At 38.6% G+C, this 66,815-nt stretch overlaps 13 protein-coding genes, 1 long non-coding RNA gene, 1 other non-coding gene and 2 pseudogenes across 19 annotated transcripts; 12 read left to right on the forward strand and 5 right to left on the reverse strand.

Annotated features, from left to right (window-relative positions):
- Window positions 1-293: 293 nt before the first annotated feature.
- LOC137716730 (uncharacterized) lies at window positions 294-6,879 on the forward strand. The gene is made up of 14 exons (XM_068456109.2): window positions 294-421; window positions 627-893; window positions 3,600-3,711; window positions 4,207-4,319; window positions 4,533-4,655; window positions 4,763-4,968; window positions 5,055-5,130; window positions 5,265-5,351; window positions 5,450-5,530; window positions 5,702-5,788; window positions 5,871-5,912; window positions 6,015-6,093; window positions 6,170-6,240; window positions 6,328-6,879. The coding sequence occupies exons 2-14, from the start codon at window positions 726-728 to the stop codon at window positions 6,418-6,420; spliced, it is 1,338 nt and encodes a 445-aa protein (XP_068312210.2). The 5' UTR covers window positions 294-421; window positions 627-725; the 3' UTR covers window positions 6,421-6,879.
- Window positions 6,880-7,008: 129 nt separating this feature from the next.
- On the forward strand, window positions 7,009-7,619 carry LOC148695390 (phospholipase D delta pseudogene; annotated as a pseudogene).
- A 663-nt stretch (window positions 7,620-8,282) lies between these two features.
- On the reverse strand, window positions 8,283-9,033 carry LOC137717570 (plastocyanin B'/B''). The gene has a single exon (XM_068456977.2). The coding sequence runs from the start codon at window positions 8,931-8,933 to the stop codon at window positions 8,433-8,435; it is 501 nt and encodes a 166-aa protein (XP_068313078.1). The 5' UTR covers window positions 8,934-9,033; the 3' UTR covers window positions 8,283-8,432.
- Window positions 9,034-16,540: 7,507 nt separating this feature from the next.
- Window positions 16,541-20,045, forward strand: LOC137718626 (mechanosensitive ion channel protein 8). Its single transcript, XM_068458175.2, has 5 exons — window positions 16,541-18,278; window positions 18,451-18,574; window positions 18,658-18,951; window positions 19,056-19,258; window positions 19,372-20,045. Exons 1-5 carry the CDS (start codon window positions 16,894-16,896, stop codon window positions 19,670-19,672), a joined length of 2,307 nt encoding a protein of 768 aa, XP_068314276.2. The 5' UTR covers window positions 16,541-16,893; the 3' UTR covers window positions 19,673-20,045.
- A 1,003-nt stretch (window positions 20,046-21,048) lies between these two features.
- LOC137718022 (uncharacterized) lies at window positions 21,049-21,477 on the forward strand. Its single transcript, XM_068457544.2, has one exon. The coding sequence runs from the start codon at window positions 21,049-21,051 to the stop codon at window positions 21,475-21,477; it is 429 nt and encodes a 142-aa protein (XP_068313645.2).
- Window positions 21,478-21,599: 122 nt separating this feature from the next.
- Window positions 21,600-24,158, forward strand: LOC148695391 (mechanosensitive ion channel protein 8-like). Its single transcript, XM_088698228.1, has 4 exons — window positions 21,600-22,909; window positions 23,082-23,205; window positions 23,287-23,580; window positions 23,680-24,158. The coding sequence occupies exons 1-3, from the start codon at window positions 22,224-22,226 to the stop codon at window positions 23,578-23,580; spliced, it is 1,104 nt and encodes a 367-aa protein (XP_088554354.1). The 5' UTR covers window positions 21,600-22,223; the 3' UTR covers window positions 23,680-24,158.
- Window positions 24,159-25,301: 1,143 nt separating this feature from the next.
- LOC137716785 (mechanosensitive ion channel protein 8) lies at window positions 25,302-28,739 on the forward strand. The gene is made up of 5 exons (XM_068456164.2): window positions 25,302-26,795; window positions 27,038-27,161; window positions 27,334-27,627; window positions 27,732-27,934; window positions 28,180-28,739. Exons 1-5 carry the CDS (start codon window positions 25,408-25,410, stop codon window positions 28,478-28,480), a joined length of 2,310 nt encoding a protein of 769 aa, XP_068312265.2. The 5' UTR covers window positions 25,302-25,407; the 3' UTR covers window positions 28,481-28,739.
- Window positions 28,740-29,501: 762 nt separating this feature from the next.
- Window positions 29,502-31,183, forward strand: LOC137716787 (mediator of RNA polymerase II transcription subunit 30). 2 transcript variants are annotated; one of them, XM_068456166.2, is made up of 3 exons: window positions 29,502-29,978; window positions 30,526-30,624; window positions 30,782-31,183. In XM_068456166.2, the coding sequence occupies exons 1-3, from the start codon at window positions 29,592-29,594 to the stop codon at window positions 30,878-30,880; spliced, it is 585 nt and encodes a 194-aa protein (XP_068312267.2). In that variant the 5' UTR covers window positions 29,502-29,591; the 3' UTR covers window positions 30,881-31,183. The 2 variants fall into 2 exon arrangements, with proteins under 2 accessions (XP_068312267.2, XP_088555109.1); XM_088698983.1 differs by lacking the exon at window positions 30,526-30,624 and having other exon boundaries at window positions 29,504-29,978; window positions 30,782-31,125.
- LOC137716786 (glutathione S-transferase) lies at window positions 31,159-32,852 on the forward strand. The gene is made up of 3 exons (XM_068456165.2): window positions 31,159-31,956; window positions 32,042-32,090; window positions 32,211-32,852. Exons 1-3 carry the CDS (start codon window positions 31,804-31,806, stop codon window positions 32,663-32,665), a joined length of 657 nt encoding a protein of 218 aa, XP_068312266.2. The 5' UTR covers window positions 31,159-31,803; the 3' UTR covers window positions 32,666-32,852.
- A 328-nt stretch (window positions 32,853-33,180) lies between these two features.
- Window positions 33,181-34,511, forward strand: LOC137718619 (U11/U12 small nuclear ribonucleoprotein 25 kDa protein). Its single transcript, XM_068458167.2, has 4 exons — window positions 33,181-33,547; window positions 33,673-33,778; window positions 33,990-34,089; window positions 34,280-34,511. The coding sequence occupies exons 1-4, from the start codon at window positions 33,322-33,324 to the stop codon at window positions 34,373-34,375; spliced, it is 528 nt and encodes a 175-aa protein (XP_068314268.2). The 5' UTR covers window positions 33,181-33,321; the 3' UTR covers window positions 34,376-34,511.
- Window positions 34,512-34,584: 73 nt separating this feature from the next.
- Window positions 34,585-38,494, reverse strand: LOC137718621 (HMG (high mobility group) box protein with ARID/BRIGHT DNA-binding domain-containing protein). Of its 2 annotated transcripts, none has more exons than XM_088698982.1 (7): window positions 38,336-38,494; window positions 37,501-38,240; window positions 37,273-37,351; window positions 36,955-37,147; window positions 36,469-36,567; window positions 35,151-35,527; window positions 34,585-34,852 (listed from the first exon to the last, which is right to left on the reverse strand). In XM_088698982.1, exons 2-7 carry the CDS (start codon window positions 37,647-37,649, stop codon window positions 34,748-34,750), a joined length of 1,002 nt encoding a protein of 333 aa, XP_088555108.1. In that variant the 5' UTR covers window positions 37,650-38,240; window positions 38,336-38,494; the 3' UTR covers window positions 34,585-34,747. The 2 variants fall into 2 exon arrangements, with proteins under 2 accessions (XP_088555108.1, XP_068314270.2); XM_068458169.2 differs by lacking the exon at window positions 38,336-38,494 and having other exon boundaries at window positions 37,501-37,725; window positions 37,829-37,968.
- A 4,169-nt stretch (window positions 38,495-42,663) lies between these two features.
- On the forward strand, window positions 42,664-42,735 carry TRNAP-UGG (transfer RNA proline (anticodon UGG)). Its single transcript has one exon. It is a non-coding gene; the product is annotated as a tRNA-Pro (tRNA).
- A 1,945-nt stretch (window positions 42,736-44,680) lies between these two features.
- Window positions 44,681-45,780, forward strand: LOC137718021 (uncharacterized; annotated as a pseudogene). The gene is made up of 3 exons (XR_015965119.1): window positions 44,681-44,834; window positions 44,995-45,257; window positions 45,424-45,780. The product of XR_015965119.1 is annotated as an uncharacterized LOC137718021 (transcript).
- A 1,212-nt stretch (window positions 45,781-46,992) lies between these two features.
- Window positions 46,993-48,409, reverse strand: LOC137717839 (F-box protein SKIP23). Its single transcript, XM_068457326.2, has one exon. It carries the CDS (start codon window positions 48,407-48,409, stop codon window positions 47,207-47,209), a length of 1,203 nt encoding a protein of 400 aa, XP_068313427.2. The 3' UTR covers window positions 46,993-47,206.
- LOC137717838 (uncharacterized) lies at window positions 46,993-51,252 on the reverse strand. Its single transcript, XM_068457324.2, has 2 exons — window positions 49,775-51,252; window positions 46,993-49,667 (listed from the first exon to the last, which is right to left on the reverse strand). Exons 1-2 carry the CDS (start codon window positions 51,136-51,138, stop codon window positions 49,352-49,354), a joined length of 1,680 nt encoding a protein of 559 aa, XP_068313425.2. The 5' UTR covers window positions 51,139-51,252; the 3' UTR covers window positions 46,993-49,351.
- A 1,263-nt stretch (window positions 51,253-52,515) lies between these two features.
- AMY2 (alpha-amylase-like 2) lies at window positions 52,516-57,082 on the forward strand. Of its 2 annotated transcripts, none has more exons than XM_068457507.2 (13): window positions 52,516-52,988; window positions 53,298-53,377; window positions 53,479-53,512; window positions 53,818-53,855; window positions 54,141-54,267; window positions 54,361-54,587; window positions 54,681-54,826; window positions 54,944-55,056; window positions 55,306-55,394; window positions 55,803-55,925; window positions 56,176-56,211; window positions 56,392-56,490; window positions 56,577-57,082. In XM_068457507.2, the coding sequence occupies exons 2-13, from the start codon at window positions 53,360-53,362 to the stop codon at window positions 56,766-56,768; spliced, it is 1,242 nt and encodes a 413-aa protein (XP_068313608.1). In that variant the 5' UTR covers window positions 52,516-52,988; window positions 53,298-53,359; the 3' UTR covers window positions 56,769-57,082. The 2 variants fall into 2 exon arrangements, with proteins under 2 accessions (XP_068313608.1, XP_088555106.1); XM_088698980.1 differs by having other exon boundaries at window positions 52,846-52,988; window positions 53,202-53,377.
- Window positions 57,083-59,570: 2,488 nt separating this feature from the next.
- On the reverse strand, window positions 59,571-61,439 carry LOC148695393 (uncharacterized). The gene is made up of 2 exons (XR_015965134.1): window positions 60,665-61,439; window positions 59,571-60,067 (listed from the first exon to the last, which is right to left on the reverse strand). It is a non-coding gene; the product is annotated as an uncharacterized LOC148695393 (long non-coding RNA).
- Between the last annotated feature and the right edge of the window lie 5,376 nt (window positions 61,440-66,815).

Raw genomic sequence — 66,815 nt, forward strand, 5'->3', positions numbered from 1 at the left:
CCAAGTGTGGATGTTCACTTGTTTGGAGTAATACAAGTCTTGAATCAAAACGATACTTCGTTATTTAACTACGAGATAAACTATCATTTTTGGTTATCTCGTAAATAATTCTTCAAGCAATTGATTCCTTATGTCGGATTGATCCACTAGCATAAACGCATCATGGATCAAAACAATACACTAACATACCATCAAAAGCCACAAAATAAGTAGTAGAAAGGTATTCATGTTTAAGAACGTCTTTCTCTTTCCTCAATAGATTTTAAAGTTCAAAGCCACCCCAATTTAACCTACAAAACTCATTCTCTTTCAAAAATGGAAACAAAATAGGCGGCAGCAGGTAGAAAGGCGACCGAGAGGAGAGAAATAGTAGATGAGATTTGGACGTATGAAATACATTCTGTACGTACATATATTTGAGGTAATGAACTTACGAGTTTCGCATTCTTTTGCTTCACCTTCCCACTTTGTTGCTTTTCGGCAATTTAATTCCTTTAAACACTCGACATACACAGTTACACTCCCCTCCCGCTCTCTCTATATGCCAAATATTTCAAGACAAAAAGTGTAAGGCGCACACTGCGCACGCATTTCTTTTAAATCCAACTCCTTTTTCCCTGGTTAAGTATCAGCGGTAGCTAAGCGAGTTCAGTCGGGAAGTAGTAGGCGGTGTCTCTCTTATTAATTTAGTTACTCAGCAATTGAAGAGCGGTGTGATCGCAAAGATGGAAAAGCTTTCGGCAGGGTTGAGCCACCTCTTCATGACAATCTTTCTGCACAACTTCGCCACGTTCATGGTGATCCCGGCCATCACCGACGTTACCATGTCTGCCCTTTGTCCCGGAAGAGATGAGTGCTCCATCGCCATCTACCTCACCGGATTTCAACAAGCGGTACGTACAATTTTCTACACATAGATACTATAACCCAACTCAACGAATCAACTTTAATTGTCCACGTTAATTACAAACACATGTATCATTGTTAACATCAATAGTTGTTAAGTTATTTCCACCACAAGCAAATTGATATCAGTATATCTCTAGCTTTAGCCTTTCCAAATATCTTCTCCTTTGAAAATCATGTCTTAGGGTTATCGCCCGAGGTTAATTTTCTTTTGACTTAGTTATGAGCGGACTTAGTTACGTAGCTCATTAAACATCCCTTGATGTTATCAAGGTTCTAAAAGACGATAGGCGCTAGTTAAGTGGAGGGCTGGACCTAGCGTTCAGACGGCTAGGTGGGCCCTACGCGTACTAGGCAAATTTAAGTGAATTTATTATATATTGTATAAATAAGTGTCTATTTATACTATAAAAAAATTAGATAATTGTATACATAAATCGAAAAATAAAATACCATAAATATTATAAAGTATTAGAATATATTGAAAACATGGGGAACAAGCATATAATAAGTGTTTATCCAAGTATTCAACAAATCTCTTATTTTTTTTATCGAACAAATAAAATGCATAATGAAAGTTATTGATTTTTTGTCCAAATGAGAGTCGCAACCTAGGCGGGCGCCTAGGTAGGCTAGGTGAACGCCTGAGTAGGTCTAGGCGCACTTTCTTAATTTTCAAATAAGTAAAGACTAATCGGAACGGTAGTCAGTCGCCTAGCGCCTAAGCAGGACCTTGGCAGTGCTAAACGAGAACTTTTAGAAATGTGGATCCTATCATAAAAGATAATTACAACGCTCAAGCAATACAACTTAAAAAAAAAAAAAAAAAAAATAGCACTTTAGTACTGCAAAGTGCAAACCCAAATGTCTATGGAATGATTGGATCAGCTAAACTAACTCAAGTGATGTCTACTGCAGCCCCAAAACTTTGTCTTTGTTTAAAGGAAACTTCCCCCTACCTTTTTGCGTAGGGTTTAATCAACATTTAGATTCAATACTATAGGTCTTTGAATTTAAGGAGGAGGGACGAATTTTCAAAATTAAGGTCCCACCACAAACACACTTTTCCAGTTTAATTAGGGAAAGAGGTCATCTCCAGATCCTTTTCTCATAATCCATCAAATCAGGAAATTCGTGCTGTTGAAATTTGATCAAACGGCTACAAACAGGGACCCACTTTAAAAAGTTATAATAACTTCAACCGTTTGATCAAATTTCAATGCACGGATCTTCCTGATTTGGTAGATTAGGAGGAAGGGATCCGAAAAGGATCCATTTCCTTTAATTAGGTCCCTTCTGTTATGCCTTAATCTCTTTCGTCATCTCACCAAATGCAGATTGTGTCCAAGATTCCAACATAGCCAGTGCATCAACGATTGGTCTACACATAACCCCTTTCATAGAATTCGAAGACACATGCTTTTATCACATATTTTGACACCTATTTATATCACCCATTTCGTAATATATTTTAACAATTCAAGCCGTCTATATTTAACACCTCATTTATAGATAACTTTTACAAAAAATTAGACAAATCCAAAATCATTAAGACATTCATCTATAATGAAGAAAAATGGACGAATAAGGTTCTATAAATAAATACTAAATTTAATCCAAGTTTCGAATTTGGATGAGTTTTTTGTATATATGATCTTTGAGGTAAGACATAAAAAAATATACCATTGAATTGTTAAAATACATTACAGAGTAAACATCATAAAATATGTCTCAAAATGAATATAAAAAATATGTGTGATATATATTGTGGGAGAAACCAAGATAAACTTTTACTTAGCAAAGATTAGTTACCGTGATTAGCGTTGGCATGAATGCTTACGGATTTCTACTTGTGGCTACACAGCCGACACTGTCGTGTGCGAAGCCGCCTACATGCCCTCACCCTGTTATTTTTGCAATCACATGAAATTGACGTACTATCGCGGTAGGTATGTACTGAAAGATTGATGCATAGGAAAAAGCTTCACGCGCATGCAGTACTTCCATCGGAAATTTCCCTTTGGTTTTCATGGGAGATGCATTTTGGCATTTTTCAATCGTATTAACTCGTGGACAAAATTTTACGTTCCTAATCATCATTTCATTTGTTATGTTTTGAATGTCAACTTATGATGTCTATCTCTTGTAATAAAAAAATAAGAAAACTTTAACGAACAATTATCGGTACTGTTCATTTTAACGAAAAATCACATTTTACACTAAAAAATCAATTCTAGTATATTCAATTTACCTTTTGTTTTGTCTTTATCGTTAAAACTCAAAGTTTTCAAACCATTTTCATTAGTTTTCTTAAAAAATAATCATCAAATCTTTCTTTGCCCCAATCAAAATAAAAGGCAAAAATACAAAGAGAAACTTAAACAAGGGGGTTTACGATTTACCTTAGAGCATCTCCACACGTGAAGAATGGGATGTGTTTATTTTTCTCTTTAGGTTACTGCACCATGTGTTTATTTTTGTTCATTTATCGATTCTGATCTGTTCAATTTAACGCTAGAAATAATCAAGTGTATGCATGTGGAAAAAAAAAAAGTTTGGAAATTACTTTCTTTGAAATTTTTGATTAGGAATGGATGGTGGGTCTCAACTAATGATTTGGTGTAAGAATTAACCTATCCCTTGTGCATGATTTTAGGGTTGAAAATAGTTTGATTTGTGCATGGTTGATGCAGATCGTAGGGCTGGGAACACTGGTGATGATGCCATTGGTAGGGAATCTCTCAGACAAATTTGGGAGAAAAGCTTTGCTTACACTGCCAATGATCTTCACAATTATCCCTTTAGGTAATCTTTCAACTCGTTAAATCCGTACCAATTAACAACATAGATAAAGTCACATAGGATATTAAGACATAAATTTATGTACTTTTATGATGATTAACTTGTTTACCTAGCACTATTAATACATTGCTCCAAAAAGTCCTTAATTCCAAGAAAAAAAAAGAAGAAGAAAAAAAAGTATTCAATCACTTTAGCTTTATTTATTTTTCTTTTATTTTTGCTGAACATCAAGCTCTAATTCTAATTTTGACTATATTATATGAAGTTAATGTGAACTAAAGTTTATTGATTTCTGGACAAATTAACGGAATTGCTATTAGCATGTTAAAATAGTTATTCTGTACTCTTGCTTAATTCGAAAAACTAAAAGACAAAAGAGTTCGAGAAATTATTTTACACTGCTCATAACAAGTCCTGAAAAATAAGCAATACACGATTGATCAGGAAATGTTTTTTTTGGGTCAAAAATCAAGAAATGGGTTAATTGCACAATTACAGGGATACTGGGATATAGCAGGAGCAAGAGTTTCTTCTACGTCTACTTCGTGGCCAAAACTCTAACCGCCATGGTTTGTGAAGGCAGCGTTCATTGCCTCGCCCTTGCCTATGTGGTAACATTCTAGTCTTCCTCGCTCGTATTTGGGCCTCACCAAGGATTATAAGGCCCATTATTGAACAATTATTTGGGCTTATTATGGGCCTGAGTGTGTTAAATGACTAGACTAGGTCCATTTTGTTGCAAACAACACACTCCATGTTTGTTCATGTTGTTGGTTGTTTGATTTGAAATTTTGATGGAGGTGTCAAAAATCAATGATTTTCAGGCAGATAATGTGGCAGAAGGAAGGCGAGCCTCGACGTTCGGAGTCCTATCGGGGATTAGTTCCTGTGCATTTGTCTGCGGAACCCTCTTCACTCGTTTCCTCAACACTTCCACTACTTTTCAGGTCCAATCTCTCTCTCGCTCTCTAGGACTCTATCCTCTCTGTTAATATGCTTAATTGTGATCTGATTGCATTTTAATGTTTATAATTATTACTATTACTATCAATAGGTTGCGACGGTGGTGGCAGTTGTGGCAGTTATTTACCTGAGGGTTTTCCTACCGGATTCCAACATAGACAAGAATCTTTCCGCTCCGTTACTCTCAGACGAAAAGATCACAATTAAGGATTCAGCTGAGACTTCAAGTGCTGAGATATTGCAGCCAGCCAAAACATTGCCTTCCTTAAGTGATTTAATCTCCTTGTTGAAAACTAGGTCAGTTACTTTCCTGCTAAGGGTTGCTCTTAATTAATTTGCAGACTTGTAGTTCAAGTAATTGCTTACTCTTAATTGATTTGCAGCACAACGTTTTCGCAAGCTGCAATTGTTGCGTTTTTCAGTAATCTAGCGGATGTTGGCCTCCATGCTTCAATGTTGGTACGTCTCTCATCCTATGAATTAGTAATCACATATTTAATCATTGTTTGTGGATGATTTGCATCTAATCATAGATCAGTAAGCTCTGTCGAACATAAGAAATGCTGAATAAAAAATCATTGTTTGTTGAGCAGTACTTTCTAAAGGCGCGGTTTCACTTCAACAAGAATCAGTTTGCTGACCTGATGGTTATTTCCGGGGTTGCAGGCACTGTTTCGCAGGTGCTGCATTTGTTTTACCGTTTTGATCCTCTGCATACCTCTTTTTTTCGCAGTTTCGATTTCATTTTCCCTGACACTAAAAATAAACCTTGATGCAGCTGGTTCTCATGCCCTTGCTGGCTCCTGCTTTTGGAGAGGAGAGGCTACTTTCGATAGGCCTCCTTTTTAGCTGCGCACAAGTAAGCATCTAACCGTCTTGTATTTAGTCCCAACAAGTTACAAATTTGATCTTATTTGTTAGACAACTGTGGATTTGTAAACATTGCATTGCATCTACTCACGAAAAGTAAAACTAAAAGTTTTGACATGTCATTAAGCTTTTTATCTAATCATTCACATATCGAATGCAGATGTTTCTTTACGGCATTGCGTGGTCCTTCTGGGTGCCATATGCTGCTGCCATGTTCTCCATCTTTTATGTGTTTGCACATCCATGTGTAAGTCTCATCGTTTCTGCTTCGCTTTGAGTTAAACATTCTCAAATGTTGTCTTTAAAGTGATTTGGTTCAAACTTTACAGATGAGAAGCATTGTATCGAAACAAGTTGGACCGTCTGAGCAGGTAATTTTCAGTATGCATTTTGGATTTTACTTCCCTTGCCCTGCCCCTTTGGATCCAATTCTTTTGGCAAATACATGATCTTTTTTTATACAATATTTTCAGGGGAAGGCTCAAGGGTGCATTTCAGGCATATGTTCACTTGCAAATGTTATATCTCCGATTGCTTTCTCCCCTCTCACAGGTGATTTGAAATTACATTCGTATTTTTTGTCCGGCCAAAGTTAATTCGAACTGATAAATTCGAATTGTTATTCCAGCTTTGTTCCTGTCCGAAAAGGCGCCATTTAATTTCCCTGGCTTTAGTCTCATTTGCGTTGGATTTGCAGCGGTAAGAACATATCAAGTTATGTGTACCTGTATATGTTCTGCTTAATTGGCTTGTTATTTCATATATGTATTTGACATTTATTTGCAGATGATAGCCTTCATTCAAAGCGTGATGATAAGGGCTGCTCCTCCCCTCTCGAGCCGACGTGTCAGTGAAAGTTGCAATCACACGGAGCCCTAGTTTTTGAAAGTTCGAAGACAGATTGTTCCTCGTCTAGTTCCAGGCTGACCCTAGTACATCACTACTGTAAAGCTCAACGGTCCTGTTGTGCTGCTGGCTTAAGTTTTTGCTGCCAATTTATTGACAATGTAATTTTGGTGCATGCTTTGGAAGGGTGACATGGTGGAGTCTGGTCCTTACACGAGAAGAGAAAAACTTTAGTAGGGTTGCCTAATTAGTGCAACACTCACATATGTGAGACTAGTAGAGAGAATCTCATATTTTTTCTAAAATGTGCCTTATAAATGATGTGGTCAGGCACTTCTACTCAAGTTTTTTTTTTTTTTTTTTGACGGTGACGCTCATAAACTTAAGCAAAAGAAAGCAAATAGTGGAATGTCGTTTCCTTTTCTTGTACAATAGGCTTAAAACATATGCATGAGGTTTTTATAATAAAAAAATGCTACTCTTACCACGTTATTCATATCACATAATAGAGATATTACTCACATGTGTAGGTGAGCTCTACTTCTAAGAAAGTTGTTTTGTTAGGTAAATGTATCATTTCTCTAATAAAACTGTTCTGTCACGTGTATCAAACTAACAGAAATGGAGAACTTCACACGGTAATTATACATTAGCAACATAATTTCATAGTTGAATTAAGTTAGGCCTTTTGATCCCAATCTGCGCAAATGCTTTCAGGTTTCGGCGTCCCAAAAGTTTCAACGGTTTATGATTTACGTACATGCCAAGGGAATGGTGGTAGATGATGAGTACGTGATCACAGGTTCCGCCAATATCAACCAACGATCTATGGCCGGTTCTAGAGACACCGAGATAGCCATGGGAGCGTACTAGCCCCACCACTCTTGGGGTAAGAAGAAACGACATCCTCGTGGCCAGGTCTATGGTTATGGATGTCACTTTGGCCAGAACATTTGGGGATGGTGGACAAATGCTTCAAGGAGGCTGAAACGTTGGATTGTGTGAAGAGTGTGAACGCGATCGCCGGAGATAACTGGACGAGGTTTGTGGCAGATGACTTTGCACCATTACAAGGGCATCTGATGAAATACCCTGTTGCGGTAGATGTCAATGGGAAGGTAAGTGCACTTCCTGGACGAGCGAGTTTCCCTGACGTCGGCTGTAAGATCCTCGGAGCCCGAACTACCCTTCCTGAAGCACTCACTACTTAACTTTAAACATTAGGCAGGCTGCAGGCTCCTCCAATTTTTTCTTAATTACATGTTTGTGTTTTCATCACCATTCAATCGGAAAAGACTGGCCTGATTGAAAGAAGAGTCTATACAAGGGGTGGGAGCGTGCAAGTCTTAGTGACAGATCGATCGCAAGCACCCCATTACTTGAATGAATTTACAATTTAGGGTACATAGCTCTCGTAATTTATCACCTCAATAGTCAATAGTATATAGCCTAATGAAATGTAATTCAATTGATCTCTTCATTTCTTTTTTGTTTTTGGTTTACCATGAGAATGTAGACAATACTTTTGTCTTTATTTAAATTATATTCTAATAAGACCGCGTGCATCCTATCTTAATTAATTGGCCTAGTTAACGTTTCTACACACACAATTGGTTAATTAACCACTACACTTTAACATATGTTTTAGGATTGATTTAAAACAGCTTCTTAAAGAGTAAAAAGTTTTTTCTACTACGTTTGACAGTAAAATACAAGAGTGCTGTGATTTATAGAAGCATTTTTTTTAGAAAGCATTTTTGGTAGTGTTTATAATAAAAGCACTTACAGTAAAAGTGAAAAAAGTAGTTTTTAGGGAAGTAGTCTCGAACAAGCCTTAAATAACGAAATGAAATAAAAGCCATCACACAAACTATCCAACTTTAAATAAAGAAGAATGATGAAAAGCATGAAGGCGCTCAATATATAAATGGTTTCACCTCTCACGTTGTCTCTCATGGCAATATATAATCTGATCGGTACAGAAGTCCTACTTTGCCTCCAAAAAAGGAAGCATAAATATTATTAATCAGACAACTGATCATGAATTAGTTAACGGTAACTTTGCCGACCATGCCAGCTCCCTGGTGAGGAGAGCAGTAGAAAGAGTATGAACCTTTTTCGGTCAAGGTGATGGCGTAGGTCTCCCCGGGGCCATTCAGGAGGTCCTCCTCGCTCATCGAGATCTTTCCAGCATCCACACCGCCGGGAACCTCGTCCTCGTCAAACACAATGTTGTGTGGGAATCCAGCATTGTTCTTGAACACAATTTTCTCACCGGGGGCGACGGAGAAGCTGTTGGGGACGAAGGCCAAGCCACCGTCATCGCTGCCTAGCAAGACCTCAATCGCCATGGCATTACTGGCGAGGATAGCACTGGCGGCAGTGGCGGCAACGGCCACACCGATATCCTTGAGGGATGACTTGACGATGCACATCTGCCTTCGGGAGGCTGAGACCTTAACGGCAGCGTTAACCTTGGCTGCGCCGGCGGATTTGAGTCCGGTGAATGATGGGATAGCGACCGCGGCGGGGTTGACGGAGGCCATTGTATGTAGTTGATTGAACGTGTTCTCGCAAGCAGGTCGCCTCAAGTTCTAAAAGCGATCAAAAGGAGAAGATAGGAAGGGTGTGTTTTAATAGGGTGGGAGGGGGAAGGTTATGTGTGGTGGAGGAATTGGTGATTGGATATAGTGAATGAGTGGCATTGGGTGGAGATGCTATCCGATGACGTGGCACTGGAGCTTAGTGATGGGAGGTGGAGAGTGTGAGAGCTTGCAAGTATGTCAAACTAGTGGAAGTGGATAGACAAGAGGACAAACAATCTATGATCTACATATGATATGAATGAGTGGCTGATCTTACAGTTTGGGTTCATTTGGTTCATGTGTGAGATTATGGACTAAATTCGTCTAGTTTCTTGGTGCAAAAGGAACCAAATATTTGATCAAAATTAGCTACTAGACCTTGTGGCTAGCTGCGTCAAAATTTCGTTATGATCATAAAAAATTGCACAAGTATATGTGTTATTTTTCTCAATAAAAATCTTTTAAAATTAAAAAAAAATCATCATACACTTCAAATATATTGAATATTGATAGGAGTATTGAATGACTTTTTTTTCGAAGTATCTTCTAACAGCTCGCTTAACGAAATAACAAACAAATACGATCCGAATAATTTCTTGTCCCCGTCAATACTAAAACTTGGTTGATAGGCCATAGCTTATATTCATTGAGGACTGATGGCGTGTTTATGTAACCGTAATGAAAATAAGAGGAATCAAATTGAGGAGGAATTGAATTGAGGAGGAGTTGGAATGAGAAGAAGTCAGAATTGAATTCATGTTGAAGCTGTTTATTTAAATGCTCTGGAATCGGAATAAAAATGATACTAATTTCATAAAGTTGTTTACTAATTTAGCAGAATCAGATATAAACTAGTGTGATTTACTAAAATGCCCTTGTCCCAAATCAAATATTTTATATACTTTTTTTTAATAAAATTTGATATAATATATAATAGTAAGAAAAAAAATTAAATTGCTTTTTTATTTCATAGACACACTAAAATGCTTTTGTTTTATTTATTTATTTATAAATTTAAGTATTTACTTTAATATTTAAATTTTCTTGCTCAAGTTGTAGTTTATTCTCTTCAACATATGCATGGAGTTGTGCATAATGTGAATAAGCATGAAAATAAAAAAAGTAAGGAGTTGTGCATAATGGAGTTGTGCACAATTAAACTAGGGTTAATGAGTTTATAAAGGATAGTCTTGGAAGTAAAAAAAGTAAGTGAGAGCATAAAGCAAACAAAAGTGTCATTTTAATTGCCCAAGCAATCAGGAATCCAAATCCTTCAAATTTTGGAATTGAATTCCAAAATTTTGTGTGGGTCCCATCTTTTCTTTTACTTCCCAAGTTTAATAGACAAAATTATACCCCGTAATTGAAATTTAATTCCGTATTTTAATTTCGATTACGTAAATGCGCCTTGAAAGTAGTATCAAATGAAGTCCAAGGGGACAGACAGACAGAGAGTGGATTCCCTCACTCAATTGCTTGTGATTTGTGAGAGGAAAATTAACAGTAGCTAGCGGACACCGACGGTACGTACTTACGCAGCAATTAAATTGGCCCACGCTCCACCTTGCTGCATTTACTCTTCTAACTATTTCTTCTCCTACTTTCTTTGATCCACACTCCCACTCCCAGCATTAAGAATTTTTTTCTATATTCCATGGTAACTACACGGCTATGAAGCCACACGTGTGCGGTGAAAATTCGTTAGTTACAATTGGAAGGACAACCAAGTAGCACAGTTACATACTCAAATGATAATATTGGCTATCCAATAAATACATATTTCTGGTTACTAACTTACTATTTACGTTAACGGTATACAGTGAAGGTATTTAATTAGTTTTTGCTAGACGGTAGTACCCCCTGGCCTGCTGCTAATTACATTAACAAAGACGGTCGCCGGTCGAAACTGAAGAAAGTTAAGGTTCCATCATAAAATCAATTGGCAATATGAGGAGTAGCGTAACCTCTTATAAGCCCATGCGTGGTCCTTCTCCCATCAATGTGGGACTCATTCTCACCACGCTCCCTCACGTGTGACGAATTTTCAAGCCTAACACATGGATAACGCAATGGGATGACGTGGACATGTGGGACAACCTGCTTTGATACCATGAAGAAAGTTGGGGTTCCACCATAAAACCAATTGGCAATATGAGAAGTAGTCAAACCTATTATAAGCCTATGCAAGGTCCCTCACCTCATCTCATCAATGTGGGACTCATTCTCAACACGCCTTCTCACGTGTGGTGAATTACGTGTGACGAATTTTCAAGCCTAACACGTGGACAACACAATGAGATGACGTGGATACGTGGGACAACTTGCTCTGATACCATGAAGAAAGTTGAGATTCCACCATAAAACTAATTGGCAATATGGGAAGTAGCCCAACCTCTTATAAGCCCATGCAAGGTCCCTCACCTCATCCCATCAATGTGGGACTCATTCTCAACACGCTCTCTCACGTGTGACGAATTTTCAAGCCTAACAAGTGGACAACACAACGGGATGACGTGGACACGTGGGACAACCTACTCTGATACCATGAAAAAAGTTGAGGTTCTACCATAAAACCAATTGGCAATATGAGGAGTAGCGAACCAAAACCGGATAGTGGAGTACAAGGTTCTCAATTTTGTTCTGTCACGTAAGTTAAGTGTAAAATAAGCAAAAAAAGAAGATATATATTCCATTTTGTAAAAGAGAACGAAAAAGGAAAAACATCAAAAAAATGAAATGAAACAGAAATAAAGAGAAAAAAAATGAAATATTGACCAGATCGATATTGAAAGAGCGAGGAAGAGGGCGGAGGCAGCCGGCGTGAGAGGATGAAAGAGCACTGAGATATTGGCGCGGCTCAATCAGATTCAGGTGACCATAGAACAACGTACATATCTACGTACATGCAGATGCAGTAAGTAATCTTCTTCTCTAAGTGAACCAGGCCAACATCACAGTAACTATTTCAATAAGGTAATTGTATATCCGCAAAACATTCTATATTTTTCCTGCATGCTGCATCAACTTCACACACACACACACATATATATAGAATTATTTACCAAATGAAGCAGAGAAATAAGTTGAAGGATAGGAGAGGACTGACTGCTGAGGAGGATATATATATATATATATATTGATAATAATGGTGGTGAAATTGGGAATGTCATGAATCAATATTTAAGGAAGGACTAGAGAGAGAGAGAGAGAGAGAGAGAGAGAGAGAGAGAGAGAGAGAGAGAGAGAGAGAGAGAGAGAGAGAGAGAGAGAGAGAGAGAGAGAGAAGCATATTGCAGTTGCAGGGTGCTGGTGGTGCATTAAAAACCGGCAGCTACCGAATTAAAACCCTAATGCCAAAGGACCATAGCAGCATTCAATACCATGCTAAATGTCCCATCAGCCCGGCCCATAATATTCTCTCTCTCTCTCTCTCTACTCTCTCTCTCTCTAGATTCTCTCTCTCATCTCTCTCATCTCTGTGATACACACTTCCACAGAAGCTTGCTAGGCACAGAAACAACAAGGTTGCAGTTGCAGCGCCTCCACATCAATAACGGAATCTCACTCTCTGCTGGGTTGCAGGATAAATTTATTTTCTCTACTCTTCCTATTATTAACAGAAGATGCAGACCCAGAGGCACACGTCTATCTAATATATATATATATATATATATATATATATATATATATATATATATCTCTCTCTCGCTTTCTCTCTCTCTCTCTCTCTGCATGCCCCAGCACCAGCAGAAACACGAACACGTTAATCAAAACTAAAAATTTGAATTACGTACGTTAAATTAAACTAAAGTAAAAGGAATATCAAATGAGTTGTCAAAGTAACGCCCCCACCACCCCCCACAACGGCCATGCAAAACGCTTGCTTTTTATTATTATCTCCCAGTCTCCCCTTAGTCTTTACTAAACCAACTACTTCATCCACCTTAATTACTAGTTGTGGAATCTTGTCAGTACTCAATGCCATTTTTTGTCCCTTGCTTTCTGTTTACTAATTAATAACCGCGGGATATAGAGACTAGAAGAGTGAGAGAGACTTCAGTTGAGTTAGCCTTGCTAATTAGTTAATTCTTGAGTTGAGGAAATTCACATTGCACATCTGATTCATTTTCTGCTAAAAAAATTGGGAGACTGGGTAGTTGACCATGTTTAAGAACATTGTTTAACTCTTTACGTATGTAAAAATATTATTCAACTCGTTGAGGGACCGTTTGATTACCATACTATTTTTAATTCTTAGTTTGATAACCAATTTTACATTACAAAACATGTATTAATCTACTCTCGAAACTCAATATCTAGGCTTCTAACTTTGATCTGCCGACTGACTCTTGTCATACCTAATTCGAACCCAGGACCTCAAGACTAGCTACCAACTTAATATTTAACAAAAAATTCACCATAACTAAAAAAATATGCGATGAATATTTTGCTACACGTTTTTTCATTTGTTTCATTTTCCGCAATAAATAAAAACAGAAACAATTAACAAAAACTTTCAAACCCATCGTCATTTATCTTTATACCTGAAAACTAAAAAGTAGAAATTAAAAAACTGAAATAACAACAACACTTAAAAATTAGAAAAGAAATTGTATATGTACACAATTTAAGCCATCGTTCTCTATAAATAAATATACTTTACATATAAAAAGTCACAGTATAGCTATCCACACTCTATAAACATCTTGAATCTTGAGGCATCCCATTATGTATATGTTCTTTGTCATATTTTCACAAGTAAAACGCATAATAATCTTTTGAGAAGAGATGACTTGTCAAGATCTTTCTGGATCGAAGTTTCTGGGCCTGGTTAGTTTTAAAAATTAAAGAAGAAGCTAGCCCAATCCTCTTTTCTTTTTCTTTTTTTAAAAGGTAAGAACATTTCCCACAAGCTAGAGAAGCTATTCTAACACTTTGAACAGTCACTCGCTAAATGTAAGAGAGAGAAATTAGCTGAAAGCTAAACATTAAGAAATATTAAATGCACAGTACACTCCTTCGCCGGAGAGGGCACAAGATGTTCTGATACATAAGAGATTACTGCATGGGGCACATGACCCTGCCACTAGACCCGCCGCAGTCCAAGCTCGTCTGGGACAAGGAATTATTGGCATAGGAAGTTATTTGCTTAGCCAATCTTTTATGCAGGTTCGTTCTGCTTCCGGCTCAAATTCATCGAGGAAAGCGAATGTCAATGTTCTGCTGCTGCCAACAAAGAGATGCACGGCTATATGAATATTTATTTGGAGTTGGCTCTCTCTATTGAAAACATTGATCTTTACATCTCTCATATGGCACGTTATTTCTTATGTATTCGGTCATCCACCGCCAGCTTTTGGTTTGTCACCAGACTTTGAACTTGCTCTTGAAGCTGAGAGGTTACAGATAACTCCGTGTATGCCAGTCAACTGTTTACAAGGTAAGTAGGTTGAAATACGTTTCTTTATGATTGTCATCATTTTCACATAATGAAGTACACGAAAAAAGATGCTTCTCCTTTTTGCAGTGTGATCTGTACTGCCTTTTATACCTATCATTTCTATATGTATATAGGAATGTCTCGTATGACTTTGTTGTGTCTGAGAAGATATTTGACAGGAAGGAATTACAGCAAATAATTGATTGCTATAGTTTTGCATTGTTCTTATATAATTAACTTTGCTATACTTCAAATTTTACAGGTCGATGCATGAAATTACTATTTCCACGAATGACAAGCCCAAAGTCCTCCTCAGTGAGGTAGATTTGTTTTCCCCCTTTGAATATATGTTTAAAATTGCTGCTCTGCAATGTCAATCAATCTAATGTGGTTTTCAATTTACATCATCTTTGTTGATATTCTCAATGATGTAAACAGTTGGTAACATGTTAAGCGTTTCTCAGTTTTGCAAGTATGTGATGTGATTCACTTACAGTTCCGGATCTTCTTACATAGGTAAGGTGATTATTGTTTATCTTCATATTTGAAATTCCGAATCTTCAATTAACTTTGATATTTCTCAATGAAGACATGTAAGGTGTAAGCTATTGTAATTTATGTATTTATATTTGTTTATGCCCTCACATGGTTTTCGGTTCAATTCAAGTTTTTTATATTTTCTTTTTCGTTCTCAGAATTTCTGTCTGGGGGAAGTATGTATGACTTTCTGCATAACCAAAGGGGCGTGTTATCACTTCTGTCCTTGCTCAGAGTCGCAAATTGATGTTTCCAGGGGAATGAACTACTTGCACCAAAGCAATATAATTCATAGGGAGTCGAAAGCTGCTAATCTTTTGGTAGACGGAACTGGAGTAATAGATTCTTTGTATCTCTTAACTATGTTGCGTATATAAGTACTTTATTTAGTGTACTTTTCTCAAAATGAAAGAGGCATGGGCAGGACGTGTGCGTTCTTTTCCTTGTTACATATTTCTCTTTCAACATGAGCTTATCATCAGGTTATATTTTGGGTGTGTGTAGATTTAACATGGTGATCAAACTTAATTATTCGATTTTCTTTTAGTTTGAAATTATTGTTGACAGGTAGTGAAAGTAGCTAATTTTGGCACCGCGAGAGTACATGCACAGTATGGTGTTATGACTGCAGAAAATGGCACTTGTCGCTGGCGAGGTCTGTGTAACTGTGTTCCCTAGATATTAACCATCTAATTTGCTTCACTGGAATTAAGCATCTGGATATCACACTAGTGTCTGACACATGATTGCTTTCTGTTGATCAAGGAAGGTTATAAAGCATAGGACATACGATCATAAAGCTCACGTTTTTATCTTGAGGGTTGTTCTGTCCATGTTTCGTGACTGAAAAGTCAGCTTCCCGATGAGAACTTAACTCCGTTACAAGCGGCAGTTGGCGTAGTCCAGAAGGTATTCGTGTACTTTTTTTCCAGCAATATAAGCCATTCTTTGATCTTTATACTTGATGGAATTGAGCTTCCTTTAACTGATGAGAAGTTTTATTCAGTAGCTGGTAGCACGGTATAAGTTGTGCCGTGAATTCGAGCTGTCGGTAAATAGGGCCAGAAAGGTACAGGGAAAAAGATCCAACACTCGTCTTTATTCTTCCTTCCCAAGTCTGCAATTCTGAAAGTCTACAATTCCGGTACACTTAAAGGTTGCAAAGGCAAGCGAGATAGACGAAAGGGAAAGTCAGCTAAAGTAGTACCCAATGAGGAGAAATTCTTGAGCAGATCGGTGACGTGACACGACTCTATATGTGTTATGTTGGGTTTTGTTTTATGAATCTAAAGGAAATGTTCAAACTTTTCGTTCATAATCAGAGTCAAGCTGATTAAAAAAACGTGTCTCATCTACTAAATAAAGTTTGAATTCTTTAAGCATAATTTAGATTATAATAAATCAAATTAGACTACCCTTCGAATAAAAACAAAAAAATCTTCAACTTGATGAACAAAGATTCTCTCCTGAAAATTCGACAGCCCACTAAAACATATATTCCCAAGTCGCAGTTACTATGACGGCGTGTCGGGAATCCGATGTCCTCCACCCTTCCTTTTCATCTCTCGCATATTTATTCGTTTACTTTTCTATAAAACATGGAGGACGACCAGCCAAAAATATAATAATTGTCAAGATGATGAGAGAGACGTATCCATAACGGGAACGGAGACTTCCTTTAGACCCTCGCCTTTTGGTTTTGGGGGAATAATTTTTAAACATTTCAGAAAGCCGTTTTATATTCGACAATGACGGTCTCACGTCGCTTCTCTTTCGCTTTTACCCAAACGAACAAAAGAATCGCAAGCAATTTCTATAAATTCATTGCTTAACGTGGAAGGTTTGAGAAAAAGTATCCGTCTTCAACTACGTAAGTCACCACTTTCCTGCCCTGCAGTCTGCAGAAGCAGCAACCGAACTCACCACCAAGAAGAAGAAGATCAAATGGCAACGAGGGAAGGAGAAGTGGTAGTCAAGATCGACGATGGTGATGGTTCCTGTAGCATAGAAACAGAGACTGCACCGTATAACGGAGAACCAGCTCCAAGGACACCAGTAATTCAGGGCTCCCCAGAAAAACTGACTGAATCTTTCCGGCGGAGAAGCAAAGAGCTTCCGGAAGCTTCCTCTAGCTCCGACGGGGCTGAGGCTGTCATCCAATGCAGCTCCAACGCCTCCTTCTCCCGAAGCCCCTGGAAACCCCCCATGAGCAAGACAAAGTCCAGGCTTCTCGACCTACCAGAGGAAGTGTCTCTGAAATCCGACAGAACGGCCGCTTCCGGACGATCGCATGGAAAAGATGACGACGCTTCGGCTTTCGACGACCCCGACCTTGAAGACATTCCAGAGGAGTACAGGAAGTGGAAGTTCAGCGCGCTCACGTTGCTTCAGTGGGTGAGTCTTGTTATTGTTATAGCTGCTTTGGTTTGCAATCTTTGGATTCCGATTTTAAAGAAGCAAACTTTGTGGGATCTTCCGCTGTGGAAGTGGGAAATTCTGGTTCTGGCATTGATTTGTGGTCGTTTGGTTTCTGGTTGGGGAATTCGGGTGGTTGTGTTCTTAGTAGAACGAAATTTCTTGTTGCGAAAACGGGTTTTGTATTTCGTTTATGGATTAAGGAAATCGGTGCAGAATTGTCTCTGGTTGGGTTTGGTCTTGTTGGCGTGGCACTTGATATTTGATAAGAAAGTGCAGGAGAAGACCAAGAGTAGGATTTTGCCTTATGTGACCAAGATTCTTGTGTGTTTTCTGGTTGGGACATTGATTTGGCTGCTGAAGACAATACTTGTTAAGGTTCTTGCCTTGTCTTTCCATGTCAACGCATTTTTCGATCGAATTCAGGAGGCTTTGTTCAATCAGTATGTGTTGGAGACACTTTCAGGCCCCCCTCTGTTTGAAAGGCGACTGTCACTAGAAGAGGAAAAAGCCGCGGCAGCTGAGATTCAGGAGTTTCAGAAAGCGGGGGCTGCTATGCCTCGCGAGCTCAGTGCAACTCTTCTTCGCAGGGCAAGGAGTGGGAGAGTTGTGGGGAGTGGACACCAAAATAGCCCCAGAGTAGGGAAGAGTCCCGCGGTTTCTAGGCCAGCGTCTGGGAAGCAAGATGAAGGCATCCCGGTTGATCACTTGCATAAGCTAAACCAGAAGAATGTGTCGGCTTGGAATATGAGAAAAATGGTAAACATCATCCGGCACGGGGCCTTAACCACTCTAGATGAACACATACTGAATTCTGATATGGGAGACAACTCTTCTTTGATGATTACAACTGAATCTCAAGCAAAAGATGCAGCCAGGAAGATGTTTTTCAGAGTAGCCAAGCCAGGGTCTCCGTAAGTTTACATAATTAATTTTACCATTAGATATTAATTTGGTTTGATCTTCATCTGCATGTGAGCTACACTATGTTAAATTACCTAATGGTTACCTGCTCAGAAGTACTTTGTATGGGAGTAGTCTACAGGAGTTACCTTCAACATGTGCTAATGCATTTTGTTGTGACAGATACATTTACCTCGAGGATTTGATGCAGTTTATGGATAAAGATGAAGCTTTAAAGACATTTCGTCTCTTTGGTGCAGCAAGTGAAGATGACAAAATCAGCAAGACCGCTCTTAGGAATTGGGTGGTAATAATGCCTTTTAAGTTGTGGTTTCTGTCATCGACGAACCATTTATTGAAGAATGAATGTGTTTTTCTCGTTTCTTTTAGGTCAATGCATTTAAAGACAGAAGAGCACTAGCATTTTCTTTGAACGATACAAAAACAGCTGTGGATGAACTCCATAACATTTTAAACGTCCTTGTAGCTATCGTCATTTTGATAATCTGGCTTATTATACTTGAGGTTCATTTCGCCCACTTCCTTCTCTTAATGAGCTCCCAGCTCCTTTTGGTTGTATTTATCTTTGGGAACACATGCAAGACAGTTTTTGAAGCAATCATCTTTCTATTTGTAATGCACCCGTTTGATGTGGGTGATCGTTGTGAAGTGGATGGAGTCCAGGTAAAGATTTGAATCAGAAGTTATGTTTATATGTAGTGTGTATTACCTTAGGGATCTGTGTTATACTGATATATTTAAGTGCTTGATGTTTTTTTCGGTTTCAGATGGTAGTTGAAGAGATGAATATATTAACTACGGTCTTTCTGAAGTTTGATAACCACAAGGTCATATACCCTAACAGTGTTCTTGCTACCAAGGCAATTGCTAACTATCGTCGTAGTCCTGACATGGGCGATGCTATTGATTTTTGTGTGCATATTTCAACTCCTTTGGAGAAGGTGGCTACTATGAAAGGAAGAATACAAAGGTATACCTTCAAAAGAAATATTTACATTTTGGAAACAACACATCCACACATGTTAGAAAGTATTGAGTATCACACCCCTTGTATGATTATCAACTGCTTAACATGTTACACAGGTATATTGAAGACAAGAAGGACCACTGGTACGACGCTCCAATGTTGATCATGAGGGATGTGGAGGAGTTGAACAAACTGAAGATATCGGTATGGCTGACACACAAGATGAACCATCAGGACATGCTGGAGAGATGGCACAGGAGGAGCCTTTTGATCGAAGAGATGATCAAAGTGTTCAGAGAGCTAGATATTGAGTACCGGTTACTGCCTCTCGATGTCAACATCCGAGCCATGCCAAGTTCAACCTCCAACAAGCTTCCTTCAAATTGGACAACTTGTGTCCCGCCACCAGCAAACTAACACTCTTCAACTTGTACTCTGGGAGGACTGGCATGACGGTTGAGGGTTCTTTGGAACATGACGTTTGATGCTGAGATATAACAGCAGAGCAGATGATTGTTGTTCCAGACTAACATATGAAATTATGCGTATATTATAGATAAAGTGCCAATCCTCCTCACTTCAGATGGACCACCTTGGTACTAATCCATCATTCTAATGGAGAGATTTTTCAGTATGATCGGTATACGGGATGGTACATCACGTATCACTATACGAATGATGAGATATATTTTAAAAAGTTAATAACTTTAAAAATAAAATTTCTGATCACTTATATAAAACTAATTGGTGTACCATCCGTGTTCTGATCATAATGAAAAATTTCTCACTCTAATTGTAAAGTGTATTGAGTTTGAACTTGGGAAGGGTGCCGGGTACACCAAGTAGTTGGATAGTTAGAAATAAAAAAACTTTCACCACTTATATTATCACTCTTGATGTGCGGGCCGTGTTCCCGAACACTAAAAAATATCTCTGATATACTAATACTATTTTGTTTCCTAATTCTATTTGTTTATTAATATATGGTTGTAAAATTGAAAAGTGTGATTTTCTTATTAAAATCGTAACAAGTTGTCAAGTACTTTATAATGAATTATTAATTTGCTTAATTCATATGAATGATTAAATAATATTTAAATAGAATGAATTCTTTCCAAAATAATGATGTTTACATGACAAGAGAATGAATAGTTTCAGTCATGATTTTGGTGCGGTAAAATGATGAAGTTGTTTTAAATAGGCAAAAGTTAGAAAGATAACATTTGTTAGGAACAAAGACGAAGCAGATGCAAAATATCACATTATCTTATTTCTTAAGTCTGACACAAAATGATTACAGATAAAAGAAAATAGGAAGATTACTTATATTATTCCAACTTTTCCTTTCTTGCTGTGTGTTTTGATCACTTGTAGTGCTCTATATATAGAGCGGCTTCGTTGAAAGCTTACAAAACTACCGTATTAGGCATATGATAGAGATACTGTTTGCACGTGGGCATACAATTACAATCCCACTATTTACAACAGAAGTGCATGTCCTTTTTATCAAAAGAAAGAAAAGAAAACCTTTATTGCACTGCAGTTCCTTAATTGGAAGTTGACGAAGAAAATCTTCAACTACAACTACCAGAGCAGCTAATGCTGGAGGACCGGTAGCTATGATGGAGATGGATGTAAACTATTTTTGTGAGTGTTTGTATTGGGACAATTCGTTCAAAGAGTTCCCTACGAGTACCACGATAATGACTAGAGAACTTCTAGTTGTCCACCAATATTGGATTTAATCCCCATGTCTAAGAGCAGCAATCGTATCAAGAAGACGAGGATTATCAATGGCAACGAGGGAAGGACAACTTATAGTCAAGATCGACGGCGGTGATGCTTCTTCCAGCAAAGAAACAGAGACTGCACCAAATATCGACGGAGAAGCAGCTCCAAGGTCGCCAATAATTCACGGCTCCCCAGAAAACCCTACTGAATCAGTCCGACGGAGAAGCAAAGATCTGCCGGGAGCTCCCGAGATTGTCCGATGCAGCCCCAATGCCTCCCCCCGAAGCTCCTGGAAACCGCCGGTGAGCAAGACCAAGTCCAGGCTGCTCGACCCACCACCTGAGGAAGCGTGTCTGCAGTCGGACAGAGCTGTGGGCTCCGGACGAACTCGGCGGAGAGATGACGACGCTTCGGCTTTCGATGACGACGACCTCGAAGACATTCCAGATGAGTATAAGAAGATCAAGTTCGATGCCCTTGTAAGAATATGAGTATGAGATAGAGAAGTTTTGGGAGCAGTTAAAGGTATTCAATTGGGATGGAAAGTCCTATTGATGAAAGGAATGCTGATCCTTTATAGAAAAGGATTTTGCTTAGCATTAAGGTTAGTTTTCAGGGTGCGGAAACAAGAGGTTGTTTCCGATAAGGATTTTGATAGGAAATCCTGATCTATTTTGGAAAAGTCTATATATATATATATATGTAGTGGCCTCTCTTCTCACAGAGATATGCTCATATTGGACCATAACCTATCTGTGAGTCGAGCCCTCAACATTCTGCAAGAGAAGAGAAGGTTCACTGAGAGATTGCGGCGATGGCTTCGAGTTCCGGTGTTGCTGCAGGTATGATTTACCTTTTGGTTTATTGTGTGCATATATTTGGGTTAGTCCTTTTATGTTTGTAGTTCATGTTTTGGTCTTGGTGATTGGTTGCTGTTCAGTGGGTGAGTCTTGTTATTGTTATAGCTGCTTTAGTTGGCAATCTATGGATTCCTGTAATAAAGAAGCGAACTTTGTGGAATCTTCTGCTGTGGAAGTGGGAAATTCTGGTTCTGGCATTGGTTTGTGGTCGTTTGGTTTCAGGTTGGGGAATTCGGGTGATTGTGTTCCTAGTAGAGCGAAATTTCTTGTTTCGAAAACGGGTTTTGTATTTCGTATACGGTATAAGGAGATCTGTTCAGAATTGTCTGTGGTTAGGATTGGTTTTGCTGGTATGGAACTTGATTTTTGATAAGAAGATGGAGGAGAAGACCAAGCATAGGATTTTACCTTATGTGACCAAGATTTTGGTATGTTTTCTGGTTGGGACGTTGATTTGGCTGCTGAAGACAATACTTGTTAAGGTTCTTGCCTTGTATTTCCATGTCAACGCCTTCTTCGACCAGATCCAGGAGGCTTTGTTCAATCAGTATGTGTTTGAGACGCTATCTGGTCCCCCTATGTTTGAAAGGCAACACACACGGGAAGAGGAAAAGGCCGCGGCAGCTGAGATTAGGGAGTTTCAGAAGGCCGGGGCTACTATGCCTCGTGGCCCCCCTCTGTTTGAAAGGCAACTGTCACTAGAAGAGGAAAAAGCTGCGGCAGCTGAGATTCAGGAGTTTCAGAAAGCGGGGGCTGCTATGCCTCGCGAGCTCAGGGCAAGGAGTGGGAGAGCTGTAGGGAGTGGACACCAAAATAGCCCCAGAGTAGGGAAGAGTCCCGCGGTTTCTAGGCCAGCATCTGAGAAGCAAGATGAAGGTATCCCGGTTGATCACTTGCATAAGCTAAACCAAAAGAATGTGTCGGCTTGGAATATGAGAAAAATGGTAAACATCATCCGGCACGGGGCCTTAACCACTCTAGATGAACAGATACTGAACTCTGAATCTCAAGCAAAAGATGCAGCCAGGAAGATATTTTTCAGAGTAGCCAAGCTGGGGTCTCTGTAAGTTTACATAATTAATTTTACCATTAGATATTAATTTGGTTTGATCTTCATCTGCATGTGAGCTACACTATGTTAAATTACCTAATGGTTACCTGCTCAGAAGTACTTTGTATGGGAGTAGTCTACAGGAGTTACCTTCCACATGTGCTAATGCTTTTTGTTGTGACAGATACATTGACCTCGAGGATTTGATGCAGTTTATGGATAAGGATGAAGCTTTAAAGGCATTTCATCTCTTTGGTGCAGCAAGTGAAGATGACAAAATCAGCAAGACCGCTCTTAGGAATTGGGTGGTAATAATGCCTTTAAGTTGTGCTTTCTGTCATCGACGAACCATTTATTGAAGAATGAATGTGTTTTTCTTGTTTCTTTAGGTCAATGCTTTTAAAGACAGAAGAGCACTAGCATTGTCTTTGAACGATACAAAAACAGCTGTGGATGAACTCCATAACATTTTAAACGTCCTTGTAGCTATTGTCATTTTGATAATCTGGCTTATTCTACTTGAGGTTCATGTCACCCACTTCCTTCTCTTAATGGGCACCCAGCTTCTTTTGGTTGCATTTATCTTCGGGAACACATGCAAGACAGTTTTTGAAGCAATCATCTTTCTATTTGTAATGCACCCGTTTGATGTGGGTGATCGTTGTGAAGTGGATGGAGTCTAGGTGAAGATTTGAATCAGAAGTTTATGTGTGGTGTGTATTACCTTAGGATCTGTGTTTATACCAATATACCTAATTGCTTGATGGTTTTTTCGGTTTCAGATGGTAGTTGAAGAGAAGAATATATTAACTACAGTCTTTCTGAAGTTTGATAACCACAAGATCATATACCCTAACAGTGTTCTTACTACCAAGGCAATTGCTAACTATCGTCGTAGTCCTGACATGGGCGACGCTATTGATTTTTGTGTGCATATTTCAACTCCTTTAGAGAAGGTGGTCAGCCGCCTAGCGCCTAGGCTACTTAGGTGGCACTGACGGGGATTTTTCGAACAGTGCCGGCAGCAGCAGATTAACACTCTTCAACTTGTACTCTGGGAGGACTGGCATGACGGATGAGGGTTTTTTTGGAACATAACGTTTGATGCTGAGATATAAAAGCAGAGCAGATGCTTGTAGTTCCAGACTAACATATGAAATTATGCATAGATTATAGATAAAGTGCCAATCCTCCTCACTTCAGATGGACCATTTTGGTACTATTCCATCACTCTAATCGTAAAGTGTATTGAGTTTGAACATGGGAAGGGTGCCGGGTACACCAAGTAGTTGGTAGGGATGGTAATTCTAACCGTTAAACCCGATAACTGTCTAAATGGATTGAATTTGGGAATGAAAATTTAGATATATTTTGGGTATGGGAAAAACCGTGAATATTATGCGGTTATGGTTTTGGATATGGTTATAGTAGTCCCCAATCCATATCCCTACCTGAATCCGAATCCAAATCGAATAATATATAATATAATTATATGTATATTCATTATTTACCAAATCCATTACCTTGATAATACAAAAATTGCATTGTGTGAGTTGCATTTTGTGGCAAAGTTCAAAAGTTTTGATATAAATCAAAATCTACGAGAATTTAATAGTATTTATGCGAGATATCGAAGATCAACCAATATTATCAATGTTTAGCTTTAATTTTTATGTTCCACAAGATCTATTAACTAAATCATTTTATACATTAAATATTTAATGATGAAATTAATATTTACTAAATTATCATACGTCAATTAGAGAATATATTTTTTGTATTAACAAAAATGGATATAATCGTTAACCGATGAGAAATCCGTTATCCGGTGGGTATGGTTATGGATAATACCCGATGGTTAATTTGCAGTTACGGATATGGTTAATTTTCGTGGTTATGGGATGAATATAGTTTTTTCGTCCCCAAACCGATTTGTTATCATCCCTAGTAGTTGGATACTTGAAATAAAAAAATTTTCACCACTTATATTATCACACTTAATGCGTGGATCGTGTTCTTAACACACTAAAAAATATCTCCTATATACTGGTAGCATTTTGTTTCCCAATTCTATTTGTTTATTAATACATGACGGTAAAATTGAAAAGTGTGATTTTCTAATTAAAATCGTAACAAATGAACAGTCCTTTTCGTCAAAAGAAAGAAAAGATTCGGAAACCGTGGGAAAATGCTGTGATGGCGGTCTCACATTGCCAGCCTGTTGTCGATTTTTCTCAAAGAAAGGGACTCAGAAAATGGTGGGGAAAGTATAAAGTAACCCTATTTTTGTCTTTTGTGGTCTTAGCAGGTGTCCAATTATAATTATAATTTAATTTCAATTTTAATTTTAATTTTAATTATTGGACACGTGTCCGGTGATTAGAGGCAAACATTCCAAACTTTTATTGCACTGCAGTCCTTAATTGGAAGGTGATGAAGAAACTCTTGAGCTACAAGTACCAGAGCAGCAGCAGCAGCAATCGTATCAAGAAGAAGGAGAGGATTATCAAATGGCAACGAGGGAAGGACAAGTTCTACTCAAGGTCGATGGCGGTGATGCTTCTTCCAGCAAAGAAACAGAGACTGCACCAAATATCGACGGAGAAGCAGCTCCAAGGTCGCCAATAATTCACGGCTCCCCAGAGAACCCTACTGAATCAGTCCGACGGAGAAGCAAAGATCTGCCGGGAACTTCCTCCAGCCCGGCCGGAGCTCCCGAGATTGTCCGATGCAGCCCCAACGCCTCCCCCCGAAGCTCCTGGAAACCGCCGTTGAGCAAGACCAAGTCCAGGCTGCTCGACCCACCACCTGAGGAAGCGTGTCTGAAATCGGACAGAGCTGTGGGTTCCGGACGAACTCCGCGGAGAGATGACGACGCTTCGGCTTTCGATGACGACGACCTCGAAGACATTCCAGATGAGTATAAGAAGATCAAGTTCGATGCCCTCACATTGGTTCAGTGGGTGAGTCTTGTTATTGTTATAGCTGCTTTAGTTTGCAATCTATTTATTCCAGTAATAAAGAAGAAAACTTTGTGGAATCTTCCGCTGTGGAAGTGGGAAATTCTGGTTCTGGCATTGATTTGTGGGCGTTTGGTTTCGGGTTGGGGAATTCGGGTGATTGTGTTCTTTGTAGAGCGAAATTTCTTGTTGCGAAAACGGGTTTTGTATTTCGTATACGGTTTAAGGAGATCTGTTCAGAATTGTCTGTGGTTGGGATTGGTTTTGTTGGTATGGCGCTTGATTTTTGATAAGAAGGTGGAGCAGAAGGCCAAGCATAGGATTTTGCCTTATGTGACCAAGATTTTGGTATGTTTTCTGGTTGGGACATTGATTTGGCTGCTGAAGACAATACTTGTTAAGGTTCTTGCCTTGTATTTCCATGTCAACGCCTTCTTCGACCGGATCCAGGAGGCTTTGTTCACTCAGTATGTGTTTGAGACGCTATCTGGTCCTCCTATGTTTGAAAGGCAACACACACGGGAAGAGGAAAAGGCCGCGGCAGCTGAGATTAGGGAGTTTCAGAAGGCCGGGGTAGCTATGCCTCGTGATCTCAGGGCAACTCTTTTTCCGAGGACAAGGAGTGGGAGAGTTGTCGGGAGTGGAAGCCATAATAGCCCCAGAGTAGGGAAGAGTCCCGCGGTTTCTAGGCCAATGTCTGAGAGCCAAGATGAGGAGATCCCGGTAGATCAGTTGCAGAAGCTAAATCAGAAGAATGTGTCGGCCTGGAATATGAGGAGGATGGTAAACATCATCCGGCACGGGTCCTTAACCACTCTAGATGAACATATACTGAACTCCAATGTGGGAGATGAGTCTTCTTTGAAGATTACAACTGAATGTCAAGCAAAAGAGGCAGCCAGGAAGATATTCATGAGAGTAGCCAAGCCAGGGTCCCCGTAAGTTTATTCAATTCTTTTCATCATTCGATATTGATATTGTTTGATCTTCCTCAACATGTAAGTTACACTATGTTTAATTACTGAATGGTTTGATGAGTGCTTTATTCTGTGTTTTAGTGTTATCTCTGTGCAAGTACATGCTCAGATGTTAAGCTCTATCCTTCCGTTAAAAACATTTAGGGAAGTACTTTATTGGACTGACCTAGAACGTGTTGTGCTAATGCATTTTGTTGTGACAGACACATTTACCTGGAGGATTTGATGCGGTTTATGGATAAAGATGAAGCTTTGAAGACGCTTCAACTCTTTGGTGCAGCAAGTGAACATGACAAAATCGGGAAGACCGCTCTTAAAAATTGGGTGGTAATAATGCCTTTTTAACACTTTTACCGTTGGTTCTTGTTTGTTTTTGCTGTTAATCAGCTAGTAAAGTCTATGCATATCCAAATCTTGGAGAAGCAAGAGGTAAGATGTGCTTTCTGCCATCGACGAACCATTAATTGAAGGATGGATGTGTTTTTCTCATTTCTTGTAGGTCAGTGCATTTAAAGAAAGAAGAGCACTAGCATTGTCTTTGAATGATACAAAAACAGCTGTGGACGAACTCCGTAAAATTATAAATGTCCTTGTAGCTATTGTCATTGTGATAATCTGGCTTATTATTCTTGGGGTTCATGTCAGCCACTACCTTCTCTTAATAAGCTCCCAGCTTCTTTTGGTTGCATTCGTCTTTGGGAACACATGTAAGACGGTTTTTGAAGCAATCATCTTTCTGTTTGTAAGGCATCCGTTTGATGTGGGTGATCGCTGTGAAGTGGATGGAGTCCAGGTGAAAATTTGAGTCAGAAGTTATGCTTACTGTGTTGTGTGTATTACCCTAGGATTTATGTTTATACAGACTTACCTAATTGCTTGATGTTCTCTGCGTTTCAGATGGTAGTTGACGAGATGAATATATTAACTACAGTCTTTCTGAAGTATGATAACCAGAAGATCATATACCCTAACAGTGTTCTTGCGACCAAGGGAATTGCTAATTATCATCGTAGTCCTGACACGGTTGAATTTATTGATTTCTGTGTTCATATCGCAACTCCTATGGATAAGGTGGCCACTATGAAAGAAAGACTACAGAAGTATGCATTCGAACGAATATTTTACTTTTCGTGTTTTTTTTCTCTAATATTTTCGAAACAACACATCCATTCATGTTATGGAATGTTTGGTGTAACGTGTAAAGGCCTTTCGGCCTTTGCTAGGAAGGAAGTACAGCCATCATATGATAATCGCCTGCATAAAATACGTGTTTTATTGTTGGATCATGTTTATCCAAATTGGATCAGTCTTAATCTGGGTCTTGGCTACTTAACATGTTATGCAGGTATATGAAAAGCAGGAAGGATCACTGGCATGATGATCCTTTGCTGGTCACAAGGGATGTGCTGGATTTGAACAAACTGATGATATCGGTATGGCCGACACACAAGATGAACTATCAGGACATAGAGGAGAGATGGAGGAGGAGAAGCCTTTTGGTCGAAGAGATGATCAAAGTGTTCAGAGAGCTCGATATTGAGTACCGGTTACTGCCTATTGACATCAACGTCCGAGCCATGCCAAGTTTAACCTCCAACAGACTTCCTTCAAATTGGACAACCAGTGCCCCGAAGCCAGCAAGTTAATAAACTTCCAAGTACGCTGTTGCCACTTTCAAACTAAGACCTGCACTACCGGAATGACGGATGAGGGTTCTTCGGAATGAATGATTGATGAGAAATAACAGAAGATGCTTGTAGTTTCAGACACATATGTACGTTATGCATGATGTTCCAGATGTTACGTTTTGTAATAAACTATTTTGTTTCTATTCTTGTTAAAAAAAAATTGGAGCTATGGTCTCGAACTTTGGTCCAATTGGAGTTTTGGTCCCTAAATTAAAAATTTGTGGGTATGGTGGTTCCTTAGCTTGTTATAATGTGTAACAATGGTCTTTTTGATTAATTTCGTTAAAACTTTCATTCACTTTTTGTCCCTTAAAACTCTTTGGATGGATGGATGGAAGTTCCAATGGCATTCACCAAAAGCTCCAATTGAGCTAAAGTTAGAACCAAGGCTCCAATTGAGCTAAAGTTCAAGAACCAAAGCTCCAATCGAGTTAAAATTTAGAAATCATTGCTTTAGCCGAGTTCATGCGCTGAATAATATGATAGAATGCGGTAATTTACGGCTGAATTTTTTTTAGGATTTAGGTTGAGTTGACCAAAATTATATGTCAAGTTCGGGTCTCATCCTTGAACAACATTTGAAAGAAAATAAAAAAAAACATTACTTGGCTACTCAAATATAAGTAGAAACTTATACTCAAAAATCTTAGTATTTGAATCACAGAGTTTTGTATTTATGATCAAAATCATTCATATTATCAATCACACTGTAAAAGCATTACAAGCCGTCTATGTATTTGCAAGAATAGATTGACTAAACAACCTTAGTTTTAATTCATTTTTTTCAGAGAGAATCTTTATAGGGTTATTTATAATATGAACGATTCTAATTATAAACACGAATATCTATACATTGATAATGAACAATTTTGAGTATGAATTCTTCTTCATCATTTAAATAGCCAAGTATTGTTCGAAAAACATACAAGGGCCCAGTAACATAAGATCTACAACGCCTAAGAAACTGCTGTTTTATTGGGCTTTTGGCACTCTCCATTGTCAAAACACTTTCTCCATTCTCCATTCTCCATTCTCCATTCTCACTCTCCGTCGCGCAGCTTCCAAAAGAATGGAAGAGAAGGATGCCAATGAATTAATAGCAAGCCCTCAGACGACGCAAGAACTAGCAATGGAAGGCCGGAAGCATCTCGAAGAAACCATCGAGGCAGCTTTCCAGATCCTCTCCTCCATGAACGACGAGCTCTGCAACCCCACCTTGTGGTCCTCCACCGGCACCGCCTCCTCTAACGCTGCAAATGGCCCTTCTTCCCACTCTAATGGCGTCAATAACGGCGATTCGTCTTCTTCTGAAAACACTTCTTCCCATTACCATGGAGACTTGGTTGGCGCTGGTGATCCTGGCACCGGTGGAGCTCTTGAGGAGGCTCGATTTCGGTATAAGAACTCTGTGGGCTTGCTTCGTGCCGTTCTCGCCGCAATTCCCAAATCTCGGAAGGTGATTTCTGACACCCTTTTCTTTAATTTGGTCAATTTTCGATCCATAGTTGTCAAATTAAATAGTGAAATTGCCTACATAATCACATTTATGCATTCATATTTAACCAATGCCAATGATCATGTGAAGTATGATTTCTTCAAGTGGTTATTTGTGTGGTGGAGGATCCAGTGCAGTGTTTTTTTATTTATAAAATCGGGAAATAATTGAAATTACTTGATTGACTGAACCACTGTTGAACTGGATGAGTTGAGATTTCCGTTGATTTTGCGTATGAAAGTGACAAGCTTTAACTGCTGAATTGAACGTAATGTTTGCTCCGTTTACTCGAAATCTCAAACTTCGTGAAATGCAGCAAATGCTTCAATGAAAAACTTGGAATGTTATAAGAGTCAATACTTTAGGTGTATTGTCATTGTGAATAGTTCTTTGTCTCGAGTTTATGTGTGTGTATGCATCTAATCGGAATGATTTTATTTCGGATTGAGATATCACAGTTTGTGAACCATATTAGTTAGCTAACATACATAAGTTCATTTTAAAATAGGCAACATCCAAAACTAGTTCAACTGCGGTCGGTTCAGAATCACCGGCAGATGAAGCTGAACTTGAGAAGTTAGATGAGCGAGCTTGCAATTTGAGAAGGGTAAGGTTGATTTTTCATTTACCATGTCTAGAGGGGTTGAACTTTGTTTGCAGAGTTCATGTCTTTAATTATATGGAATTTTAATCTTTGACGAGCGCTTTAGTTGTTGCTCCAATGTTTCTGTAAAAGTTTCAATTGACGTTGTTTTATTTTGTAGGAGCTTGCGAACAAGGATGTGTATATCAAATTTCTAATAGATCAACTACGGGATCTTATCACTGACATATCAACTTGGCAAAGTCCTTGTTCCGTCTGATTTCAGGAAGAATCTTCCTGCAGGTGATGCTGCTTTTTTATTAACTTTGCACAATCAGTGAAACCTTAAAGTCTTTTATTGTATTCGTTTTCCAATCAGTTTAGCGACGGGTTTATTATGTTTCACGAGGAAAATATTAGGTGAGAAATAGAATAGTGAAGAGGTTTCTAAATCATGAGATATCTGATGTTAAAGATCGACTTGTCGATTTTAATTTCGGATTTGGTAGCTCAATTCTTCTTCCATTGTCTTGATTGTATTCAATGTCTGATTTGAAAGATATATGGAAGATCAGTTTCCCAAGGCTTCGTTTCTCGTCCTGTTGGTGTTGGGTGAAATTGTTAATGTGCATGATTCTCTCCAGCTCATCATTTTTTCATGAGCGAGCGTTATTTAGTTTAATTTCAACCGTTCTTTATTGTCTTTTGATGCTTAGGAGAGCAAAACTCTTGTTAATGCTAGGGGTGATTTGGGTTACTGGGCCGAGACCAGTTATATTAACCCGATTCATCTATTCTCATTTCCTTACCTTCACTCTGCCAAAATAATATTTTTTTTTTTTAAAAAAAAAAACAGTGAGCTTTGTGTATATAAGTTGAGAAATGCTATGAAAACTCTCTAAAAAGTGGGACTCTCCATGGACTCTTTGTCATGTTATATTTTCGGCACAATGATTTATAATGTTGACACGATGATTTACATTAAACTGTGAGGTGACAAAGAGTTCACGAAGAGCTCAGCATTTCTCTGGTAAGTTTTAGTGGCATCTTTTTACAGTTAAGTTAGGTGGTGGGCCCAACTAACCCACCATTTTAAGCAAGGGATAAAGTGGCAGAGCATCTGGTCGTCCTTTTGTGTGGTGTAAAACACTACAAGAAGACAATTGGAAACCCATCCAATCTCAAAATCTGAGTCCAAATCGAATGGCCACTCCTGTGAAGGTGTACGGACCACCGTTATCGACGGCGGTGTCAAGAGTGTTGGCCTGTCTCCATGAGAAAGGGGTGGACTATCAGCTCATTTCCGTCAACATGGCCAAAGGCGAGCACAAGAAGCCCGACTACCTCAAGATTCAGGTATCGTTTCCTATATAATATAGCATATATATGTATATATTCTCTCACTCACAGACTCACATTCATGATATGGTGTTCTTTTAAGCCATTCGGACAAGTACCAGCTTTTGAAGACGAAGACATCTCCCTCTTCGGTATATATCCTAATTTCATTGTTTTTATTTTACTAATTCGGCAGCGAATTCCTAATTATGGATAATTTAATTGGGGAATGCATCTTAATTTATTTATTTATTTATGATTTTTTCACTCAGAATCCAGAGCCATATGCCGGTACATATGTAACAAGTATGTAGATAAGGGAAACAAGGGTTTGTACGGTATGAATCCATTGGCAAAAGCTTCAATAGATCAGTGGCTGGAGGCCGAAGGGCAGAGCTTCAGCCCTCCGAGCTCGACGCTGGTGTTTCAGCTTGCGTTCGCGCCGAGAATGAAGCTGAAGCAAGACGAGGGAGCGATAAAGCAGAATGAAGAGAAGCTTGCCAAGGTGCTGGATGTGTACGAAAAGAGGCTGGGGGAGAGCCGGTTCTTGGCGGGGGATGAATTCTCGCTGGCTGATCTGTCGCACTTGCCCAACACGCAGTACCTGGTGAATGCCACCGACAGGGGAGAGCTGATTACTTCAAGAGAGAATGTGGGAAGGTGGTGGTCTGAGATATCGAGCCGGGAGTCGTGGCAGAAGGTGGTTGAGATGCAAAAGCCTACTTAAAGTTGATCAGCCCTGCAGTTAGCTCACTTAATTGCAGACTTGAATAAATTAGTTGTTGATGTTCTTCAACCAGAAACCTTGTTGTCAGGTTTTGTTGAGTTTGGAGACTCTTTTGGTAAAGAGTTTGCTAAATATGTGATGATTTCTTGGTACATTATTTATTTAACAAATCAATGTTTCTAAATTACTCTGATATACGAAGACGAAAATTCAAACCAGGTGCACGGGTTTAACTAGGTGACGTAAAGCATGTGTTGATGTTGGGCTTTATACATGGACTACTCAAGTCTAATTCATTAAAATATTTGAGATTCTACCCAAATACCAATTGGCATAATGAGAGTAGTTAACTCTTTTAAGTTTATGCGAGGTTTTTAACTTTTTGATATACAAATGTTTTCCCAACTTTAATATGTGGACAATAATATCACTGGCGCAATGAACGTATGACCGTCGGATTTCACTAGATCTACTACTTAATTTATTCCTAATTGGGGTAAATATTGTGGTGCAAATGGACTTAATTGAAACACCCAATACACCTTGTAAAATTGGTTGGGGTCTTAAAGAAACATCCCGCGAAAAGCCATTGGCTGTGGCTTGTCTCGTTCAGCGAGAGGCCTAAATAAGACCAAAAGCAGTGAGCTCAATCGCCGATGGAGTCGGATGCGAAGGGGAAGGGGGAGATAAGCGTGGAAGGATACAAGGAAAGCAACATAAAGAAAGCCAGGTTGCAGTCGACGCTTGCTGCCCTTGTCAATGATCCTATACTTTCCGACGTTCCCAAAAAACCAACCTTGTCCGATGTCGACACTCTCATCAGCCTCGAATTGGGCAGCGCCATGCGCATCTCCGTCCTCAAGCTCGACGGCACTTCCTTCGGTCGGTACTATTCACCTCGGCATTTTCTCGAACACTTCATCTGCCAATTTTTTCAGTCTTTTTTCCATATATTGTCAATGTATACTGAAGAAAAAACCGATGCATTTGATTTTGGTTGACTGCAGATGTGGCAGTGATGAATTCTGCTACGGTGAAGGACCTTAAGCTTGCAATCAGGAAGAAAATCAATGAGATGGAGCAATCTAAGATGGGTCACCGCCACATTTCATGGTAAGATCAAAGTTGATGTTGTTCTGTTTGTGTTTGAAAATGAATATGGTTGTCTTGTCATCGTCTGCGGTTTGCTGATATAGCTGGGTCGCTTGGCCTCGTGACATTTTAATGTACTTTTTCTTCCGTTCGGGCTTCACCCCCATTGTCAACCAAAAAGATGGATACGATTAATTCCATTTTGATTTTGATTCAATTTGTTTGCAATCAGGAATCACGTTTGGAGGAATTTTTGCCTCTCATACCACAATGAGAAGCTGCTTGATGACAATGCTCCAGTTCAGCATTTTGGCATACACAATCATTCTCAGGTTTCCTCTACTATTTGGAATGTTATTCGTTCGAATTGTTACCTACTTTAGGCTTACTTGTGTATATAGCAATGGTAGTTAAACTAACAGATACAAATTGGTCTGGCCGTCTTCCAATTTCACCCCGAGTTGCACCGCTGGTCTTTTCCGTCACTTCTGTCAACTTATTTACTGCTATCCATGTCCTCAGGTGCATTTTGTTCCTTATATTGCGCTCAAGGATTCTCGTAAGCATTCGAAGAGGAGGAGACACCGCTTCTTTCACGGCCTCAGCGGGCTTTCTTGATGCTTCATAGTATTTGCACGGTTTATCTGCTTTTTCCTTTGCTTAATCTTTCTTGCACCACAATGACGCGCAGCTTATGGTTCATTGCTGTAAATATACAACATTCTGTTTTGCAATAAGATGAGACATTTATGCACCCTCATTTTACCAAAAACTAAAAACCCACCCTCTAACTAACAAAATACGATAAAAAGATCGAAGGGGGGAAGGAGTTCCTAAGTGCATCTTGCATTGAAAGTTCGAAATTAAAGATTGTGATTTTGATCATGTCTCAGAGCAAAATGGTTGCATAAACTTTCTGTTTGAAAACCATAAACTACTACATAAATCTCTCTACGCACATCCGAAAAGCTCACTCGAGCTGGAATCAACTTAGTTTCCATGGCCTGTCTGAATCTTGAGCTGCAAACTTTCCTTGTACTCTTTCAACTCTCTCTTGTATCTTGCTTTGTCTTGCAACCCAATATTCTGGTAAACCTAATAATAAAAAAATTTGACAAAAGAATGTGATAAATATAAATATGAAAGAAGGTAATTAAGCAACTATATATACGTAGAAGCAGCTATGTGGGGATCCTGTTTTACTGTAGTAAAAAAGGGGATAATTAAGGATAAGCCGGTGGCCTATGGACGATAGGGCCCAGCGGAACCATGTATTTACCGTCTAGGATCCTTATGGTGAATACATGGTTCCTATGGGCCCTATCGTCCCTTTCTTTCTATAATAGAACGAGATCCCTGCTAAGAAGTATATATGTTATCTATTTGTGGTTACCAGCCTCTCTTCTGCAGGGAGTTTGTTCCAAGACTCGCCAATCATCTTGGTAAACTCCCTCTCTCTGTTTGGGTAATGGGACTTGAGCTTGAAATGCGTTTCTGCAAAGAAGAAATTGTAGCCGCTCCGGTTGGGTTTTGGGTAGTTGGGGTCTGTCCTCCTCCTTGATCTCCTCCTCCTCAAACCCGCAACACGACCAGATGTTGCGGGTGTGTAGGGTACAATGGCATTGACAGGTTCGGGGGATGGAGTTGGATTAGGAGGACCGGCTAGAGTCTGCTGGTTGGGGTGGTAGAGTACTCCGCTGAGAATCTCCGAACCCAACTTCACCGTTACAAGATAGCCGCAATCGAATTTCCCATCAATTGTTCCAGTACCTGAAAAAAATAAAAAAAAATCATCGTCATGATGTTTTTATTCTAATTAACCTTGATTAAGTTGAAATTTGATAGATCACTGATCTAGATCTTAGTTACATTACATGCTCCAAACAAAAACCTCATTCGTGGATGATACGAGGAAACATGATCATTCGTCAGAAATATGGGATTAAAATGGTCCCATATCTGTCGTGTGTGGGGGTGATATGGACCCATCATTGCACGCTGTGACATACGATATATATCTATGTCATAAAAGTTGGAAGTTTAGGTATATATCTATGTCAAAATAGTTAGAAGTTTAGGAAAGTGCTATTCAGCCTATTCACACATCTATTTTTATCTTTCAAAAACCTTTTGTTTATTTTTTGTCATTATCTTCTTCAATTTATTTGATCCGACAATCAAAAAATAATAAATGTATGAGAAGTAAAGTGGGCGTTCATTACCCAAATTTGGAGATTTTTATCATAAGATTTGTCTTTAAAAGACTTCATTCAATTTCTAAATTTTTTAATCATTCATATATGTGAACAAATTGATAATTATGGTAGCATACTCTTGATAAATTGCCAATTTGTTTATCATACAGATGGTTAAACAGTCTCTAAGTTGAATGACTTTTTAGATGACAATAAAGAGTCCAATTCCGACGTTTGTACATTTAATAATGTCACATCAACATTGAAAAAGAAATGACTCTTTATAAGTAAAGAACTAAACCGTGTTTATGTCGTAATTCAGCATAACATGATAAAGCTTATCACTATTCCTTTAAAACACTACAATATTATAAAAAAAAAAAATACAAAAATGTTTTGGGAGAGGTGGGGGCCAGAAAAACCATATCAAACATTTGTGGTGAGTGGTTGTGGGATTGAAATCACCTTATCCAATATGATCTGTGTATCGAGAAAAATGAGCCCTATAATATATACCTTCATCAGTGACCGAAACCGGACAATCATTTATGGGTTTGGTCCCCTTGGCACCTTTGCCTGTGGGGGAATATTCCACCGGCGCCGGTTCTGGTTTATCTGCGCACTCACAATGGTTACTAATGGAAAATGCAGAAACAAAGAGACACGGAAACTAAACTATTTTTTACTTGAACCTCCGAAAATATAAAAGCAAAAGCCGGCAACGCAAAAAGATACCGGAAAAGGAAGCAATTACGAGCAAAAAGGTCATATGATATCCGCAGACAAGATTCAGATAACAAAAGCCAATTGGATCAGTAAAAAAAATAAATAAAAAATAAAAAAAAAGGAAAAAAGCTTGAGAGTTTTAAATACAAGGAAAGAATAAAATAAACAGTGCCAGGATTAAAATGAACAGTTCCGTAGATTTTTCCGTTAAAACTCCTTAAAAAAAACAAGAAAAAAGATGGTAAGAAATTGGAGCAGTAAGAATTAAATGAATACCTGAGGGTGAGGGTGAGGGTGAGGGCGTGGGCGTGGGAGTAGATAAAGGACCCTGTGTCCTAAAAAAGTGAACCTGTTCGTAATGGTAAAGAAGGGTTGAGTAGTGTTTCCTCAACACAAACGAAGCGCTAGTTGTTGTTGGGGAGAACATGAAAACACCTCCCACTTCCCTCCATTTCTTCTCTGCAACTACCTGCATATATAATTTAATACATATGATGTTCTAATCTTTCTTTTATCCTTTAATTAAAAAATGAAAATGTTAATAATAATTTAATTTAGTTAAATGAAGAAATATAGATAAATTGATAGACAAACCTTGTCAAAGCCACCCCTCCTTGTTACCTCTACATATAACATGTGCAAATCTAGCTCCTTCCCTCCAATCACAGGAACCCTTGAAGAAAAAATAGATAATAAAATTCCTGACCTTTAAAGTTCCCATGACTTTTCTGGTCGTACCCAAATCCCCCAGAATAAATTAAATTTTGTGATCATAAAAAATAAAGAAAAATAAGAGGAGAAGGAGAAGAAGAGTAGGGTTACATAAACTTGGTGGTGTTGATCTTGAAATGGAAGCGCCGGAGAGTATCCCAAAAAACAACAGCGTCCTTCACAACCTCCTCGTGAGTGGCAAGTGGTGCTGGATAGTGCACACCCTGCAGAACCTGCTCTCTCCTCACTACCGGCGACATCTCCTCCCCCTCTCTTCTTCTCCGCCACACCCTCGCCGGAAAGCCACCAACAAGGGTGAGAGTAAAGAAAACACCACTAATGAGATATATAACAGTTATAAGTAAAAGAGTAAAGAGTGTATAAAGAGCAAAGAAAGCGATGATTTCCGGGATAAGCTTAACGCGTAATTAAGCTATACATTAAATACTCTGACCAAAGCTTAAGAAAGAAATTGGGACGCGTGAGATGTATGTAACGCTTGTGCCGAATTGATTTTTTCTGTCTTTTCGAAGCCTCCTCTTTAGCTAATTAATTAATTGCGCTCTCACTACTCTATCTCTGTCTCTCTCCCCTTCGTGTAATGTTTGAGTTGTTCGAAGACTGACAACCATCTGTACGTATCTAGCTAGCTCTCTGTGTAATATCTCTCTGAGGACTGAGGACTGACGGGAGAGAGAGAGGAGAAACGAGAAACCTCACTTCCCTCTCTTGTCTTTGTGCACAGTCCGAGAGGAGGTTTGACATGCAGTCTCCTTTCATGTCTCTTCTCTATATATCTCACACGCGTCTTCCGTTTTAACGGTGGTTAACTTCTGTTAGGTTATATTATTCTGCAAGGAAAAACAATAATAATAAATCCAGTAAACTTTCATCCGAACACCCCAAACATCTCAAAAGTTGCAATAATTCTCATTAATCCGTGTACCATGAAAAAACATATCTTTGAAGATTGGACATTGAATCGGAGTTGTCGACTGAAATCCAATTGAACCGGAGTCAGCATTAGAAGGAGAAACACAAATCAAGGCCGAGGGTGTTGTCGCCGGGGAGGTGGGGTGGTTGAGGTGGGTAGCTGACGGCGCCTGTTGCTTGGCTATCTTATACTCCTCATGTATTTTGGTGATATTTTTGTTCCATCTAAACGCATAATAATAACTTAACAGAAGTTTATCTCCGTCAAAGTGCATGGCACATGTCAAATAAATTGATAGGAAACACGGAAGGAGACACTGTTTTAGAAACAGCAGATCCTTGGCCGTTGCTCCAGTGCCTAAGAAACTGTTGACTGAAACAAAATCTTGGCGTACATCCGCTGGTAGATACTGCCGGTGACCAACTTCTCTGGTTGTTTCTAGTGCATTCAACCCCATCGGAAGCTTATCCATGCACGCAACCTGCATCGTTGATTAAGTTTGACTATTTGACTCCGCTCCTTGCGCTATTTGGGGGCCCGGATTTGGTAAATACCAGATAGTATATTTTTGGTGATTTCTGAGAAAAGATCTTTGCCGATCCTTTTTATGATCTTGAAAATTATCTAATTATATTCATTCATCGTGTATTGTGCAGTTAATTTTCGTTATGTATTATTTATATTTAATTTTAAATTAAAAAAATTATAATAATTTCTAATTGTATGATATACAATAAACAAATATGAATTAAAAATCTCCTGAATCCTTAGAGAATCCCACAAGAATCTCGAGCGGTGATTTCTCTCCATAAGTGCAGCTAGCTGCCGGATGGTTTAAGATTGTTGTGCACGAAAATCCTTTTCATCATTTATGGCCCGTCTCATTTTTATCCCTCAACCATTTTATCAATTATCATAAGATTTTGCATGCCATTTAATAATCCTGTAGGAGTATAAATATTGCCTTACCAAAGTTGACCTCAATGGAGACAACTCAAGCGCTCCTAATGAACAATAGTTCACGTGGGCATGGTCTGGTTCGATTCGATTTCATCCTTAAAATGGAACTGGAACGGAAAAATTTCAACGGTTTGGTTTGGTGCGGTTCTGCTTAAATTTATTTCTAAAATCGTACAGTTCGATTCATGCCGGTTTACAATTCTAACCAAAATTATATATATGTTTTTTCTAATTTTCTACTTCTAATACCAAACACATATTTCAACCACAAATTCAAGTAAATTTCAATTTCCACTACTAGATGTATAAGATTTGTGACCGGAAGATAGAAAGTGTGCATATAAATATAAATCAAAAGATAAAAAAGCTCATATCAAGACCAAAGTGTAGATCTTAAATTAAAACTAAAATGTACATAATGCATAATATATTGGAAAATAATGGAGAAAAATAATGCAGGAAGAGAAAAGTGATAGAATAACAAAAGAGGGGGAGAGAAGTGAAGAAAAATATTGGGTTTATGCACATAGTCTTCTTGGAAAAATGTCTTATTTATGTAAAAATAATAATATAATAATAATTTATATTAAAAACGGTTCGGTCCAGTTCCTCTGGTTCTTAATATCAAACCAGAATCGGAACCGTTTGAAACGGTTCGGTTTGGTTTTTGTTCCGGTTTTGACTTTTTTGATCAACGCGATTTTTTACGGTTTTTTTTGTCACAATTTGATTCGGTTTTCCAGTTTGACGGCTTTTATGCCCACCCCTAATTCACTATCTTACTATATTTAGAATGGTAGTTGACCTCTTGCTGTAAGTCAACTATGTTTAGATCGAATTTGGAGTGTGATGATATCAATGTTTCAGACAATTATTTGCAGTTAAGATACCGAGTCAGATAGTTTCCTTGTAATAATTTACAATTAAGAATATGAAGTCAAATAATGGTATACAACTATAATGATGTCTATTAAAGTTTCTTACAAACAAACTATAATTTTACGCCTACTCATAATTGTTATTTTTTCGATTTCAATGAGTTAGTTTTACATACGTATTAGATAGCGATTTATAGTTACAAAAAAAATTTAGTAGAAGAGTCCCCTATAGTAGGATGCAGTATGAAATTATGGTCTTTAAAAATCATAGGGATGAAGTAAATACAATTTTTTGTTACTTAGTATTTGTCACATCCTGGCCCGAGCACCACCATATTCCGGGTTCGATTCCGTCGTAGCATGATATTGTCCGTTTGGGTCCCAACTTCGCCCTCATGGTTTTGTTTATGGGAACTCACACGAGAACTTCCCAGTGGGTCACCCATCATGGGATTGCTTTTGCGCGCTACTCGCTTAACTTCGGAGTTCCAACGGAACCCGAAGCTAGTGAGCTCCCAAAAGGCCTCGTGCTAGGTAGGGATGAGAATATACATATAAGGATCACTCCCCTGCGCGATGTGGGATCTTACAATCCACCCCCTTAGGGGCCCGATGTCCTCGTCGCCACACCATGACCAGGGCTAGGCTCTGATACCAAATTGTCACATCTCGGTCCGAGCACCACCACATCCCAGGCTCGACTCCACCGTAGTACGATATTATCCGCTTTGGGCCCCAACCACGCCCTCATGGTTTTGTTTATGGGAACTCACACGAGAACTTCCCAGTGGGTCACCCATTATGGGATTGCTCTCGCGCGCTACTCGCTTAACTTCGGAGTTTCGATAGAACCCGAAGCTAGTGAGCTTCCAAAAGGCTTAGTGCTAGGTAGGGATGAGAATGTACCTATAAGGATTACTCCCATAGGCGATGTGGGATCTTACAGTATTAGTCTTATTCACTTGAAATGAAAATCTTAAATTCGATTTCCATGAACAATAAGTTTAATACCAATTTATTATAACTAATTTATTGTATCAAAATATCTATACTGAAGGTAAAGTAGAAAACTAGAAATTATGTAGGGCTGGTTTGATATGGGATACCAAACCAAAAATAGTATATCAAGTCCCAAATCGATTATTTTTGGGACGGGGATCTGACGACCGATCCCAAACTAAAATTTCGGTATTCCCAAAATATTTTTCAGTATTTCGGAATTTCTAGAAACCGAACCTACATCAAAATCCAAATCATACAGATTGAAATTGAAATCATCCAAACCTGCATTAAAACCCCAAATAAAAAAGAGTCAATGAGTGAATCAATGAAGATTGAAGGTTGAGAGAGACAGAGTGAAGAGATAGTCAAACACGCGTCTTCCTCCTGACCCAAGCCCCCAATTTGAAACCCTAAGCCTCAATTTGAAACCCCTAACACACATAGAATCGTTGGAGAGAATTGGAGGTGGGGATGAAGCAACAAGGTGTGGTGGTGCCCAAAGTGGAGAGAGTTGGTCGAAGTTAAATTGTGAAAGGATGGGTGGGTGGGTGGCTTTCGAGCTTCAAATTCAAGAGGAAAGACAGAGAGTCTGAAACTCTCGGTGAAGGCATAGATGGGAGAGAGTGAGTAGGGATGTGTCTTTAATAATATAATAGGCCCATTACACTTTACTTATTTAAATAATATACTAGCATTTGCCTACATATTTTTTTAGAAAATGAGAATGAGAGAGGGAGAGAGAGAGAGAGAGAGAGATAACGGGAGGGGAGTGGGAGGTTTTGGTTTTTATTATTATTTTTATTTATTTTACATAATAGAGATATTTTAACATCACATGTAGGTGAGGTTTCAATAAATAAATAAAAGAGTAAAATTTGGACCTGTGAAATTACATTATTGCCCATCATTTTTTTTGTATGATAGAAGATTAAGTTGTCTTTTCTCCCTCTTTTGGTTGACAAAAAGAGTTTCATTAATTAGTAGAAATAATAGGGCTATTACAGATGTTCCAACATATATACATATATATAATATATTTATTAAAGTTCGGTTCGGGACATGAATACCAAATGATGTTAAGATGTGAGATCGAATCCCATACTGAATAATTCGGGATCGGTTCGGTTTCAGTACTAAAATTTTCGAGATTTTCAGGTCGGACTTTTTTCAGTTCGGTTTTGGTATGGTTTGAAATTTCCGGTATTTTTTTCCATCCCTAAATTATGTTAGGGGATGGGTGTAATGTTATCTTTCTCTGCCTTTTATGGGCTTAAAACTGAGCCGACATGGATGGCCCAAAACATAAAGTAGGGTTTAATTTTCCCAGATTAGTGCTATTCCATTGTAATCCAGGGCTTGCCTAATATCCAGGACTTGAAAGGCCTCAAAACATTTTGGGAAGCAGTTCCAACTTCTCACTCATTAACACAGCATGTTTTGTTTTGTTCCCCCAAGTTATACCTGAATATTAAATTTCAAAAGTTCAAAAAGCATCCATGAGGGCATTTGGTCTAGTGGTATGATTCTCGCTTTGGGTGCGAGAGGTCCCGAGTTCGATTCTCGGAATGCCCCTATCTATCCTTCTTCTTCTTATGTTTTCAACTTCTTCAACCTCTTGAAGCAATTATTCATTGTTCGATTATCGGAACACCCCTTTCTTTTGTTTTGTTTAAGGTGAGGTCGGGTGCCGGCCACATTGTGAAGAAGTTACGGTTGACCTTTCAAACTATGCATGCTACACCTTGTTATATTAGATGAAAAATGATTAGGGGATTTTTTCAAAGTGGAACCGACTTTCTGCCATCTCATAGTTTAACGTTAATTCTTGTGCTAACATTATATCTCATTTTCGAGAGTCTCCTCAGCATTTTGCATATTAAATTATAACATGTTGATCAATGATTATACCACGGTTTTAACTTAATTATATTCGATAAAAGTAGCATTAGTTAATCGGTCATTTGGCCTATGTACGTAGTTTGGTGAATTACGAAGAACAAAGGGTTTGCAAAGTTTCCATCGAGATTGGACGGGTGGTAGTAGTGGTCCTAGTGGGTCTCATTCATTATCTCAACCATATATATATATATATATATCAACTAATATCGTTTATTTATTTTATATGAACATATATATATCAACCATATATTATCAAAACAATATAGTTCGTTTTATTTATTTCGTTATCTGATTCTCAACCATACACACTTATTTTATATGAACATATATATCAACTAATATCGATTTGAATAGTATGATCTAGTTGGGTTAACAACCCTTATTTAGGGATCTGTTTCCTTAATTCTATTGCAAGATTGAATGTTAATTTTAAATTTCACGAATTTCAATATTTTTGCGTGGATAAGTACATAAGGTAATTAAATTGTAATTTGTTCTTACCATATGTTAAATATTACCATGGACGTAGACCATTTACAGGTAGATGTTTCTATGTCACAATCCCAACCACACTTTTGCTGCTACTAATAATCATGAAAATATTGCCTTAATTATATCAAACAATTATTGTGACATCCCACATCGTCCAGGGGAGTGATTTTTAAATGTATATTCTCATCACTACCTAGCACGAGGCTTTTTGGGAGCTCACTGGCTTCGGGTTCCTTAGGAACTCCGAAGTTAAGCCAGAAGGGGGCTAGAACAATCCCATGATGGGTGACCCACTGGGAAGTTGCTCGTGAGTTCCCAAAAACCGTGAGGGAATCGTAAGCCCAAAACGGACAATATTGTGCTACGGTGGTGGAGCGGGCCCGGGAAAAGGTTCATCCCGGACCGGGATGTGACAATTATCAACAATCCATTGAATCCACAGGCACTTTGCAAACTTGGCAAACTCCCTGCACCGAGGTAGACCATTCGGAAGATTCTTAAGAATATACCCTCCTCAATGCCCTCGCTCATCATCGTCCATCACACTCATTTGTTTGGGCTCCATTATCCGGCATTTGATTCAATTTTTTATTGGGAAGTCACACAATAGTGGTTATAAGAATGCTGAAATACCTCTGTGTATTGTCTCGACTTCCGAAATGTGTACTGTTATGACGAAGCTACTAACTGATCATTTATAATAACAAAAAGATTATACGAGAAATTTTTCAACATGCCTAAAACACGGTCCGTAATCAAATGTCATATTACAATTGGTTGAATTTTTTTTATTAATGTTTTTTTATCAAGATTCCAACCAATTATAATACATTTTGTGTACCAAATCATGTTCTCGTGCAAAAATTCTCTCTCATTTTGCATACTCTAATCCAGAAATTGGGCGCCTCGCCTCGCTATATAATCAAGAGAAACAGAAACGCTGCTTTGCACTTTGCAGCAACGCTTTATCATCGTTATCCCTCTCAAAACTTAAAAGCAAAAGCAACCCTCTCCATCCCCTCTTACCTTTTCACACTTTCGGATTTCCGTTTCCAGAACATATTCTGCTTAATTTTCGCAAATTCCACTATATAATTAATAAATACAACTAAATCGAGAAAGTTAAAAATTTATAAAAAATGAATTATTTTTCTTCTCCTTCCATACCAACACTCTGTCGGACCAGCAATACCTCCTTGAGAATCTTCAAGTGTCTAACATCCAAGGCCGGGACAAACATGGTCGAAACGTTCTTCGCATCGTTGGAAAGTTCTTTCCAGGTAATTATTTGATAGAATCCAATGTCTTTTTATTTTAGCGCACTCCTTAGTTACAAGTTCGACGTTACCAAACTCAAGATAAAATATTTGTTGCTTAATTAAGACGTTATTAATTTGTTACGCTGAATTTATTTTTGTTATGTTAAATGTTCACGATCAGCTCGAAGTGTGACCAACAAGGCTGTGAACAAGTACTTGGAGGAGAAAATATTCCCAAAGTTCGGGGAAAAGGCTTTCTTCTCGGTGGTGTACGTGCACACAGATGTGAATCGCGGTGACAACCGGAATTTCAACCCTCCAATCCATCTACGAGGCAATTACGATTGCCATCAAGGATCGCCTCCAAGCTGTTTACTTTCTCCACCCGGGATTGCAGGCCAAGCTCTTCCTCGCCACCTTTGGTCGTCTCCCTTTCACCGGAAGGTACATTACGTAACACTAATTAACAAACATCGATGCATATTTAATTAAGATGGTAATTAACACGATCAAATATTAACTAACAGTTTTATCAAACGTTGACCCATGGCGCACGTTTGTGAATGGTAATGGTGATGAGTGGCTTGTGGTTTTATTGGTGGACCTGCAGGTTGCACAAGAAGCTAAAATATGTGCAAAGGCTGGAGTTTCTGTGGAACCAGGTGCGGAGGAAAGAGGTGGAGGTTCCGGAGTTTGTGTACGATTACGATGAGGAGCTGGAGTACCCTCCGATCATGGACTATGGATTAGAGAGTGATCACCCCAGAGTCTACGAAGCTTCCTGTTTTGCGTCTTCTACGACATCGTCTACGCTGGATTGGCCTGCTGTTTCCATGTACTCCATGCGTTGTATTGCCTAGCTAGGCTGCACCTAAGTTCGAGGATATCAGTTTGTTTTAGGTTGTTCCTAGTAACTTCAAATTGTACGAAAATTTCAAGTCCGAAAAAATCGGTTTAATTTCTGTTTCGTACTTGGTTCCTCGGTAAAGAATGTCTGGGTCGTTTACAAACACATCAGAAATGGCATTAGGCTCTCCGGTTTGGCCATACGCAGCATGAATCTCAGTCCAAAATTTGATACGTAGGCATAGTTTCTCAGTTGTAAGAAACACTTGTGCACCGATGCGTTTTTGTTAGAAATGTTTTTACTACAATTTTGTTTCAAGCCCTTCCAGATCCAGGTGTGTATCCAGGAAACGATTCATCGAAACCAAACGAACTTGTAAGTTTTTCTGTCAAACAGAATCGAAAACGTACCCTCTCCCTATATATCAATGATCTCTTAATTTTAACTCAATTGGAGTAATGGTCCCTCAACTAAAAATTCATTACCATTGGTCCTTCAACTCATCAAAACGTACAACTATAGTCCCTTAACTAAAAATATATTACCATTGGTCCCTCAACTTTAATCTAACTAGAGAAATTGTTCCTCAATTTTAACCCAATTGGAGCAATGGTCCTTCAACTTTAACCCGATTAGAGCAATGATCCCTCAACTATAACCTAATTGTAGTGATGGTCATTCCAACATAACTCATTTTGACAAAATTCTGACGAAGTTGACGAAAATGACCATAGCTAAACACTTTAATGAGTTGAAGGACCAATGGTAATAAATTTTTAGTTGAGGGACCATTGCTCTAATTTGATTAAAATTGAAGAACTATTACTACAATTTACTCTAAACAAAAAGGTTTTGTCTACGTTACTAAAAAGACCGGCCCCGAAAGGCCACTTGCAATAGCTAAAGGACAAGACTAACCTATCGTCCGGCCTAGCCATGTGAAGTAGACAGGTAATGTCCAAAAAATCACCATTAATTCATACACCAATTGCCAAATAATTTCAGCAAAATTTGAGAATCCCTGTTTCTACAAAACGAAAACTAATCACCACCATAATGTTTCATCTGTCATTGACAAATTGTACATCAGTCCATCCGAGACGAGGTGAATCTGCCGTGTAACCGGATCATATCCCCCCTGCACACAACGCTCTTAGCGTTAGTGCGACACAAAGATACACATCCGGCGACGTATGAGAGTTTCTCCGATGACACATTTTGTTTAAATCATCTAAACATTACTCGGCCAACGTTAACCAATCTCATCACCCTATCACCTAAACCATCCAACACCATAAGTCACCTCCCTTGCACACCAAGTTACTAGAGAGATTCATACAAAAGGGCAGTATCTGTGTTATTAAACATTGAGATATATAATGGATTACTGCAGAGTGTCAATTATTACATAGAATGTATAAACAAATGCACGAAACAGAAAACATAGAAATAATTATATACAAACCATCGTTTAACATTACAATTAACACCGGATAATTGCGATTACTTACCATTCAATTGAAATGATGATCCTGCCTTCACTGCATCAGCATGGATTTGGAGTTACCCAAAGAGGTAGAGAGCCGGCAGGCCAATGCACCTCATAATTCGAATTCCTTGGATAAGGGGGCAACTCTTGAATTGTTCCATCCCACAATTTGAAAATGCCCGAATCATATCCCCAGACTCCGCTCTCATTGTTTGATTCCGAATAATCGTCTGTGAAATAAACGCAGTTTCCAAGGCTTCCCGGAAAATCAGACGCCGACAATGAAAACGATGAGTTTTCGCCGATAAACACCATCCTATCACCCAAGTTCTCAACCTTGTCCCACCTCTCCCCCAACCAATTCATCCTAAAAACATCAAATTTCGCTGTCCTGTAATTTACATTTGCATTGTACACCAGAAAACCATAATCAATCTGCAAATACCGACTCACCAACAACAAATCATCCCCTGAACTCACCAAATATCGCATGTCCGCATCCTCTAGTCTCGGCGTTCGGATTAACCTGACCCTAGGCGGAGACGGACCATTAACATCGCACTCCGCCACGGTGCCTTTCTTGTCGACGGCGTAAAACAAACCGTTGACAGATACGACATCCTCGGAATACGACTGTGCGCCGTCGATAAAAGTCCAGGTCTGGTCTCCGTCCCTGCAAAACGCCAAGTCGCCGTTTTGATTGACAATCGCTACGGCGGTGAAAGTGAAGCCCCTGGCTTCCAGAGGACTCGAAGAAAGGACCACCTTTTTCAGAAACGAATCGCGCATCTGGGTCAGGCTGCGCGTGTAGACGTCACCAGACGGGGATACGAGGGCGTATTCTCGGCCAACATCGGAGTAATCAAATCGAACAACGTTGGGGAAGGTGGAGAGCGGAGGGAGGTGGCGCTTGGCGCGCGTGAGGGGGTTAACGAGGAGGACGGAAGGGGTTTCGTCGAGGATGACGAGCCATCCGTGGGAGGAGCCGCAGCGGCGCTTACGGTGAGAAGCTTCTGGAAGGTGGAGGAAGTGGACTCTGCTGTTAGAGATGTTGAAGAAGGCGCGGTGGGATTGGTTGGGCTGGGATTGGGGGAGCATCAGCCAAGGGAGCTGGGGAGGGAGGTGGTGCGGGGTTTTGGGGACGGAGGCTCGCCAGCTGTGACACACCACCCGGAATCGGAGGTAGTCGGCGTAGATTGTGAGCTTTTTGGAGATTGATTCGGCGAGTTCTGGTGGTAGTTGGGTCCAATCCACCTCCATTCTCGCTGGTAGACACGAAGGACCCCACCGCCCCCCGCCACAGAGGTTTGGCTTTCCTTCTCACTTGAACAATATTCTGTCGCTCTAATTCAATTCAACTTTACATATAAAAAATATTCCACCACATTTGAGTTTACATTGGACCACTGGGAAGGTCGCTCTGGAATTTGGAAATTAAACTGGGCCGTTAAGCCAAGGCCCATGATGTTCACGGGCTCACGTGCTGACGAAAATTCTCACAAGCTGGAGTGAAGGACCAATGTTCCTCATGTTGCCAAATTCAAGTACCGAGCGATGTTAACGGACTCTAAGTTCAGGAGCCGAAGTTACATTTTTTGTTTTCCTTATAGGTGAAATGCCGATTTAGTTTTTGAATTATAACTTCAGTAAAAATTAGGCTCGTGAATTATTTTTTCGGTAAAATAAGTCTCTAAATTTATTAAAAATTACAAATTTCTTCCCTACTATTATATTCAAAGCTATTTTATCTAATTTTTCGACAACTTAAGTCATTTCACACACTTTAGAATGTAATATTGTTATTTTCTCGCCTATAAGCCCTTAACATATTATATAGGACGCGAATTTAACATCTAATTTATCCACCAAAGTTAACTTCATACGCTATTTCTTTATAAAAGAAAATTACCAATCTACCCTCCAGTGTGTATCACATGCAAGTAACGTGACTTAAATTGATGGAAAATTGAATATAGTATCTTCAAATCTAATATTAAGGATGTAATTGACAGTTTTATTTTTATTTTTTTATAATTCAAGGATTGATTTTTTTGAAAAAAAATAGTTTAAAAACTTAATTTTCATGATAATTCAGGGACTAAATTAGCAATTCATCATTCCCTAAAAGACATAAGAGTTTGTATTCATTGAAGAAATAAGAGGCATACATTGAAGAAATCTGATTCCCTGTGGAAAAAAAACTTACTCGGGGGCGACATTACCCGCATCAGCACCTATTCCGTTGGTGGTGTTTCCATGGTTCTCGGCAGGACCTAAATCCGGATAGTTACGGTGGTTGAGGGAGTGCAACCAGAGACCCACAACACCTTCTTTATGCTCAGTGGATGCAATGTGAGCGTATATATGCTTCATCTTGAAGTCTTCTGCCTCTTGTTCATAGTCTTTCATTGACAGTTCTTCATGACTATCTCCCCATTTCTGGTTGTACGACGCAAAGAAGCACTCATCCAAGTACAAACCAACCTCAGGAGCCGTCGGCACATTGATGTTAACATCCCTATATTTTGTGCATAATAAACTCAGTTAAGCATACATTACATATTCTCTCAGAGTCAAAAAAACAAAAAGCACACACCAACATACTATGATGATCCAAGTACTTACTTTTGCAATGCCCTTTCTAGCAATGACTCAGAAGCACATCCCCTGAAGATTGCCACCGCAAGCCCGATCATCTTCCTAATCTGATGAAGCATGAAGCTCTGCCCCACAACTTCACACTTAACGAATTCCATACCCTCAACTGTAACCGTGGTGCTCGCATTGAACGAAATGATGTAGCGCTGAGCAGCAGGGTCTACAGCTTTAGTTCTGGTGGTGAAGTTGTGGAAGTTATGAGTCCCCTCATAACTATTCAAAATTTTGTTAAACCTTTCCCTCTCCTTCTCACCATAACAAAATCCACTTCCCCTTCCACTTCCCTCCTCTGTCTTCTCGTCTCCATTAGCCTTCTCTTCACCAAGACTAACATTCGTATCATTCATTGACTCTGAATTCAAATCAGCAGCGTCTGCCTCATTGGGGACCGCTCGATTATTCTCAACCTCAATTTCAGAAACTTCATTGTTATTAATACTGATGCTAATTTCAGTTTTGAGTTCAGAATTCGAAGTATCAACCCCAGCATTCTCCGTAAGAACCTTAGTTTCTTCATTAATGCTAAGGCTAACTTCATTTCTGGGCTCAGAAATCGAATTATCATCCCCAGCATTTCCGGGAAGAACCTTAATTTCTTCACTAATTTCAGATTCAACCATAGCCTCATTGGTGTTCGACGAAATGCCTAGCTCAAAACTCGTCCCTCTCAATTCATACGTGCGCTTACCCATCAAGCCCCCGACTTTACGCCCTCTCTCGGAGCACTCCAGACACTTATCAAACTCCTGATCAGACCCAAGACTGGCCAACACGCTCTCTCTATCGCGATGAGCACTCGGATCAAGAGCAAACAAAGGAATGAGATACACATACCTTCTCCGATCACAGAACTTCTTCGCGTTAAACGACGCTGTGACGCGTTTATAGCCGAAAATCCGAATCTGAGGAGAAAGGTTTGAATTGAGGCGGTCGACAAATCCCGGTGGATCAACATAGAAGCGGCCCGAGACAACCTGGCCCACGGCGCTGACCCCCTTATCGGTGCGGGCGGAGCGGGCCCAATCGTAGCGCTTAGGGCTGTTGCGGTCCTGCTCAGGGACGGCGTTGGAGAGGTAAAGAGCTTCTTCGAGGTCGCCCTCGATGGTTTTGGCGCCTGGATTCTTTTGCATTCCTTGGTATCCCACACCTAAATAAGCGAAGAAAATTGCAACCTTTCGACGCTTGTACCTGGGCGTTTTGGCTGTGGTGGTGGTGGTGGTGGTGGCGGTTTCTTCGTCGTCGCTGGTGGACATTTTGAGCTTCTTGGGCTCTGGCTCGTGTGGCCGGGGCGGCGGTGGTGATCTAGTGGGTTTCGTATCTGGGTTCTCCATGTTCAGTGATGAGAGTGGGGCTTGTTAACGTTGGTCGAGGACTCCATTTTCATTAACAGGCCGCTGTAGGCATTTTGTAGAGATATGTAGTTCTCTCTGTACCCTGATAAAACCCTAGAACGTGACCATGTTTTGCTTGCCTTTTTTTTTCAAAAAATAAAAAATAAAATAAAAAGGAAAATATTATGAGACCATTTCCAATTGTTGACTAAAAGCTAAATTTTTTAGCCCAGAAACAACTTTTATGTTCCAACCGTTCTAGCCTAAAATTTTAGCCCGGGATTATTAAAGAATGAACTTAAGCTATATTTTTGTTAAATTATTATTATTTTTTAAATAAATATGTAGACTATCGTAAATTAATTTTATGAACGTTTTAATCTAAAAAAAATTTAAATTCCGATAAATATTGGGTGAAGTCCACTCCGATTTCTGGGCTAAATTTTGGGGGGAATTTGGCATTGGTTTAGCATTTAGCATTTAGCCCAAAATTTCCCCTTGGGTTGGAGTCGGTTTGGGGGGGAATTTTAGGGGGTAATTTGGCTTTTAGCCCACCATTGAAGTTGGTCTGAAAAAAAAAAATTATAGACATTAAAATAATTTTTAAAAAAAAATCCTGTACTTTAAAGTAATTTTTTATTGAAAAAAAAAATCATGCTTTTAGACCTACTTTTTTGGGAGTAAAACTCAAATTTAGATTCTATATTTATCCTAATTTGCTTTAATCCTTGGGTCAAATATGAGTTTTAACATAAAACTCATGTTTGGGGCAAATTTAAATTTGTTAGATTAGATATTAAATTAGGAAACCAACGAATTTCAAATTCACACTGTGATGTAAGAACAATACTCATCTTCACCATATTTATCTCCATCTTCTTTCATTTTATATAAGTTTATATTTACACAAAAAGTGTAACTAGAAAATAAAGGGGATTCACATAGAATATGTAAAGTCATCCCCCTCTTCTATGTATTTTCCCGCTTATGGAGATAACCCACCATGGTAAGAAAGTGTGTATGGTCACAAAGTCAAACATTAGCGGGGTCATTGGCTGCCGACAACTTAAAAATCTTCATGTATATTTTTATGTGTATTTATTTAACTGTATAAATCATCTAGGCAAACTAAATTATAACATCTTCTTCCTATTTCTACGTTATTTTTTTATTTTTATTTTTATCATTCTTATCCTTTTTTCTCTCTCTTCTTATATGTAATCTATTGTGCCACCAAACCTCGATGAAATACTTTAGTTGACAAACGTAGACAACCTTCATCATTATTTTATTATTCCCTGTAGCCACTCCCGACAAGATTCTACATATCGTATGAGTTGATGGCATAATATATTTTTTATGCACATATATTTGAATATATCAATACCTCGTTTCAACGGTTCAGGTTGCAGCACGTCAATTTCTTAACCCGGCAGAGTACTGGGAATTACGAAATCATGAATGATTTATCACCGTCCAAGTCCAACGCATCATTTTTCTTAACGTGCCCAATTGCCTAACAAGCACAAAGCCAAACATCCGATCCCGCCATTCACAACGCACCTTCACTCCATTTCCATCTCTCTTGTTTTCCTCCTTTCCAAATTCCAACTCCCTTCTGCCATCGCCTTTCGATATCCAATCCTTTTTCTTCCTTTTACAGCAGAATGTCTATATTCTCTCGTCACCTTTTCAACTTCAACTTGTATCGTGCGTCCGCGTGATTCGAATTCGGTGGTCTCCCTCGAATTTTCAGCTTTTTTACTGTCCTATTTAAGCTGCCCAACGGCGCAACCCCAGACCCACAACCGCAACCGCAATCGCATTCGCAGCCAGCCATAGAGCCTTCGGTACGTCTCTATTTTCTCCCGTGCGAATTTTGCAGTTGTAATTCCGATTGCTTCTGCTCGCATCACTTAGAAAACTTGCTGAATTCGTATTAATTAAGAATGCCAAAAGTCTGAAGCCCTGCATTTATTCATATACTTATGCTTGCATTCGTGTTTGATTTTGTTAATCTTAACCTGTACGACTTTTTTCTTGCGGAATATGAGACGAAACAGATGAACGTATATCATCACCAAGATTTCATTGTCTTCTCCTCCATTTTGTGTCGTCTTGCCAATGTTTTGGTGCACTCATGTCGTTCATCCATGTAGGATAACTGACCGTGCCTTGCCTGCAATCCGGGGACGAGTTGGGAAACTACATCCTGAGTCAAATGGGTTACGGAAGTAATGTATGCATGCCTTCTCAATCTCTCTATCATTCACGCACGCACGCACACTCACAAGATTGGAGGACTTCTTTTCTCTAATCTTCCATTTTGATGAAATGCAGGATTCACGAGAGAACGCGCAGCAGACTGATATTGGTATGCTTTTGCCTTCGCCTGCCGATGCTTTCCATTAATTTTCTCTTTGACTAAAGGGGATAAGGGATTCAGATAGGCCGTATGAAAAGGCAGATCTTACTTTTTCTTGTGAATTTGGAAATTTCAATCATGAACATTGAGAATTTAACTGTACCTGTTGAATAAGCATAGATTAGGCTCTCTAGTTTATCTTGTGTTCATACTAATGTGATACTTTGCTGGCGTTTGAAAGTTTGGTTCATGGAGAACATTTTGTATATCGTCCTTTTCTTGACACTAAAGAATGCTTTTGAATTCATATGCAGGTGCAGCGGTGCGCAATGGAAGAGAAATCCTTTTTCAGGTAAATTTTACACTTTCCGCATAATATTAAGATATGTTCAACATCTTGTTGGAGCCATTTTATACATATAATATATAGTCCTTATGGAATTTGGTAATCCTGTTATTTGAAGCGATTAAACTGCAGTCTTCTGGATTGTTGGAAAAGTAAAATGGTCGCTGCTGTATATGTAAACGTTTTTTTTTTACTTGATATTGTAATGATGGTAAATTGTTTTGGTTGCATTAAAGCTATCATAGCTCTCAGCTTAATCAAGATTATGGTTTGACCGAACTATATCTACAGGCCTTCAATTGGGAGTCTCATAAACATGATTGGTGGAGAAATTTAGAAACTAAAGTTCCGGATATAGGAAGATCTGGTTTTACATCAGCATGGTTGCCGCCTTCAACTCAGTCCTTTGCACCGGAAGGTTGGATGCACAAAATTTCTAGGCTGTTTTCTTATGCTCTCTGCATATAAATGATTGGATCACCATGTTTGTTTTCTTTTTCTCTTATTATAGGTTACCTTCCGCAGGACATATATTCTCTCAATTCTAAATATGGATCTGAGAACTTGTTAAAATCCTTACTTCATAAAATGAAGCAACATAAAGTTAGAGCAATGGCTGACATAGTTATCAATCATCGTGTTGGGACTACTAGAGGGCATGGTGGAAAGTACAACCGCTATGATGGAATTTCGTTGTCATGGGATGAACGTGCTGTCACATCTTGTACCGGTGGATTGGTAATGAAATCTGTCACTGCTTGAATGACTCTGCATGATTCATGATGCAATGTCTGTTGAGCTCATTGAATTTCTCTGTATTTTATATATCAGGGTAATCGAAGCACTGGGGACAATTTCCATGGGGTTCCGAATATTGATCATAGCCAACTTTTTGTTCGAAAAGATATTACAGGATGGCTGCAGTGGCTACGTAATAATGTTGGTTTTCAGGATTTCCGATTTGATTTTGCAAGGGGGTAAGACTTATACTTGCATAAAATTGAGTTTCGTTTTTAACTGGGTTTATGCACTGCGTACGTTTTTCCATGTCTTTGATTTTATTTGGCCTTTACGTGTTTTCAATGTTACAATAGTTATTCGGCAAAATATGTGAAAGAATACATTGAAGGAGCAAAACCAATTTTTTCTGTTGGGGAGTATTGGGATTCTTGCAACTACAACGGTCATGGCCTAGATTACAACCAAGGTATTGGATTATATGGTTTCGAGATGTGCAGGGTATTGGACTATATTACTCTATAAGAAATTAATAAGTTTAACACTGCATACTACCGTATAAAGGGTAGCTTAGCCCTGTTGATAGCATTCCTTTTTGCCCTTTCGTTTGATGTGTATTGTAATTTGCTGTCTTAATTGGGTTCAGGGATCAAATCTCTTTCTACTGAGGATTTGAGCTGACTGTTTGATCTTTATGATGATTGATAATGTTACGCAGATAGCCACAGACAGCGGATAGTAAACTGGATCAACGGCACAGGACAGCTATCAACTGCGTTTGACTTTACAACCAAGGGAATTCTTCAGGTAAATTCCATTTGCAAACAGATTGGCATATCCAACCGCAGCCCACCCCTTCGCACACTGTATGCACAACAGTTCACTAAGATGGACATTTACAATAATAATGAGCCCCGGTCATTAGATCAATTGAGCGGTTAACCTTTTTATTATATATAAGAAAAGAAATCATGTAGCAATCTTCATCAAAGTATATCTTCGTCTATGAATACTAGTACTCCTCACAAGTATGTCCAGTCTGCTGTATCCGTAGTACTTGCCACCTTTTTTTTCCAGATTGTAATAACGTCCATACTCATCAAAATATTTCTTAATCAATGAGTACCATTTCCCTTTCCTTTTTCTTCTGGTTGCCACCTCCCCCTCCTATCTTCTTGTTTAGACTTTGGACATTTATACATGCATTCTATGCAGGAAGCGGTTAAAGGACAATTGTGGCGCCTGCGTGACCCCCAAGGGAAGCCACCAGGTGTAGTTGGATGGTGGCCTTCTCGATCTGTCACCTTCCTAGATAACCATGATACAGGCTCAACGCAGGTACTGTTACTATTCTGTTGTGCTGAAGTAAATATCATTGGGAACTTAGGCTACAATCTTTTGGGCTGAACAAGTCAAGTTTGGGCCTAAGCAACCCTGATTAATACTCTCTGCATTACAACTACATTTTCTCTGCGTACAAGTGTATCACGTTTATGTTACTGTGGTACCTATCTTTTCAGAGATTGGCCATTTGGTTCCATAGTGAAAGTAAGAAATCCACTCATATTATAATCATTTTGTCTCGCAGGCTCATTGGCCCTTCCCTTCAAATCATGTCATGGAGGTACGAAAACTTGTTTATTAAGTTCAAATGCTTTGCATTTAGATGGGAAATCCAGTTCCTGTCATTGATGTTATTACTGCTGGCAGCTGCTATATTCTAATTGATATGAGAATAATTCATCAAATCCACCTAAAAATTGGCGTGCAAGTTCTCTAACTTCCAAGTCCATGATTTCCGCAGGGTTACACATACATACTCACGCACCCAGGAATACCAACAGTTTTCTACGATCATTTCTATGATTGGGGTGATTCCATTCATGATCAGATTGTGAAACTGGTATGCAGTATAGGCAGTTCCCTTTTCCGACTTGATGTCTTTTGAACAAAAGTTTCTCATTTGTTAGCATTGGCACTTGTCTGCAGATTGACATCAGGAAGCGTCAAGACATTCACAGCCGATCATCTATAACGATCCTAGAGGCCCAACCGAATCTCTACTCTGCTATGATAGGGGAGAAAGTGTGCATGAAAATTGGGGATGGTTCATGGTCCCCAGCCGGTAGGGAGTGGACACTGGCAACCTGTGGTCACAGATATGCTGTTTGGAACAAGTAGCTTAGAAATATTATAGATATAGCTTTTACTTAATTTATGCCCACGCACTATGGTTGTTAATATGTATTTATATCAATAAGACTTACACCAAATAGGATGATAATCGACGTCCTCATCCTCCACCCCATACGCATTGATAAAGGAGGACTTGCATGAAACGGATATACTAAATGGACGAGCTGACGTTTGTATTGTACGGAAGGTTTTTGCACTAGGAATCATTGTAGTAACTTACAAGTATGGAACTGAGACTTCATGTTGTATCATTAGGCCATTTCTAGTGCCCTAAAATAATGCGTTGCTTTATTGGTTAATGTCATATTGAGTGGTCCTATGAGTGGTCCTCTGTGCAAAGTATGTCTGACCCCTCACATTGCGGGGAGACTTAAATGAAATGGGAATGCCAAGATAATAGTGTCAAAAACCAATTGCACTTCGTTATGTATTTTGATTTTTTCATGTAGTCGCATAATTAGTTTTAAACTACACTAGCTATCTTGACGTCTCAATTTTATACAAGTCTTCCCACGTCAAACTATTTGATTGATATTCAAATAGCAATTGTATATAATCCTGCGCAACAAACGACAATGATAAGAAGAGTAAAACAGTAGGAATGTGGACGAGAAAAATAAAGGTTAGAGATGGTGAGTGGACCGAAAGAAACAGAAAATATGTCCAGTTGACCAATGTCTTTTATCATAAAGACAAGAAAAAGGTGTTTGTGTGTGTTCCAGGTGACTTGTATTATCACCCCTGAATAGCACGAGCCATAAAAACAATCATCGAAGTCTGTAGTAAAAAGAAGAGAAAGCTTTGGTCCCGTAAGAGGATATATGATTTCCCCCCGCCCATATGGACACGAATGTGTAATGCAATCAGACAATTCTTTGCCACCAAATATAATAATAAATAACAGTATGCGTTAATATGCAAGATACTGATATCACAATTATAATTTACAACGACCAAAAACAAGAGGCAAATTGTAATATTGGTATCAGATTTCTAACATGCTAAAATTAGGCTAAATTTACTTTGTTACCAACTTGATTATCTGTATTTTCTTTTTAGTTTTATATAACGATGTTTACGTATGCAGACAATCATGCATACAATTATTGAATGATTCTTGAACAATGAGCTAAAGTGATATATGTACATACATGTATATATATATCACTTTGTTTGGGTTAAATACTCATTTGTTTGTATTGAATGACACATTTTGAACATTTAAATTAAGGAAAACGAATGAAAATGGTTTGAAAATTTTAAGTTTTAACGATAAGGATAAAATAAAGGGTAAAGTGAATAGTATCAAGATTGACTTTTTAGTATAAAAATATGATTTTTCGTTAAAGTAAACAGTACCGCGAACTTTTCGTTAAAACTCCTATTAAATTAAGTATTTATAAGGGCATTTGTAACTCATCGAGTGGCTAAGTTAGAATATTCGTGCATTCAAAGTTTTAAGTTTGAATTAAACAAGTTGAGGATTAATAGGTTGACAGATGTGGGAGATCATCCTGTCTAAAAAAAAAAAAAGCTTAGATTTCAACACATTTGTGTCTGTGGGCAGTACTTATACAGGTTCATGAGGAGTTTTAATTTATTAATTAAAAACCTTTCTTCTTTTTCAAAACTTTATTGTAAACTGTGGCAATGGTTGGTGATGGTGGTTGTTCTCGTTCCAATGCTTTCCTTGAACAGATGCAGGGATTAAACGTGCTTTCATCAATCATGAAAACGAATAATATATGTGTGTGTGTGTGAAGTGAATCTGCAGATTTCTTTTCATCACTTGCAGCCTTGCAGGGTGAGTGAAAGTGTTCACATTCTTATTCTCTGCTGCCAAAACATGGTAATTTTCCTTTTTCTTTTCACATTTTCTTCTACGTATGTAGAGGTAGAAAATACCCCAGGCAACAGTTACCCTGGAGTTAAGGTCAACGGAAGAAAGATTACTCTTTGAATAAAATGAAGGAATATTGACTGAGCTCGTGATGTAAACCCGCATGTGAGTGTGGTACGCAGGTAAGGCGATGAGGGGCATATATAGAGCCAATAAACGATTGTGGCCACCGGCCCACCACACAGCAGAAAGCGATCCCGCTCCACTCCACAAAACACTCATTACTCAATTTTGCATGGCGTTTATTCAAAATAAATTAGGTATGTAGGGAGGCTCGCGTTCATCAATTCTCTTCCTTTGCCGTTTTTGCTTCTGACTAGTTGAAAGTAGTCCATCCCCCTCGTTTATATCCCCGTTATAGAAATGTGTTATTCTCTCTCCCCTCCCTCCCCTATTCTCACAGTTGTCGCCCCACTCTTTTTCCCTCCCCTCCCCTCCCCTCCCCTCCCCTCCTCTCACGGTTTTTTTTTTTCTTCCCTCTCTACAAAGATCAAAAAACAAAAATTCTTCTTCCCTCTCTACAAAGATCAATAAACAAAATAAAATCTTAACCGTTTAAGCAAGATGAAAGAGAGATAATGACAAGGGGAAAAATCCTTGTCCCATCTAAAGAGGGGTGTTCGGTGATGTTTCTGATCTGCGTTATTTATTGGCATCGTCAGTGGTTCAATCATAATCCTACGTTGCTGTTTAGGTAGTATGGAAAATAGGTACAGGCCTTGGGTGAGAAGAGTGGAAGATAGCAGAGACTTGGACTATATAGAAAGGTTTTCGTATTCTTCTTACTTCTCTTGACTTAAGTGAGTGGTAGGGCTGCCATGGCCTCATCAGTCATGATATTAAAAGACGTTGGTCCACCACAAAACCATAATTAAAACACAAATTACTGACACTAAACACAATGGTGGCAGGCATGCATGCATGCCATGCCATAATCACTGAGATATATTACCCCCCTTGTATTTTTTAATCTCACATATAATCAGCATCATTACACATTCAGAAAAAAAGAAACAAAGAAAAGAAAACAGGAGTCACTGAAGATAAGATAACAACATTAATGTCAAAAGTTAGATCCATCGGTAAACTTGAGGAAGCCTTAGCCATCATTTTTGGTCTGACAGCGTTATAATATTTCTTGTCCATCATCAAATACTAACTGTGTTTCGAGTACTTGACCTCCCTCGTCAAATGCTACCTGTGTTTAGAGAGCTTCCTGCTTCATTCGCTACTTCCTGCAAATCTGGGTTTATATATAAGGTGTATATGGCTCCTCCTCCTCCACCTCGTTGCTTGCAGCTCCTACGATATGATCTCTTAGGTGTTGCTAACCCTAGCTGGGTTAATTAAGTTGGTTCTTGTTTGGGCCTCTCTGTCGCGCTCCCTTGTAAAAAACCCCAAAAATGTTTTCCAAAAAAAAAATAATAATAAAATAAACCCAAAAATAAACTGAAAATACTCAGAAAACCCTAACTATAGATAGATCGGAATAATTGAACAGTTCATGCAAACAATTATTTTTTTTACAAGTACTACCAAATATTTGGAGAGCAAAATTGAACCCCTTAGTTATGAGGTAAGAAATTAAAGATTTCAGAAATTGGGTATATATATATATATATATATCTACATAAGTAAGCAAAAACCATATGGAAACTAGGATTCCATTAGCTAGCTACTTCCCAATCATCAGCAGTCGCGGTACTAATCAATTATTAAAAAGAAAATTAGCCAAAATGAGGTGATGAAATTGATCAAACAGAAACAAATTGCAAGAGTTCACTGGTGATGATTGCACTGTTTAAGAGGTGCTCAACTGGCAATATAATTGTTGGACCCAGCAAATTAACAGACCAATAAATTATGGGACCAAAAAAAGCATCTGATCTGTAAAAAAACAGAAAAATCTAATAAACTGGGGAATGATCAGGATGAGCGGCAGTATCAGAAACTGAGGCCCTTGCAGACGAAGAATTCTTACCCTATTGTCACGAGGAAGATCGAGTACTGCTTAAAGATACATCTATGTCGTCACGGGGGTTTTACAAAGAGAAGCCAACAGAGCTCTGTTGGCAGTATGCCCACCTCCATCCATTGAGCCACAGACCCACAGAGAGAGGGGGAGGTGGACAGAATGCCAAAGAACTCTGTAAGAAACTCTTTGCAAAACCCACGTGATCATCCAAGTTTGCAGAACTAGCAACGAGACCCACGCAGACGATTCTTCTAACACAGAAAGATATGGCCAGCGATAACGTAGATGTATATATGGAGTGGATGAGGAATTAGGGTTAGGAGGGGACAGATGGGTTCTATTTATTTTGTTTAGTACTCACAATAAATAGGATGGAAGGTTGTGGGTGTAATTAATTAATTGAGAGCTAGGTTTTAGTACTCTTTCACAGAGAGAAGAGAGAGAGAGAAAAGGGGGGTTGGTGGTGGGGGGGCTAGGTTAAAAAAAGAAAATGAAAAGAAAAGACAGCAGAGAAGATATGTGATGAGATTGGACGGATGGTTGCAATCCTACTCGTAGAGAGAGAGGCTACAGGAGGCATATTTTACGTTTACAAGGATGGATGTTTGGCCAAACGAACAAACCCTATCATCGTCATCATACTTATTCTTCTTCTTCCCCTCTTTTTCCCCTCCCTCGGTTCTGATGAAACCCTCCCTTCACTCTTTTTCCTGCCTTCCTCCCTATCCTCACTCACCCCCAATTAAATCCCCTTTTCACCCCTCAATCCCATCCCATACCATCCCCCCTCGTTTCTGACGCCCAACACAACAAATTCAATAAGATACTTGGATACGTCACCTCTCTCTCCTTCTCTCTCTAGTCTTTAAGAAAAATCACTAAACAGAAAAGGATTGTGTTTTTCGGAAATCTTCCCTTACATTTTTCACGGTTCTTGGAAAGGGAAAAAGGTTCCTCGTCGGATCCTTTTGCTAAAGATTCTAAGCATCTTACAATTATGTTCATTTATCGTAAATTATATGTTTAATTTTATCAGGTAATATTTATATTTAAATTTTAAAATTTAGATAATTTCTAATTTTACGATTTACAATAAACAAGCATTATTGCGAGATCTTTAAGATCTCCAAGAAAAGGATCCGATCCCTTTCCCTTGAAAAGGGCCGTCTTAGGCCATTCACTTGACAAAATGCATATATATATATATATTCTTTTTTTTTCTTTTCTAAAAATACTACTTTTATTATACATTTGTACCATTATTTGTATCATCTTTCTAATAGAGATAACGGACACACAAAACATGCGAGTCACATCTCTATTAGATAGATGATAGCATTATAATTTGTATCATCATTTGTATCATATCTCTAATAGAAATAACATTACACTTTTCTTTTTCTTTACGAGAGAATAGAGATGGAAAAATGGGATTCTACAACGTTTATATGATATAATTTCTTGGGAAATAGACAAAAATGATCCATTTTCTTAATCTTGGGTCTAAAATAGACATTTTCAAATATGCACACACGACATATACAACAATAGGATAGAAATAAGATTTTCTTTAAAACTTAAAATTATCAAATTGCCCTTCCATATAAATGGATTACTCAAAAATTCCAACCATCATTTCTCATTTTGTAGAGAGAAACGCAAAGAAGAGGGAGAGAGAAAATCTCTCTCGCCTAATTCCATCTCAAAGAACCCTAACTCACCCATCTTCTTCATCTAATAGCTCTCTCTCCACCTAAATAATGGACCTCGCAACTCCCAAATCCACAAATTTGAGCTTGCAAAATTCGTTCGAGTTTGATTCGAAACCTCTAGTCAGCGTCGAGTACTTTGAATTCGAGCAAAAGCCTCAAATTCTAAAGTAAACAGATCCGAAACCTGCAACCCTGACCCTATCCAGTTTGTGAGTTCGGACCAGGCCATCGTGAAGCTGGCTACGATTCAGAAAGTGATTTTAAACGAATAGGAGAATAAGCACTACCGAGAAGTCCAACAAAGGTCGTGGGACAAATATGCGGCGGAGATCCAGGACCCAAAACACAGAGTCTCCTGGGTGTATCTAGGGACCTTCGACATGGTAATAGAGGTAGCAAGGGCTTACAATTGAGCGGCGTTCAAGCTCTGCGGCACCAAAGTAATCCTCAACTTGATTTAATTTATTGGATTCAACTTTATATGAAGAATCGAAGATTCATTAATTTGAATTTGGTACCAAATTTGATTGGGTTCAAATATTTCAAGGATTTGAAAATTATACATTGTATGTGCATGACATGCACATGATATGCTCACATATTTGAGTTTAACCCAAAAACTCAGAGTTCACAACTCTCTTCGAATATTGCTAACTATTATATGATAATAAATGACATAAGGACTATGTATCCTTGTTATCTTCAACACCTACCATGTCCTAAACTATGTTAGTGTGAAAAGTATCAAATATGTAAATATGCACCATATACATTATATGCACACCACATGTACAATACATGCACATGATATGCGCAGAACTGGAGATTGAGCAACGAGCTGCTTTTCGCATTAATAAGAAACTTTAATGGCAACGTATTGCAATAGTGGATACAATTAAAATATAATTGTTATGTATATAAGGTTACAGTGACAATTTGAAAAGTCTTGTTACGTATATCAACTACCACCTAACCGTGCATGTGGAAAACAAGATATTCGTTGCCGTTATTTCATAGACATGCATGACCCTTAACGTGCTCTAAGTTTTTTCTTAATTTTGTTTTTCACCGAGGCCAACTAGGTTGTCATTATACTCACTAAATTCCGAGGCACAACATATGTGCATAACTAGTGAACATTCCCACTTCTTATATTAAGTTGTAGCCATGCACACCACATGCACATTACAAAAAAAAAATTCACAAATTTATGCAATTGGACACTTGAACTAGAAATTGTTCCATCACAATTTTGTAGCACATCAAAAAGTAAAGTTTATTCCACAACCCATAAGCCCAACATGAAACACAAACCCTAATTTAACTTTTAAGTATTAATTCATCTTACAAACAACCCATTTATTCTATAAATCATTGATGTAGAAACTTGGAATTAAACACCCTACTTTACTATGCATGCCGAAGCCTTAGTCACCGAAAGAAAAAAATAGAACTTTCCGGCCAAAATAGAAAATATGGTACAAACGTCCTATCTTCATGGATGGAACAATTTGTTGTGTTTGGTTATGGAAGAATAACACACATAGCTCACAGATCTAAGCTCAAACCTAAAAACCCTAACCTCATTCTTCTCACCTCTCTCTCGCATCCCTGTGTTCGAAATCAGAGGTATGAGGTCAACCCAAAATCCAGCTCACTCTTCTCATCTATCTTTGGACTTTTCTCTCTTCGAAATCCGAGCTCAACCTAAAAACCCAGAGCTCTGTGGCTCTCTCGACATCCCTTTCTTCCAAATAACAAAAATGGTACAATGAGCTAAGGGTTCTTAGTATTTATATATAGGTATTTTAGTAATTTCAGTTTTGTGCATGGCTTGTGCATGACCGATTTGTTCTATTTCTGTCCCAAGATTAAGAAAAATGTCATTTCTGTCTATTTCCCTAATTTCTTTGCTTATTGTGGCATAGAACTAGCTAAATATTTTTTTATTATGTATTATATTAATGTATAATAAAATATGTTTGAATACATCTGATATTATCCACACTAAAGGTAAGGGGAGTGGTTAAGTCTTACAATGGCCTAGCTATAATTTAGTTCAAATTTTTCTTTGAAAAGAATCGAACATAATATTTTTCATTTGCAAGTTAAGAAGAATATCACTAGACCCTAAGCTTCAAAACTAACTAATATTTGATTTTTCATTTATTTGAAGGCATATGATCACCTATCCAGCAAGAGCAATAGCAAACGATAAAAAGTTAAAAACAATGAAAACAATTGGCAAGTAGCAAGGCACACATTTATCTTGAAGGGTTTAGGGTTTTCTTAGGATAGTGTTAACACACCTATTTTTATTTTTCACACATACTTTTTAGTTTTTAACTGTCGAATTGAATGAACTAAAGAAGATCAATAACTAACAATGATATGTGGAAAGTAAAAATGAGTGTGTGAATAACACTATTTTTTATTTTTATAATCACTATATTATAGCATACAATTTTTGACACTTCTCAAGCATGATTCAGTAGGTTCGAATTTGCTTCCTAAAGTTGAATTTTCAAAAAATGCGCTAATTTCAGCTTAAGGATATTAAACAAATGACTAGGCCTTCGAAACTATATTGGCTATAGTAGATGAATAATGTTTGAGATTTTTAAAAGATGAGTTAGCTCTAACATAATGAAACAATTTCCATGTGGGAATTGATTTCCCGTGTGATCACGGACACTCGTGATAGGGGCTGTTGCATTTTAGAGTGCCGTATCGAGATATAACAAAGTAGAATATTGTAACCGAAGGATTTGCAACAAGGTTCTATGGTACATAACCCAACCTCTTAGTTTGAAGAACTTAAGGGCACGGGTACACTATCCGCCGTAGTGCCTTTCCAATGGCACAAGGCGAATGTGATCACAAACCAGGGTGCACGTGCCCCTCTTAGTTTTATAAAACTACTCGAAATTATCTATTCTTCAATCATGTTCTGTGAAACAAATGATTCAAAAAAGGTTAAACAACGTCGACCCTCCCTCCTCCAGTCCTCTTATAAATTTGAGATCCCCGCCCTATACATGTATAATTTAACTTTTCAGTTTATTCAATATTGACCTAAAGAAATAATTAAAAGAGCAATAAAGTGCGGGAATGTAAGCTAAGAGCACATTGGTATGGGTTGGCCAAGTGTTTGACGAAATGTTTCATCGTAAAAACTGAAGAAATTATTTTGCCATTGGGCCCTTTATTGTTTAAATGCAACGAGGTAGAGTCCTCCATCCGCCATTACTTAATTGTGCCCGTGGTGAACTAACCTTCTGAATTCTCTCCTGTCATACCATATATGTAAATTTTTATCCACATGATGATGTATAATTGATGCGAAACGCTACGATTATGACAACACATATCCGTTCTATTTACATTACTCTCCCTAGCTAAAGAGCAAGCTTAATTTCGCTAAATTTTGCATCATTCTATTGGTGAGTGATGCTATAAAAAGCTTCACAGGATTTGTATTTGTCATTGGGATTTGACCAGCAAAAAGCTCTAAGCATTTCGAACTAAAGCTTAATTAATTGACAAGCTCGACAAGCTTAATGGACAACCTCGTTTTATTGATGAAGGGTCCTACTAAACCACTAAGTTTGGAATCCTAGGTACCCCATGATCATTTCCCTCCTACAAAAATATAGTCATTTTGACCTATATGTGACACACGTATATATACTTTACATTTGACAATGGAACGAAAAGGTAAATTTTAGGTCAATCCTCTCCAATTATTACACCACACAGTAAATAGTTTTAGTGCTTCCTTTTCATAATTCCACTGTGTATGCTATGCATCATGTACAGTGCTTGCTTTTTAATTTTGTAGTCTCTAGTAGTCTCTGAGAGGTTAATTTCAGACGATAAAACTTCCTCTTTGTCGATTGATACGTCCTACGCATGACACCCACAACCCAACCCATACGCTGTCATCAAAATCACTTCCCAGGCCATCATCTTCTCCTCACTTCATCACTCCCCAGCTAGCTGAATACGTAGTTATTTATTTTATTTATTTATCAGAGCACACTTCCACAAGTTAAATCTCTCTAGCAATTAGCAACTCGCATGCATTTACTATAGACCAACCAAACTTCTCTACTCCCCAACTATACGGTCCATGCCCAATAAATATTTTCACAGTTTCAAAGTTTTCAAAGGAACGAGGGAAGGTACCATACAGACGTAAAAATACGGAACAGAAGCGAAGAAATTAGGATCCCACTCCCGCGTAGAATAAATGTTCATCGACTGAAAATTGAATTTGAATTTGACATGTATTGTACTCATGTGACCTGTCAACGTCCCATTAGTCTTTCTCTTTCTCTCTGCGTCCATACCAGTTGTCTGGCTGAGTTTCTGTCAGAAGTAGCCATGATTGAATCATTGGGGCAATGAAATTACTTAATCATACTTCACGATTGTTTTTCCAT

This window comes from Pyrus communis, chromosome 8 (assembly GCF_041283825.1).
Source record: "Pyrus communis isolate YQ-2024b chromosome 8, ASM4128382v1, whole genome shotgun sequence".
NCBI classification, from domain to species: Eukaryota; Viridiplantae; Streptophyta; class Magnoliopsida; order Rosales; family Rosaceae; genus Pyrus; species Pyrus communis.

Bases quoted from the DNA above. Each gene is read 5' to 3' on its own strand.
- LOC137716730 (XM_068456109.2), top strand. From the start codon at position 726: ATGGAAAAGCTTTCGGCAGGGTTGAGCCACCTCTTCATGACAATCTTT. The intron at 3,712-4,206 runs GTAATCTTTCAA...GCACAATTACAG, and splicing joins CTTCACAATTATCCCTTTAG to GGATACTGGGATATAGCAGG. The intron at 4,320-4,532 runs GTAACATTCTAG...AATGATTTTCAG, and splicing joins GCCTCGCCCTTGCCTATGTG to GCAGATAATGTGGCAGAAGG.
- LOC137717570 (XM_068456977.2), bottom strand. From the start codon at position 8,933: ATGGCCTCCGTCAACCCCGCCGCGGTCGCTATCCCATCATTCACCGGA.
- LOC137718626 (XM_068458175.2), top strand. From the start codon at position 16,894: ATGGCAACGAGGGAAGGAGAAGTGGTAGTCAAGATCGACGATGGTGAT. The intron at 18,952-19,055 runs GTAAAGATTTGA...TTTCGGTTTCAG, and splicing joins GTGAAGTGGATGGAGTCCAG to ATGGTAGTTGAAGAGATGAA. The intron at 19,259-19,371 runs GTATACCTTCAA...CATGTTACACAG, and splicing joins ATGAAAGGAAGAATACAAAG to GTATATTGAAGACAAGAAGG.
- LOC137718022 (XM_068457544.2), top strand. From the start codon at position 21,049: ATGGCAACGAGGGAAGGACAACTTATAGTCAAGATCGACGGCGGTGAT.
- LOC148695391 (XM_088698228.1), top strand. From the start codon at position 22,224: ATGGAGGAGAAGACCAAGCATAGGATTTTACCTTATGTGACCAAGATT. The intron at 22,910-23,081 runs GTAAGTTTACAT...TTGTTGTGACAG, and splicing joins GTAGCCAAGCTGGGGTCTCT to ATACATTGACCTCGAGGATT. The intron at 23,206-23,286 runs GTAATAATGCCT...TTGTTTCTTTAG, and splicing joins CCGCTCTTAGGAATTGGGTG to GTCAATGCTTTTAAAGACAG.
- LOC137716785 (XM_068456164.2), top strand. From the start codon at position 25,408: ATGGCAACGAGGGAAGGACAAGTTCTACTCAAGGTCGATGGCGGTGAT. The intron at 27,162-27,333 runs GTAATAATGCCT...CATTTCTTGTAG, and splicing joins CCGCTCTTAAAAATTGGGTG to GTCAGTGCATTTAAAGAAAG. The intron at 27,628-27,731 runs GTGAAAATTTGA...TCTGCGTTTCAG, and splicing joins GTGAAGTGGATGGAGTCCAG to ATGGTAGTTGACGAGATGAA.
- LOC137716787 (XM_068456166.2), top strand. From the start codon at position 29,592: ATGGAAGAGAAGGATGCCAATGAATTAATAGCAAGCCCTCAGACGACG. The intron at 29,979-30,525 runs GTGATTTCTGAC...ATTTTAAAATAG, and splicing joins CAATTCCCAAATCTCGGAAG to GCAACATCCAAAACTAGTTC. The intron at 30,625-30,781 runs GTAAGGTTGATT...TTTATTTTGTAG, and splicing joins GAGCTTGCAATTTGAGAAGG to GAGCTTGCGAACAAGGATGT.
- LOC137716786 (XM_068456165.2), top strand. From the start codon at position 31,804: ATGGCCACTCCTGTGAAGGTGTACGGACCACCGTTATCGACGGCGGTG. The intron at 31,957-32,041 runs GTATCGTTTCCT...TGTTCTTTTAAG, and splicing joins CCGACTACCTCAAGATTCAG to CCATTCGGACAAGTACCAGC. The intron at 32,091-32,210 runs GTATATATCCTA...TTTTTCACTCAG, and splicing joins CGAAGACATCTCCCTCTTCG to AATCCAGAGCCATATGCCGG.
- LOC137718619 (XM_068458167.2), top strand. From the start codon at position 33,322: ATGGAGTCGGATGCGAAGGGGAAGGGGGAGATAAGCGTGGAAGGATAC. The intron at 33,779-33,989 runs GTAAGATCAAAG...GTTTGCAATCAG, and splicing joins GGTCACCGCCACATTTCATG to GAATCACGTTTGGAGGAATT. The intron at 34,090-34,279 runs GTTTCCTCTACT...CCATGTCCTCAG, and splicing joins GCATACACAATCATTCTCAG to GTGCATTTTGTTCCTTATAT.
- LOC137718621 (XM_088698982.1), bottom strand. From the start codon at position 37,649: ATGTCGCCGGTAGTGAGGAGAGAGCAGGTTCTGCAGGGTGTGCACTAT. The intron at 36,568-36,954 runs GTATTCATTTAA...GTGAGTGCGCAG, and splicing joins ACCCTCACCCTCACCCTCAG to ATAAACCAGAACCGGCGCCG. The intron at 34,853-35,150 runs GTAACCACAAAT...TTTTATTATTAG, and splicing joins TCCCTGCAGAAGAGAGGCTG to GTTTACCAGAATATTGGGTT.
- LOC137717839 (XM_068457326.2), bottom strand. From the start codon at position 48,409: ATGGAGGTGGATTGGACCCAACTACCACCAGAACTCGCCGAATCAATC.
- LOC137717838 (XM_068457324.2), bottom strand. From the start codon at position 51,138: ATGGAGAACCCAGATACGAAACCCACTAGATCACCACCGCCGCCCCGG. The intron at 49,668-49,774 runs GTAAGTACTTGG...CACAAAATATAG, and splicing joins CTAGAAAGGGCATTGCAAAA to GGATGTTAACATCAATGTGC.
- AMY2 (XM_068457507.2), top strand. The intron at 55,057-55,305 runs GTATTGGATTAT...AATGTTACGCAG, and splicing joins TGGCCTAGATTACAACCAAG to ATAGCCACAGACAGCGGATA. The intron at 55,395-55,802 runs GTAAATTCCATT...CATTCTATGCAG, and splicing joins CAACCAAGGGAATTCTTCAG to GAAGCGGTTAAAGGACAATT.